The sequence below is a fragment of the Lolium rigidum genome, unplaced genomic scaffold (assembly GCF_022539505.1).
Source record: "Lolium rigidum isolate FL_2022 unplaced genomic scaffold, APGP_CSIRO_Lrig_0.1 contig_24292_1, whole genome shotgun sequence".
Classification (NCBI taxonomy): Eukaryota; Viridiplantae; Streptophyta; class Magnoliopsida; order Poales; family Poaceae; genus Lolium; species Lolium rigidum.
In genome coordinates this window covers 1-72,089 of record NW_025900024.1, presented here as the reverse complement: position 1 = coordinate 72,089, position 72,089 = coordinate 1, and the positions used below count along the sequence as shown (strand labels likewise).

At 42.9% G+C, this 72,089-nt stretch overlaps 2 protein-coding genes and 1 long non-coding RNA gene across 4 annotated transcripts; 1 reads left to right on the top strand and 2 right to left on the bottom strand.

Annotated features, from left to right (window-relative positions):
- The first annotated feature begins 37,134 nt into the window (after positions 1–37,134).
- LOC124680682 (phosphatidylinositol 4-phosphate 5-kinase 4-like) lies at positions 37,135–40,109 on the top strand. Its single transcript, XM_047215744.1, has 8 exons — positions 37,135–37,295; positions 38,020–38,184; positions 38,290–38,455; positions 38,555–38,671; positions 38,780–38,973; positions 39,054–39,157; positions 39,235–39,316; positions 39,818–40,109. Exons 1-8 carry the CDS (start codon positions 37,270–37,272, stop codon positions 40,107–40,109), a joined length of 1,146 nt encoding a protein of 381 aa, XP_047071700.1. The 5' UTR covers positions 37,135–37,269.
- Positions 40,110–44,239: 4,130 nt separating this feature from the next.
- Positions 44,240–45,154, bottom strand: LOC124680683. Its single transcript, XR_006995562.1, has 3 exons — positions 44,888–45,154; positions 44,534–44,636; positions 44,240–44,275 (listed from the first exon to the last, which is right to left on the bottom strand). It is a non-coding gene; the product is annotated as an uncharacterized LOC124680683 (long non-coding RNA).
- A 1,424-nt stretch (positions 45,155–46,578) lies between these two features.
- Positions 46,579–57,918, bottom strand: LOC124680681 (rho GTPase-activating protein 7-like). Of its 2 annotated transcripts, XM_047215742.1 has the most exons (22): positions 57,781–57,918; positions 56,469–56,505; positions 55,799–55,875; positions 55,320–55,390; positions 55,157–55,235; positions 54,813–54,957; positions 54,607–54,726; positions 54,412–54,489; positions 54,229–54,284; positions 54,052–54,121; positions 52,561–52,648; positions 51,898–52,141; positions 51,385–51,612; positions 50,885–51,202; positions 50,593–50,642; positions 49,854–49,914; positions 49,692–49,775; positions 48,834–48,947; positions 48,595–48,764; positions 48,184–48,250; positions 47,170–47,358; positions 46,579–47,092 (listed from the first exon to the last, which is right to left on the bottom strand). In XM_047215742.1, exons 1-22 carry the CDS (start codon positions 57,877–57,879, stop codon positions 46,904–46,906), a joined length of 2,634 nt encoding a protein of 877 aa, XP_047071698.1. In that variant the 5' UTR covers positions 57,880–57,918; the 3' UTR covers positions 46,579–46,903. The 2 variants fall into 2 exon arrangements, with proteins under 2 accessions (XP_047071698.1, XP_047071699.1); XM_047215743.1 differs by lacking the exons at positions 46,579–47,092; positions 47,170–47,358; positions 48,184–48,250 and having other exon boundaries at positions 48,646–48,759; positions 57,781–57,917.
- Between the last annotated feature and the right edge of the window lie 14,171 nt (positions 57,919–72,089).

The window sequence follows — 72,089 nt, the reverse complement described above, 5'->3', positions numbered from 1 at the left end:
CGATGAAGGCGCTCGGGGGCGGACGATCCGGTCGACCCTAGATATTGGGGAATTTCCGGGGGGGGGGGGGATGGAATTTCCATCCACCCTAGATTCAGCGGGTGTGCAAGGGCATGTCAAGGCATGCCAAATCTCAGTATAGGGGCCGGAAGTGGGTCATCATCCGTAGTGCTAAAATTGATACACACTTGAGCAGATACGGTAAAATTATTATTCAAGTGTTGTTTTCAACACACACAAATCATAGAGATAGAGCATGCTCTTTCAATCTCCACATTTTTGGTGTTTGATTACAACACAAGAATTTGCATAGCATAGTAGATATTGTGATAGAAGCACAAGTTTGCAAAAACGAAAGAAAGCTCCCCCTCAACGTGTGCACATTTAACAATTGCATTTGAATACAAGTACACGTCAATTTTAGAGAAGCTCTCCTCATCTTTACAAACCAACAAAGTAATAACACAAGATATTGGAGTTTTGGGATTGGATTTCATAGCTTGGACTTGATAAACCCAAAACTCATCCCAATGAATATAAATATGCATCCAATACAATATGGTAATAAATATGAATAGATGATAAGAGAATCAAAAAAGGAAACACACAAGCGAATATGCCAACCCATGAAAATTCCACGAACAACCTAATAGAACAACTTCTCCCCTTTGGCATCCAGACACCAGAAAGGGAGAAGAACATACTCATGCATGTAATTAAAATGCATACATGAACTTTGTAATTTATTGTACTAAAATACTTATTATATTAACCTATTTATAGTTGCAAAAGTGCGTAAGTTCGTTTTTATAATACTTTGGTGTGTATGAAATAGGCAAATATGAAAGGAAACCGATCATTAATGGCGAAATATGGATTTTCCTGACATTTGTCCCTACAGTACTTTTTTCGAAGATGGCCACGATAGGCCCCCGAAGACAGTGCCAAATGAAAAAAGTGCCAATTGACAAAGTTGTGGGGAATTTTATGCGCTTGCTTTTAGACATAAAATTTGCCCTAATCGGACTCTGTATGGCCCCGGGGCCACCATATTACTGAAGGGTATGGAGGCAGTTTCGGGAACCCGTAAATATGAGACGTGGTTGACTCAAACTCCTTCCATATTTGGAGATTTTGGCCAAGAAAAAACTTGATGGACTTATAAAGGACAGAGGGGAGTGCTAGGAAGGTTCTAGAGGTGCCCAAGAGCCTTTGGATCAAATGGGTGTCAATCCTATGGCCAAGATTGCATTTCCACCTCTATATATTGAGAGGAAACCCTACTTTTAGAGGCATCCACTCATAGCCACGAAATTGCCCCTCCTTGGCAGCCACCAAGGAGGGGGAGAAGCTCCTCCACACCAGCACCAAGTCCAAGGAAGAAGAAGGGGCAAGGGGCCACTGCCCCCAAGGGTAGCCGTCGCCCCTCCAGGCACCGTCGCCGCCTCCCGTGGCCGCTGCCACGGGGATCTTCATCGTCATGTCCTCCATGGGATGCACATCTTCCTCAACACCCTCTGCGCCATCTTCATATGCCCCTTGTAATCTCTTGGAAAACATCATGTATGAGTGATACGTCGCAAACATATCTATAATTTTTTATGCTCCATGCTTGTTTTACACCAATTCATATATGTTTTGCTTACACTTCGTTGCACTTTTATATGATTTCTGGAACTAACCTATTAACAAGATGCTACAGTGTCAGTTCCATGTTTTGTTCTGTTTTTGTATTTCAGAAAAGTTGTACAGGAAATATTCTCGGAATTGGATGAAACAAAAGCCGAAGTGCCTATTTTACAGTAACGAAGACGAAGTCTGAAGGGGGGTCGAAGAAGCGCAGCAGGGCGCCCAAACCACCCCTAGACGCGGCATGGACCTGGCCTGCGCCTAGGGTAGGTGTGGGGCCCCCAGGCCTCCACAGACCTCGCCCTTCCGCCTATATAAAGCTCCCGATGCAAAAACCTTAAATAACTAGCCTCCATCCACGAAAAGTTCTGTAGCTCCACCGTCGTTTCAAACAAGATCCGGGGGACAGAAGTCCCTGTTCCGGCACCCTGCCGGGATGGGGAATTGCCCCCAGAGCCATCTCCATCGACCCCACCGCCATCTTCATCGCCGTTGCTGACTCCCATGATGAGGAGGGAGTAGTTCTCCTCCGGTGCTGAGGGCTCTACCGGTAGGTATGTGGTATGTCTCTCTCTCCCATGGTGTGATCTTTATGTGACCATGAGCTTTGTAATCTAGATGTCGTTATGCTATTCAAGTGGATTTTACTTATGTGATCTCCGGAGACTCCTTGTCCCACGTGTGTAAAGGTGGAGTCTCTTAGGCTATATTTCACAGAATACTTGTTCACTGAATTATGATTTGAGTTGGATGTCTCTATGAAATTGTGGTGTGTTAGTACCTCCTATGAATGCTCAAAGTGCAGCGCGGGGTGTTCATTAGTACTTGAGAATACATCTTTAAGGTTTGCTTTTGCAGCCCTACACTGTGAATTTGTGTTCGTTATCCAACTGGAGAGTAGTTCAGAGTAGCATAGTGAAGTTCTTATATTTATATTCCTTTATGATATCATTGTTGAGAGTGACCACTAGTGAAAGTATGATCCCTAGGCCTTGTTTCCAAATATCGAATCACCGTTTATTTACTGTTTTACTGCATATTTACTTGCTGTCATATTTATTTGAGATTGTTATTACCACTCATATTCATCCTTATCACTTGCATTTTACTATCTCTTTGCCAAACTAGTGCACCTATACATCTGACTAGTGTATTGGGTGTGTTGGGAACACAAGAGACTTCTTGTATCGTAATTGCAGAGTTGCTTGAGAGGGATATCTTTGACCTCTACCTCCCTGAGTTCGATAAAACTTGGGTGATTCACTTAAGGGAAACGTGATGCTGTTCTACAAATCTCTGCACTTGGAGGCCCAACACTGTCTGCAACAATAGATGCGTGCGTAGACATCAAGCTCTTTTGTGGCGCCGTTGCCGGGAAGGTAAGGTAAAAGGTACCCACATCCTTTGGCTACTAAGTCTTTTAGTTGCTAGTGAGTGCTCGAAGTTATTTCCTTTAGATTCTGCAATTATATCTTTTCGTTTATTTTTTATTTATTTTCACTAGTTAGTCTTAATGGAAAACAACAACAAAATTATGGAGCTTTACAGTATTTATCTTGAGTTAGGACATGAGGTGTTTGAAGAGAAAATAAAAAAATCCTATGGAACTTTAGTTGCATGCTGGTAGCAATGTTATTAGTATGAATTCTTTGAACACCATTATTGCTAATGATATGGAAAATTCTAAGCTTGGGGAAGCTAGTTTTTATGAAAATGATCTTTTTAGTTCCCTAGCTTTTGAGGAGGAAATTTGCAATGATGATACTATGGCTCCAATATATGATGATTATGTTATTTTCAGTCCACCTACTATTGAGGAGAAAATTTATTATGACTACAATACGCCTCCTATATTTGAGGATTATGGTGATGAGAATAATAATGATAGCTATTTTGTTGAATTTGCTCCCACTACAATTAATAAGAATGACTATGCTTATGTGGGGAGTAATAATTATTTTATGCATGTGGCTCATGATAAGAATGTTTTATGTGATAGTCATATTTTTTATTTTATTCATGATCCTACTGAAAATTATTATGAGACAGAAAAATATGGTTGTAAAAGTTTTCATGGTACTAAAACACTTCTCTATATATGCTGAAAGCTTTGAAGTTACTCTTGTTTTATCTTCTTATGCTTGTCACTTTGTTCTTTGTGAATCTATTTGTGTATAAGATTCCTATGCATGGGAAGTGGGTTAGACTTAAATGTGTTTTGAATTTGTTTCTTGATGCTCTCTTTTACTTCAATTCACATTCTTATGTTAGCATCTTCTCAAATTAATGTGCCTAGCTAAAAGGCATTAAAGAAAAGCACTCTTGAGAGATAACCCATGTTTTATTTCTGTAATTTTTCTTTTATTTTATTTTTGAAACAATAATTTTTCTTTTATGTTGAGACTTGGAAGTTATTTCCTCTGTAATAACATCTCCTTATTATTTTTATTTCATTTTTGTGCCAAGAATAGCCTCTAATGGGAAGAAAATAAGATTTGGAGAAGTTGTTGTCCTGAAAACAGATTCTGTGTTGTCACCATAAAATTTCGTATAAATAGCCAGCGTGGAATTTTGAGCTGCCATTTTTTATGCTTATGCCCCAGGTTATTAGCTAACTTTCGTTAGTTGACCACTTTTCAAGATGAGCAACATAGGATTTTAAAAAAAATCGATCTTTACCTGTTGTTCTGTTTTGAAAGATTTCTACACTATTTGCATTTGCCTCTTAAATCTCTTTCTTTTTGAGTTATTTTGATAAAAGAGCTTTTTGAAGAGTTGCTACAGTATCTAATGCTTTAATAGATATTTGATATATGTTAGAACTGAACCCAAGTGGATTTGTTTATTTTTATTGTACTAATGCTGCTAATAAAGAATTGTGTGAAGTTTTATATGAAGGAAGTTTTCAAGTGTAGGGAGAGAAGAATGATGTGATGAGATGAAGAATTGACAAAAGCTCAAGCTTGGAGATGCCCTGCACCCCAAGAAATATCCAAGAGGTACAAGCGTCAAAGCTTGGGGATGCCCAAGGCATCCCCTCTTCATCAACAAAGCAACAGGTCATCTCTCTATGCATTATATTTTAATTGCTTCATACGCTATGTGTTGTTCTTGGAGCGTCTTTATTTTTGTTTTTATTTTTGTTTTGCCTTGTTTTCTGTAGCATATGGTTGGATCTTATCATTCTTGTGTGGGAGAGAGACACGCTCCATTTTAATTGCATATAATGCTCTAGTTCTGCGTGTGTTCTAGTTTTCGGGTACTATGTTTAGCTCTTGTTCTTTCACTTGAATTTTATTTAGAGCTCATTAGTATTCTTTATTTTTGTATGATTAGCTCTCTGGTCCATAATGTATTTCATCTCTGAGAGCTATTTCAAATAAATTGATTGGTGTTGGATACGAGTAAAATGTTTCATGACTATAGTGATGCAAAAGGAAGCTTGTCTAGACTGTGGTATAGACGTTGGCATGTCATGTTGGATTTTATTTTTCTCATATGCTTAGTATTTATTGTTGTAGCATGACTTGTCTTTAATGTCTGAGAGTGCATAATGTGTCATTGAAAGAATCATGTGTTGTTTCTATCATAAAAGCATAATATTGTGGTATTCTCCTTTGATGCTTTATTGGGTTGACTTTGGTGCATGCTTGCACCATATTATGACTATAACCAGTCAACTAAAGTCTCTATGATCATTTAGTTTTTGACTTGTAAATATCACTTTATGCTTTGATTGATAATGTGTTGTCGCTACGCATGATTATGGTCATTATTTCTCTTTTAGTTGGTCGCTCCCAGTCTTTTGCTAGCTTTCGCACGTGCTGAGTATGAACTCTACTCGTGCATCCAACCACCAATAAACAAAGTTTGCCAATTGTTTCCACCATATCTACCTAGTAGCATTATTGTTATTCCAAGTAATTCATCATTTTTTTATTTATCTTCCAAATTAAATTTTGGCATGAGAAAATTAGTCAGTAAAGCTCTCACGAACTTGATGGCACATTTTCTTTCTTGCACTTAATAAATTTGATCATTGTGCCTATCTTATGAAGTTTATATGTTTGCAAATTGCGAGTTGGGAGTTAGTATAATCATGCTTCCATGGGGAACACTTTTAACATTGCACTTATATTTAGTTGATGTCATGTTCTTTTGTTTATGGATGTCTAGCGGTGCGAAATAAAATAGAAACTTGTAAATCCATGGAGTTTGTATATGATTTAGATAAATGCCTCGGCCGCTAATCTAAGCCATGCATCATTCATGGTGGAAATTTACAGCTAAGTCATAGTGAACATTCTATGAAGCATTTGCAATAAAAAAAGCTATACTCATAGTAAATAAAAAATTGCTGAGATGCTCATTGTCTTTTTGTCTTCTCATTTTGGCATGGGATTGCTCTTACAAGAGTACCTCCATATCATCGGGCAAGAGGTACCCCGTTGGCGGTTCTCAACGATACATGTATACTTACAATGACAAGAACTTATTTGGGACCTAAGTTGAGTAGCATGAGATTCAGGTACTCGCATTCATGGGGCATGATATTTTCAACTTGTGATTTGCAAGCACATAGCTCATTTTTGACTCACTTTAACTTTAACCATTCAAGATTCTTATGATAGGGGCAATGAGAGTTCAAAGCTAATAAGTACCATACTTTTTGGAAGGTTTATAAAACTTGTTTATATTGCTTACTCTGCAAAGAGTCTCTCTTTTACTTTATGTTGAGTCTTCATCTTCTGCTTTATGCACCAATTAAGGGAGCATAGTTGTCATTCTTAGTGCAATGTGCATAGTCCCAAAATTATTATTGATTGATTCATGATTGTGCTATTGCTTACGCTTAAATTACTTGTATCTAGTCACCCTCTGAACTTTGAAGGTGTCCTTGTATTTATGTTTTCCTATTCCATAAGGACATGTTGAGTACCAATTTATTATGTTTACTCTATGATCATAAACACATAGTTGCTTTCAATGCATTATGATTCATGATCCTTTGTTTGAGTTACTCTTCATGTTATAACATAGTTGCTAAGTTCTATTGAATTATATCTATCATGTATATGTTTAGAGTACTTAGATCCTAGCTCACAATGCTTTACATGCTTGATCAAGATTGTGTTGGCTTCATGTCACCTCAAAAATTATTTTGTTATCGCTTACCTACTCGAGGACGAGCAGGAGTTAAGTTTGGGGATGCTTGATACGTCCCAAACGTATTTATAATTTTTGATGATCCATGCTTGTTTTACAACAATTCATATATGTTTTGCTTACACTTCTGTGGTGACCCTGCATACCACTGCATGTTGTAGTATGCCAGTCGTTGATATAACATTCGCGAAGTACCAATCTGCAAATATTACATCCCTCAGAGTAGTACAACAGAACATAGCAGGTCCATAACTCATTCATACATTATTACAAACCATAAGTACATAACATCCTGGAGCTCCTCTTGGGTCCTGAGAGGTTTACTCCTGGGTTCGAGGCGTACCCAACTTAACTTACAATATAGCGGTCTCATGAGACTAAACATTTATTCTCTCGAGCAGCTAAGTGTTAAGAGTTCGTGCTGCTCGGCTACTACTACTACTCGATACTTCTAGACTTGGTCTCCTCCTGAAGCCTCCCCAGTTCCGTAGACTATGAGGTAGTCTACGCCTTCAATACCTCCAGAGAGGTCTGGTTCTTCATAGCCGATGATCTCGGCTCCTTCAGGGCTGTCGTAGTCCTCCTCCAGACGATTCAGACAGTCTAAGCAGGGGATTTAAGAGTGGTATGAGTACGAGCGTACTCAACAAGTTCATATTAGGAAAGAGGTGTTTAATGCTCTAACTACGGTACCAGACCAGAAAGTCTGATACCATGCAGGTTTTGATAACCATTTCTTTAAAAGGTTGCTTTTATTCTGAAGAACTATGTCCGTCAGCCTTCACCGGTTGACTAGAACTTCATGGAGTTCCTTTCCGGCAGCGTTCGCAGTTCCAAATCCCGGAACAAGGAGTGACTGGTCACAACACTCTGCAGAGGTGTGTTTCTTTACCCATAAGAGATCTTAACCTTGGTGCCAACCGGGCAGCTTTCCCGTCCACACTTCCTTTGGTGTGAGGCCCGGTATAAGGTCCTAGTCAATCATGTTCCTCCGCTACCTCGAACACCCACCCTTTGTTGCATACCCCGACCCTGGGTCCTCGTCGGTCCCATTATTCCCACTCACGGGTGGACCCCGACCACGACAACAGTTCTGGGCTCTTACCATAAACTCCTTCGCCGGTAGCTGCAACCCATCATAGACCGCAATACCGTGGGGACTTAGGACTCCCCAGCCTCACCATCTTGCTCCGTCGGGTGACAAGTGTACTACGGACTATGCCGTGGGGACTTAGGACTCCCCAGCCTCACCAGCTTGCCCCCTTGGATCACAAGTGTACTACGGTAAAGCGCATCCGTTGATGAACGAGAGGTGGAAACACTTTTGACTACTCCGTCCCACCCGCATCTTATGGTGAACACGGTTTATACTGCACAAGAATCACTGGACGACATTTGTTATTTAATCCTAGATGGATATAAACCCTTGCAATGGAACCTCCACCATATCCACACAATCCATGGTTCCATTGCCCACCACATAGTCATATTCATAGTTATGAAAATAGTGGTTTTGCTTTTTATGCAATAGTGATAAATATAGTACTTTGCAAGTAATTTGGTAAAAATACTCAAATGACATGAGCAAGCGATGAACTTGCCTCGAACACTCGCAAAGTGTTGCAGTTGGATGGTGTGGACTGACCCTTGTCCTCTGCTGCTGAAAAATAGCATCATTGTCCGATAAGGGCAATGGTTAAAGAAGCAATTATGCATGATTCAGCTTTTAGGGTTGTTCCCCCCCTTTTCCGGGTGTTCTTTTATTTTATGTAGAAGGTTTATACTAAGAACCATTTAGGGATACTCTGTTTAGGGTAAAATACAACCTTGAAATGTTGTCAAGGTGTTTTTATAGTCCAAAAGCATTAATGGACTTATTTTTATTATTGAAAATAATATGTGTGATTTAAATGATTATTTAAATCATCCAATTAAGACTTATTCTTGATTGTCTTCAAAAATTCCTTTTGATATTTTATTCATGTAGAGAATTTTATGCTGATCAATTTTCATATTTTTAAAATTTTTTAGAGCTATTAAATAATTATTGTGTTTTTCTAAAGTTTATGCATTTTAATAGAATTTGTGAAATGGCAGAAATGCCCTTGGGCCCACCTGTCGGTGCAACCCAGTGGGTTTGGTCGAACCGACTGGCCTGGTCCGGCTCGACCAGCCTCACTTCTCTCTCTTCCTCTCACGCGCGATCGAACCCTAACCCTAGCCCTCTCTGGCGACCCGCGTCGCCTCCGCCGTCGCCGCTCGATTCCGGCGAGATACGCCGGACCTGGCCCCCGCCATGGTGCGCAATCGACGCGCCCCACGACGGCGGTCAATCCTATCTGCGTCGATCTGACGCGGGCGACCTGCTGCTCTCGGCCTCGACCCCCTCTGGTGCTAGGGTTACGGGATCCGCTTGATCCCGCCGTTCCTGGCGCTCCTGGTGCTTGGTCTCCGCCCTGGCTTCGGCGCCGTGGTGCGGGTGGTGCCGTGGTGCCGCCATGGCCTGGCTTGGTTTGGCGCCGCCGCGCTCTGGCGTGTGCCGCCGTGGCCGCCATGGCCGTGCCTATCTGCTCGACCACGGTAAGTGCGCCACCTCTTCCTCTTCTTCGTGTTCTATTTCTTCTCCTCCTAGCTTGATATGCGGCTACTCCTCCTCATGGAGAGGCCATCTCGTGCTGCTGCTACTGCTCTACTAGCTGCTGTTGCTATGCTTGCGGTTGCGATGCTTGCTGTTGCTGTGCGCATGCTGCTGGGCTCCTTGCTCGTTGTCCCGGATGCTAGCTACTGCTGCTCTACCTGCTATGCAGCTGCTGCTGTGCTATTACCATGGCCACTGCCATTGTATCCATGCTTGTGCTTGTGCTTGTCTGTGCTTCTGTTCCTGATGCTACTCTTGCCAATTACTCAGGTGTGTTCATATATGTTGCCCTGGCTTGATTGCAGTGTGCAATCCTTGCAAGTTTGCAAGAGCCAGTGCCTTTGGGTGCTATTTAGTGTGCTACAATTCATAGACATGCTCCCTTGAGCATGCATGTGGGCTAAACAACACCATCCCTTGATGGTGTGCTACTGCATACAATTATATGTCATATTTATGATTATCTGCTTTGCCATTGTTCCTGTTCTGTGGCTAATTCACTTGTCTGACATTTGTTGGTGCTATAATTGATGTTTAGCATACTGTAGCATGCTCTTGCAAGCTTCTGGTGGTCATATGATCACCAGTTGCTTGTAGAAACTGCTCTATGTTGTATGTGCCTCTCTGTGGTTCACTCTGTGCTCATCCAGTGCTGTTTGTGCTACATACAGGCTTAGCCTGTGTGTGCTGTTGCTTGCTCAAGCATCAGTGGATGCTTGCAATGATCCTTTGGATCATCTGCAAGACTCTGTGCATATATATCTTGACTATTTCATTTATCTGTGTAGTTTTGATTGCTTAAACAGATAAATGATGTGAACTGTGACACAGTGATGATCATATTAATTTAATTTGCTTGGGCTAGAGGGATGCCAACATCTGTTGGGTACCCTAGCTCTACTGAACCCTCCTTGGGTGATGATGTGCTGGCTGGAAGTGTTGGCTGTGGGTTGAGGTGGCCTTGACAGCCACTGGGTGCTGTCAGGGTAGCTCCCCTTTTCTCTGTGGCTAGCTGTGATTATTGCTTACTAGCCTGACCATCTTTGGTTGCCAGCTGCTTTTGGTGTTGATAAATCTAGATAGACACATGATAGTCTATCATGTCTGATGGCTTAGCTAGCTATAGGTTGTCAAGTGAACTTGGTAGCTAGCCAGGCTTTGAATCCATGTTGGATTTCTCTGGTTATGTCCCAGTGTGGACACAACCAGTGTTCCCTGGATGATTTCTACTGGCTGTTTTCTCTGTTTGCTTCAACCAAATGACTGGATAGCCAAATGATGACACAAACAGGGTTTCCTACCCTTCTGGTGTGCTTGAGACCATGCATGTGCAATTTATGAACAAAACCATTTGGTCTGTTCATGATCATATGTATACCTCACTCCAGCTCCTAGGATTTGGGTGTTGGTGTAGAGGTTTTGCTTCTGGTGGTTTGCTTGACTTGCCCTGCTCCTCCTTGTGGCTTGTGATTCTTGGTTTGGTTCAGTGGTGATTTAGAACAGGTTGAACAGCACTGGTTGTTCTACTTGTTCTAGCTGTTCTTGGTGTTCTTGGTGACTTACCCTGTTGCTTGTCGATGGATGAAGCAAATGGCTAGGGTTTTGGCTGTGAAAAGTTTATATATGGCTGGCTCTTTGCTTCACTGGTCGACAGCTCCACCTTTCCCTGTGGGTGACTCACTGTATGTGTGTGCTGCATGCACACAGCCTTGTGAGCAGGCTGTGTGTGTGTGTAGCCTGGTGTGGTGCACCTGGACTTGGAGAGGATCAGCTCGGCTGATCTTTGTGTATATCCTCCCCATTTCAATTCTTTACTAACCTGCCAATTGGCATTGCCACTTGGCACAACGTTCTATTTGTGTTGTTTGTGTGCAGGGATCAAGTAACGGATCAAATGGACTTGAAGATCATCAAGCTCAAGATTAACTTGTAGTTTAGGATAGATTTTATTTACTTGTAATTTTCCTTTTTCTTTTTCTGATTTTATCAATTCATGTAATTTGTTGTAATATTCATTTATTTTCATTATGAATATTGTAAAGACAATGTAAATTATGTGATGATCAATAAAGCTCAAGGTTTTCCCTAATGAGCTTGTCTTATTGTTTAAGTTATTCATAATCTTGATTCATGATCATTGTTTATTAAATCATGTCTAGTTTGAACTATGTGATATCATTTAATGTTTGAATTTGAAATTCAAATTCAAATTTTTGGTTTGAATTCAATCATACATCTTAATTTAGAATTCAATCATGCAACTTAAGTTTGTGATGCAAACTCTCCCCTCTCTTCTCAAAACCCTAATCTAGTTAGGTGAGATGCAAATTTGTCGCACTCTCGAAACCCTAACCCTGTAAGGTGTCGAGAGAGAAACTTGCCCCCCTCCGATGCAGTTTTTGTTTAAAAGCGCGAAATTTCCCCAGAATTTGCAATGCAATGCACATCCCTTTCTAAAATCTACCCCTCGATCGTCTCTAAACCTGGGACATTACAACTTCGTTGTACTTTTATATGATTTATGGCACTAACCTATTAACAAGATGCCACGGTGTCAGTTCCTTGTTTTCTGCTGTTTTTGTATTTCAGAAAAGTTGTACATGAAATATTCTCGAAATTGGATGAAACAAAAGCCGAAGTGCCTATTTTGCCGTAACGAAGACGAAGTCCGAAGGGGGGTCGAAGAGGCGCAGCAGGGCGCCCAAACCTCCCCTAGGCGCGGCCCGGACCTAGCCCGTGCCTAGGGTAGGTGTGGGGCCACCAGGCCTCCACCGACCTCGCCCTTCCGCCTATATAAAGCTCCCAACGCAAAAACCCTAAATATACTAGCCTCCATCCACAAAAAGTTCCGTAGCTCCGCCGCCGTTGCAGACAAGATCCGGGGAACAGAAGACTCTGTTCCGGCACCCTGCCGGGACGGGGAATTGCCCCCGGAGCCATCTCCATCGACTCCACCGCCATCTCCATCGCCATTGCTGACCCCCATGATGAGGAGGGAGTAGTTCTTCCCCGGGGCTCAGGGCTCTACCGGTAGCTATGTGGTCTGTCTCTCTCTCCATGGTGTGATCTTTATGTGACCATGAGCTTTGTAATCTACATGTCGTTATGCTATTCAAGTGGATTTTACTTATGTGATCTCCGGAGACTCCTTGTCCCACGTGTGTAAAGGTGGAGCGTGTGCACCGTGTGGGTCTCTTAGGCTATATTTCATACAATACTTGTTCACTGAATTATGATTTGAGTTGGATGTCTCTATGAAATTGTGGTGTGTTAGTACCTCCTATGAATGCTCAAAGTGCAGCGCGGGGTGTTCATTAGTACTTAGGAATACATCTTTAAGGTTTGCTTTTGCAGCCCTACACGGTGAATTAGTGTTCGTTATCCAACCGAAGAGTAGTTCAGAGTAGCATAGTGAAGTGCTTATATTTATATTCCTTTATGATATCATTGTTGAGAGTGACCACTAGTGAAAGTATGATCCCTAGGCCTTGTTTCCAAGCATCGAATTACCATTTATTTATTGTTTTACTGCATGTTTACTTTGTACCATATTTATTTGAGATTGTTATTACCACTCATATTCATCCATATCACTTGTATTTTACTATCTCTTCGCCGAACTAGTGCACCTATACATCTGACAAGTGTATTGGGTGTGTTGGGGACACAAGAGACTTCTTGTATCGTAATTGCAGGGTTGCTTGAGAGGGATATCTTTGACCTCTACCTCCCTGAGTTCAATAAACCTTAGGCGATCCACTTAAAGGAAACTGCTGCTATTCTACAAACCTCTGCACTTGGACGCCAACACTGTCTACAAGAATAGAAGCGTGCGTAGACATCAATGAGTCAATCTATCATTTTCCCATGATGTGTTGTATCTCTATGTCAATGTTTGAGTAGTGACTTGTTCTTGAAAATTGTGAGATAATTTTTTGATGGTTGCATATAAGTATTTGTTATCTTCTATGATGATCTCTTGTACTGATCTATGAGTGCATACATATGTTAGGGAATGCATGAGGTTGTCACCGTTGCATTATGATAGGAGGAGGGACAGCTGGAGCTTGATAGAAACCATGTTCCAATTCTTAGATTCATGTTGTATTAATTCATGGTTAATAAATGGGGGTTATAATTATGTGGACCTTTAAACTTACATCGGTGATTGGACTAGCTTTATGTCTTAATAATTTCCATGTTTGTTCTTAATTGGCCTTGGGATCAATCACTAGTGGTGCAATTGCACATATCAATGGATGCACCTATCTATGGCTCCTCTCTAGAAGAAAACAATAAAAATACTATACTAAGCTTCACTAATTGTGACAATTACACAAATGAAATAACAATTTGCCAAGAAACTTACTCCCTTGAGTTACTTTCTCTTACTCCACTTCATATCACTTTACTTATCTTGCATTAGTTTTACTTATTGCATTTTAATTTCAGCACTCATATTTTTATAGTAGAAACCTCTTCACATACACACACACACACACACACACACACACACACACACACACACACACACACACACACACACACAAACAAACAAACTATAGATCCTAGCTTTGCATAGAAGACCATATAAGTGGGTTATAGGGCTTTAGAGAATATATAGTTTACCTTCAGCTCCTCGTGGGTTCGACATTCAAATACTTATCGAATTGCACTATGGTGATCCCTACACTTGGGGGTTATCAGCGACCCACCTGGTCTCTTTCTGGCCTCGTGGCTCCCATCTCGTGCTTCTTTGGCCCATGGTCCTTATCTTGATGAAAAACTGATCAGGTATTTTTTTTCCTTTGATTTTTAGGCATGTAGAAGGTCCCTGAAACAGCAAAATACAAAAAAAAAGTTTTCTGCCTCCCAAAAATTGAATACCAATTAAAGGGACTTTGTATGAAAGTCTCAAAAATTAACTAAAAGGGCATAAATAATGATACGTCATGGCAAATATCATTCAAAACAAATCATATAAGTCAGTATATTGATGATTTAAAATGCATGTATCAATGCCCCATGGCACCCCACTGGACATATCAAACTCTCGGTTTGCACACCTTTCAACTTTGTTTTTCGGGCACCATTCTACTTTTGCATAAACTTGGAGCGTCTATGTTTAGTTTTTAAATTTTTGGCATTTTAGTTTTGACTAAAGAGAACACCACCTTTAGGTTTTCTTAATGAATATGAATGAGCTTTGGAATAAAAAAAAGTTAAGTTTCGAAGATAGTAAAAGAAAGGGGTAGAGGGATTAAAAGTGCTACAGAAAAAGCTATGCATGTTGTTAGATTTGGTTGTATTGTTTATACTTGAGATAAATTGTAGTATAAGTGACATGCATGGTTCTATATTTAATTTACATCATGAAGGTTTAGTTTGAGTCTTATTTTCCATATTTTCCATATTAGTAAATGAGTAAGTACTATGGACACTTTTGAATTACTTTTTCCCGTAGTGGCCAATTTTCTCCCCTTTCTAGCCTTTCACTATAACAAGTGGTGCTTGTTTTCCAAACTCCTTGAGCCAAATTTATTGCCAATCTTTTGTGTATGCTCAAAGTTCATGGGGAAGTAGGTAATGGGAAACCAACAGATTCTCCTTTTGGAAAGGACTAATGAAGGTAAAAGATGACTTCTTCATGACAGGGTCAATGGAGGTGGGGAATGGGCAAAATACTAGGTTTTGGGAAGACACATGGCTTGGGGATAGACCCCTTTATGAGAAATACCCCTCTCTTTATCGCATTGTTAACCATGATGGTGTTTTGGTCTCTAACGTTATGGGTATGACCCCCTTGAACATAGGTTTTAGGCGGGCACTCTCGAAGGATAGGTGGGATAGATGGGTTCACCTTGTTACTCGCATTATTTTGGGAGTTCAGGTGCCTGAGAATAATGACATTTTTCATTGGCACCTCACTGAGTCGGGTCAGTTCTTGGTTAAATCTATTTACCTCAATTTGCTAGATGGCCATGTCAGGGATTTTAAAAATATACTTGGAAGATCAAAGTTCCACTAAAGATCAGAATTTTTATGTGGTTCCTTCTCAATAAGGCCATTCTCACAAAAGACAATCTCAAAAAACGTAATTGGCAGGGTTGTTCTAAATGCTGCTTTTGTGATCATGATGAGACAATTCATAATTTATTTTTTGCTTGACCTTTTGCAAAAATATTGTGGTGCATTATCTACATGACTTTCAATATCCATGTGCCTGCAAATATAACTAATCTGTTTGGAAATTAGTTAAATAGGGTTTCAAAGAAAGATAAAGGCCACAGTCGAGTGGGTGTGTGTGTGCCTTGCTTTGGGAAATTTGGAATGTCCGTAACGAGTTTATCTTTAACAAAAAAAAATTCCCATCTTTCATGCAGGTTATTCCTTTGGTTACCCATTGGATCCATATGTGGTCCTATATCCAGCCGGAGGATGTGCGCCAGGACATGGATATTCGGTGCAACCGCTTGGCAATGGTAGCACAGGATTTCTACAGTCGGTGCGGTTGGCGGTCTGACAAGCGGATCACATGAAGATCTTGTGGCGGCTTGTTTTTCTTTTCATTTTTAGATGGCTGGTTCATGTCGAAACTTTGAGTGGTCCATGAATTGTAATGGTTGTGTAATGTAGGATCTTTAATAAAGTTAATAAAATGTTGTATGCATCAATTGATGCAGAGGTTGGGGTTCTCCCCTTATCAAAAAATATGTGAGTCATCCACGAACTTGAAGCATCACCACCCTTGTAGGTTAGAACAAAATGAGTTGCACACAAAAGATGAGGGGAAAACCCTCCAACCAAGGGTGGAAAGTTAGGAATTAAAAAAAGCAAAAATCAAAAGAAAAAAAAGAAAATGCAAAAGTAAACAAATGTGAATGAAAAGGAGAAATAAGGTAGCATTAGTATGAATAAGTGCAATCAAATAAGGGGCGTCCCAAAAAAAAGCAAAATGTGTCAATGAAAAGAAAGAAGCAAAAAAGTGCCAAATAAATATGTTTATATGATAGGGGCATGGTGACATGAGTTGCATATCCCAAAATACCATTGTTTTTTTATTTCTAGTATATTTATCTTATTTCAAAGATTTAGCACATGCTACCTATCAATTCCTTCTGAATAAAAATACTATTCTGACCCAATTTAGAAACAATTCCTTACATAAGCTTTCTTATGGACATACTTTACATATAGTCTTCTTAATTATCCATATTACATAAGCATTTAGCGATATGCGAGTTTTTCTTATTGTCTTACATTAATGAAGTACACGTCATCGAAACATTATGTTATGAGTACTTGCTTTTTTTATTATAAATCATACTAATTTCTGAAACAATGTTCATGAATTTCATATATATCAAGTAACAACAAACTCCAAAGTCCATGTTTAGTTTTTATCACCTTTATGCTCGAGGACGAGGATAGGTTAAGCTTGGGGATGTTGATGCATGTAAAATGCATAAAAGAACGTAGTAGTTTATTATCATATATTCCAACATATTTGCATGTTATAAAATGTTATATTCATGTTTGATTTATGCAGATTTTCCATTGATCCCCTTTCATTGGTTTATAACACTGCATAATAGGAAATCTCTGTTTTGTGTTTTTTTAAGTTTCAGGGACCTTACGGAACTCAAACGGAGCGAGGATTTTTTCGGAGACAATATTTTTCCTAGAGACACAATATGAGAGGAAGAAGAAGTACCGAATGGAGCCCACAAGGCCAGAACGAGCAGAGGTGGGGCGGTCACACCCTAGGCCCTACCACCATGTCTCATTCCCTCCTCGAGCGTCTGCAACCGTCCATTTTGATCTCAAACCACTACATATAGACCCCACAAGGCGTTCTCGGAGGAGATGGTGCGGAAACACAAAAACCACGAAACTAAGGTTGAAACTATGAAGATTGGAGGGGGGAAAACGCTGCCGGAGCCATCCCCGGTTGCATCTCCATCCTTTCCAACATCATCAACAATGTCACCATGACGAAGAGGGAGTAGTCCACCTCTGGACTATGGGTTTGTAGCAGTAGCTTGATATCTCTCTCTTGTGCTATGTTGTTTAGATGACATATGAGCTGCCTATCAAGATTATGGTCATATTTATAATTCCTATGTGGTGAATCTTTTGTTTTATTGGATGATCTATGAGTTCTGAATCTTTATTATGTTCTTGATGTATTAAGAGATTCATATTGTTACCCTGTTCTTTATTACTTGTTGTGATCAAACTTGTATGCAAGCGAATGTGTGGGGGATGGTGTGTATTAGATGGAGTAACATGGTGGTAGTAATGAGTTGTGATAGCAAGCCTCATATCTACTATGGTCTTTACCAATTCTTTTGTTACCTCATAGGGATAAAGTGAATGCATGTGCTATATAATTCTTAGTGACAGCTAATAAGTCTTGTTTAATCTATGGATCATATGCTCGATCTACTGTGTTATGTTTAATTCAAAGTAGCACATTTTTTTTGTTCAAACATCATGTCAAAGTACCTAAAGCTCGGATATTTAATTCTTAAATCTAGATTGCTTGGAGTGTATTCCTTTGTAGTGGAGTATAAGTAAGATGTGTAGTATCATATTTTTATATTAGGACGTGATGCTGATACGTCTCCAACGTATCTATAATTTCTGATGTTCCATGCTTGTTTTATGACAATACCTACATGTTTTGTTCACACTTTATATCGTTTTGATGCATTTTCCGGAACTAACCTATTGACGAGATGCCGAAGTGCCGCTTCTCGTTTTCTGCTGTTTTTGGTTTCAGAAATCCTAGTAAGGAAATATTCTCGGAATCGGACGAAATCAACGCCCAAGATCTTATTTTTCCCGGGAGCTTCCAGAACACCGGAGAGAGACCAGAGGGGAGCATGGGGGGCCCAGACCACAGGGTGGCGCGGCCAAGGGCCTGGGAGCGCCCCCCTATGGTGTGGCCCCACCAGGGCTCCACCGACATCGATTCTTCGCCTATAAGAAGCCCCCTGACCTAAATCTTCGATACGAATAAGCCACGGTACGAGAAAAGTTCCAGAGCCGCCGCCATCGCGAAGCCAAGATATGGGGGACGAGAGTCTCCGTTCCGACACGCCGCCGGGACGGGGAAGTGCCCCGGAAGGCTTCTCCATCGACACCACCGCCATCTCCATAAACGCTCGCTGCTCCCATGATGAGGAGGGAGTAGTTCTCCCTCGAGGCTAAGGGCTGTACCGGTAGCTATGTGGTTAATCTCTCTCTCTGTACTCCAATACAATGATCTTATGAGCTGCCTTACATGATTGAGATCTATATGATGAGCTTTGTATCGCTACTAGTCTATGTGCTACTCATGTGATGTTATTAAAGTAGTCTATTCCTCCTGCATGGTGTAACGGTGACAGTGTGTGCATCGTGTGGTTCTTGTCGTAGATTATGATCATAATCTCTTGTAGGTTATGGAGTTAATTATCGCTGTGATAGTATTGATGTGATCTATTCCCCCTTTCATAGTGTAATGGTGACAGTGTGTATGCTATGTTAGTACTCGGTTTATTTTGCAAAGATCTATTATGCTCTAAGGTTACTTAAATATGAATGCCGAATGTTGTGGCGCTTGTTAACTCCGGCTTGAGGGAGCTCTTGTAGCCCTACACAACGAATGGTGTTTATCATCCAACAAAAGAGTGTATGTAGCACAAATGAGAGAAGTTATTATTTATTATGCGATCAATGTTGAGAGTGTCCACTAGTGAAAGTATGATCCCTAGGCCTTGTTTCCAATACTGCAAACACCGTTTATTTACTGTTCTGTTGCATGTTTACTCGCTGCCATATTTTATTCAGATTGCTATTATCACTCACATACATCCATATTACTTGTATTTCACTATCTCTTCGCCGAACTAGTGCACCTATACATCTGAAAAGTGTATTAGGTGTGTTGGGGACACAAGAGACTTCTTGTATCGTGATTGCAGGGTTGCTTGAGAGGGATATCTTTGACCTCTTCCTCCCTGAGTTCGATAAACCTTGGGTGATCCACTTAAGGTAAAACTTGCTGCTGTTCTACAAACCTCTTCTCTTGAAGGCCCAACACTGTCTACAAGAATAGAAGCACACGTAGACATCAAGCTATTTTCTGGCGCCGTTGCCGGGGAACGAATCAAAATACTCCATCAAGCCCGTCAATCGCCATCAAACCTCCCATGTCAACCACGCGCCAGTTGTGGACAGCAAGCTAGTTTCTGGCGCCGTTACCGGGGAGGAAAGGTAAAAGGCACTCATACTCCGGTCCCAGGTAACTAAGTTATTTTCTGTTGCCGTTGTAAGTGCTCGAAGCTATTTCCTTTAGATCCTGCAATTGCATCTTTTGGTTTCTTGTTTACACTAGTTAGGCATAATGGAAAGTAACAATGAGCTTCTTATTCTATTTCCTGAGTTAAGACATGGATTGTTTGCTGCGAAAATTAAAAAACCTATGGAATCTTAGTATGAACGCTTTGAACACCATTGTTGTTAATGATATGGAAAATTCTAAGCTTGGGGAAGCTGGTTTTGATGAGCATGATATTTTTAGTCCCCCAAGCATTGAGGAAAAAAATTTCTTTGATGATACTTTGCCTCCTATTTATGATGATTATAATGATAGTGGTCTTTTGGTGCCGCCTACTATGGAGAGTAAATTTTATTATGATTATACTATGCCTCCTACACTTGATGAGAATAATAATGATAGCTACTTTGTTGAATTTGCTCCCACTACAACTAATAAAATTGATTATGCTTATGTGGAGAGTAATAATTTTATGCATATGGTTCATGACAAGAATGCTGTATGTGATAGTTATATTGTTGAGTTTGTTCATGATGCTACTGAAAGTTATTATGAGAGAGGGAAACATGGTTATATGCATCTTAATAATATTAAATTTCCCCTCTTTATGTTGAGAATCTTGAAATTGCGCTTGTGTTGCTTTTCTATGCTTACCACTTTGTTCTTCATGAATTTATTTGTGTACAAGATTCCTTTTCATAGGAAGTGGGTTAGGCTTAAATTTGTTTTGAATTTGCTTCTTAATGCTCTCTTTTGCTTCAACTCTTATTTCTTGCGAGTGCATCATTAAAATTGTTGAGCCCATCTTAATGGCTATAAAGAAAGAACTTCTTAGGAGATAACCCATGTGTTTATTTTGCTACTGTATTGTTGAGTCTTGGAAGTTGTTTACTACTGTAGCAACCTCTCATTATCATGTTTTTGTGCCAAGTAAAGTCTCTATGGTAAAGTTGATGCTAGATTTGGATTACTGCGCAGAAATAGTATTGTTGTCTGTCACGAATTTGCGCAGAAGTCTCTGTAGATAACTCAGAAAAATCTGCAAATTTACATGTGTGATCCTCCGATATGTACGCAACTTTCATTAGTTTTGAGTTTTTCCGTTTGAGCAAGTTAAGTGCCCCTGCAAAATTCGTATTTACGGACTGTTCTGTTTTTGACAGATTCTGCCTTTTATTTCGCATTGCCGCTTTTGCTATGTTGAATGAGTTTCTTTGTTCCATTAACTTTCAGAAGCTTTGTGCAATGTCCAGAAGTGTTAAGAATGATTGTTTCACCTCTGAACATGTGAATTTTTATTATGCACTAACCCTCTAATGAGTTTGCTTGAAGTTTGGTGTGGAGGAAGTTTTCAAGGGTCAATAGAAGAGGATGATATACTATGATCAAGAAGAGTGAAAGGTCTAAGCTTGGGGATGCCCCCGTGGTTCATCCCTGCATATTTTAAGAAGACTCAATCATCTAAGCTTGGGGATGCCCAAGGCATCCCCTTCTTCATCGACAACTTATCAGGTCACTTCTAGTGAAACTATATTTTTATTCCGTCACATTTTATGTACTTTACTTGGAGCGTCTGTGTGCTTTTATTTTCGTTTTGTTATTTTCATTCTCTGAATAAATTCATGCTCATGTGGGAGAGAGACACGCTCCGCTTTTTCATATGGAACACTTGTGTTCTTAGTTGTGCTTTTAATGTTCAAGGGCGAAAGTTGATTGCTTCACTTGTTGTTATTTTGTTGGAATCAGAAAATGCTTCATATGGTCTTGAATAATTTGATACTTGGCAATTGTTTTGAGCTCTCATAAATCATGTTTAAGCTCTTGCATCATGTAGTTTAAATCTAGTAGTAGAGAACTACTGTAGAGCTTGTTGAAATTTGGTTTGCATGATTGGTCTCTCTAAGTCTAGATATTTTCTGGTAAAAGTGTTTGAGCAACAAGGAAGACGGTGTAGAGTCTTATAATGCTTGCAATATGTTCTTATGTAAGTTTTGCTGTACCGGTTCATACTTGTGTTTGCTTCAAACAACCTTGCTAGCCAAAGCCTTGTACTGAGAGGAAATGCTTCTCGTGCATCCAAAAACCTTGAGCCAAAACCTATGTCATTTGTGTCCACCATATCTACCTACTATGTGGTATTTCCTGCCATTCCAAGTAAATACTTCATGTGCTACCTTTCAACAATTCAAAAGCTATTATCTCTTATTTGTGTCAATGTTTTATAGCTCATGAGGAAGTATGTGGTGTTTTATCTTTCGATCTTGTCATTTACTTCTGACAAACTTTCACAATGGACTAGTGGTTCATCCGCTTATCCAATAATTTTGCAAAAGGAGCTGGCAATGGGGTTCCCAGCCCCAATTAATTAACTTGCATTAATAATTCTCTTCACATGTTTTGCTCTGATCTATCGATAAGCAACTTAAATTTGCAAATAGACACTCCTCCATGGTATGTGAATGTTGGAAGGCACCCGAGGATTCGGTTAGCCATGGCTTGTGTAAGCAAAAGGTTGGGGGGAGTGTCATCTAATAAATAAAACTAAAGTACATGTGTAAACAAAAGAGAAGAGGGATGATCTACCTTGCTGGTAGAGATAACGTCCTTCATGGGAGCCTCTCTTGAAAGTCTGGTTGATAAGGTAGTTAGAGTACCCATTACCATTCGTTGACAACAACAAACACCTCTCAAAATTTTACTTTTATGCTCTCTATATGATTTCAAAACTTGAAAAGCTCTAGCACATGATTTAATCCCTGCTTCCCCTCTGCGAAGGGCCTATCTTTTACTTTATTGTTGAGTCAGTTTACCCATTTCCTTCCATCTTAGAAGCAAACACTTGTGTCAACTGTGCATTGATTCTTACATACTTGCTTATTTGCATTCATCATATTACTTTGTGTTGACAATATCCATGAGATATGCATGTTGAAAGTTGAAAGCAACTGCTGAAACTTATATCTTCCTTTGTGTTACTTCGATGCCTTTACTTTGAATTTATTGCTTTATGAGTTAACTCTTATGCAAGACTTTTTGATGCCTGTCTTGAAAGTACTATTCATGAAAAGTTTTGCTATATGTTATCTATTTGTTAGCAAACTATAGATCATTGCTTTGAATCACTCCATTCATGTCATATGCTTTACAATAATGTTGATCAAGATTATGATGGTAGCATGTCACTTCAGAAATTATCTGTGTTATCGTTTACCTACTCGAGGGCGAGTAGGAACTAAGCTTGGGGATGCTTGATACGTCTCCAACGTATCTATAATTTCTGATGTTCCATGCTTGTTTTATGACAATACCTACATGTTTTGTTCACACTTTATATCGTTTTGATGCATTTTCCGGAACTAACCTATTGACGAGATGCCGAAGTGCCAGTTCTGTTTTCTGCTGTTTTTGGTTTCAGAAATCCTAGTAAGGAAATATTCTCGAAATCGGACGAAATCAACGCCCAAGATCTTATTTTTCCCGGGAGCTTCCAGAACACCGGAGAGAGACCAGAGGGGAGCCTGGGGGGCCAGACCACAGGGTGGCGCGGCCAAGGGCCTGGGCGCGCCCTCCTATGGTGTGGCCCCACCAGGGCTCCACAGACATCGATTCTTCGCCTATAAGAAGCCCCCTGACCTAAATCTTCGATACGAATAAGCCACGGTACGAGAAAAGTTCCAGAGCCACCGCCATCGCGAAGCCAAGATCTGGGGGACAGGAGTCTCTGTTCCGGCACGCCACCGGAACGGGGAAGTGCCCCCGGAAGGCTTCTCCATCGACACCACCGCCATCTCCATCAACGCTGCTGCTCCCATGATGAGGAGGGAGTAGTTCTCCCTCGAGGCTAAGGATTGTACCGGTAGCTATATGGTTAATCTCTCTCTCTGTACTCCAATACAATGATCTTATGAGCTGCCTTACATGATTGAGATCTATATGATGAGCTTTGTATCGCTACTAGTCTATGTGCTACTCATGTGATGTTATTAAAGTAGTCTATTCCTCCTGCATGGTGTAACGGTGACGAGTGTGTGCATCGTGTGGTTCTTGTCGTAGATTATGATCATAATCTCTTGTAGGTTATGGAGTTAATTATCGCTATGATAGTATTGATGTGATCTATTCCCCCTTTCATAGTGTAATGGTGACAGTGTGTATGCTATGTTAGTACTCGGTTTATTTTGCAAAGATCTATTATGCTCTAAGGTTACTTAAATATGAATGCCGAATGTTGTGGCGCTTGTTAACTCCGGCTTGAGGGAGCTCTTGTAGCCCTACACAACGAATGGTGTTTATCATCCAACAAAAGAGTGTATGTAGCACAAATGAGAGAAGTTATTATTTATTATGCGATCAATGTTGAGAGTGTCCACTAGTGAAAGTATGATCCCTAGGCCTTGTTTCCAATACTGCAAACACCGTTTATTTACTGTTTTGTTGCATGTTTACTCGCTGCCATATTTTATTCAGATTGCTATTACCACTCACATACACCCATATTACTTGTATTTCACTATCTTTTCGCCGAACTAGTGCACCTATACATCTGACAAGTGTATTAGGTGTGTTGGGGACACAAGAGACTTCTTGTATCGTGATTGCAGGGTTGCTTGAGAGGGATATCTTTGACCTCTTCCTCCCTGAGTTCGATAAACCTTGGGTGATCCACTTAAGGGAAAACTTGCTGCTGTTCTACAAACCTCTGCTCTTGGAGGCCCAACACTGTCTACAAGAATAGAAGCACACGTAGACATCAGATGCCCATATGAATGCTAATCAAGACACATAATAAAATCTCATCAATATTTAGTAATATATCGTGTTCCTAATGCCATCACACCATTACGAGAGAGTAGACAAGTGAACCCATGAACCCCAGTCCACTTTTTATCATAAGAAACAACTTTTACTTGCCTTTAAATTTTTAGAATTAACTAATTTCGAAAATACAAAAATATCTTTACTTCTTGCAAATACAACCAAAAACCCAAAAACATCTTTATTTACTTGTTTTAGTTTTTTCTAGTAGTTTATTTATTGTTATTTTACTTTACTAATATCGAAGCCTTGTGCTTGACAACCACACGGTGGAGTTGGGGGCACTATACAAAGACTTTGCTTTGCAGGTTGCTAGACAAGGTTGGAAGAAGTTTCGCATTTGTTCCCCGAGAGTTTGATATAAACCCCGAGTTATCGTTGTGGGAAAATTTTCTCTTGTTGCATCACTCTACACTTGAAGTTCCAACGAATTGACACACTTGATGTAGTGTCATCAGTGGGGAGCGATTGCGTGGGCGAATGAGAGTGGGCGAGGGTTCTTTGCTCTTTTTTTTATGAACATGTGTTTTTCCTTGGAAGATTGTGACTAGGGAGGTGGAGAGAGAGGGGTCTCTAATTATATACGTTCATATAATATTGTCGACGTCTTGTCTTACTGGCCCCACGGATACGCGTACATGTTGCTTCACAGTGCACCTTCTCGAGGGTAAAACTGAGTATAGATAACTAACTAGGGGTAGTACTGGGCAAAACAAAGGATCGGGGTGCACTTGTGCCAAACTTGTGTGAACGATGTAGTATCGCACGCGTCAACATGGTTAGTGTGTAGTCAAATTAGGCACAACTAATTAAAAAAACAAAAAATGGTGGCACGTTCGCATGGAGTTTTGTTATGTGAGCTACCACCTTTGAAAAATAAAAAACATAGAGTAATAAAGTTTTTCCCAAAACCATTACTCAAAATGAGCTACTAGCTATGAAGATGCATGGTGTCCGACCCAATCTCCCTTCCCAAAGTTGGCATCCCAAAACAGTTTGTCTAAATGAGGTCATATTTGGCACACTCGTGCATCTTTGAATTGCAAATAATTTCATGTAGGCCAAGATGAATTGCATTATACAAAACACACATTTTCCATTTTTTAAGTCCCAAAAGTTTGAATTCCTTAGTGTTTTCTATGTTCCTGCCCTTGGTACCTTAGTTGCACTCAGTTTTCTCCGGGATGTAAACTTGTGCTCAGTTTTCCCCTCTCTCGTGTCTCAAGCTCTCACGAAAACTCAAGCTTGGGGCTTGTGCGCTCACCTTGGCTGATGCGCTCTGATTCGTCAAGATCGTTGTCATGCGGATCGTGGCCACTGACCGTTGATTTTCTATGATCTAACGGGCGGGGTCGTGGATGCACACACCCCCTCTCTCTGTCGAGGTACTTCAAATCAATTACAACGAACAAAGGTCCATGTGAGCGCTCGACAAAGAAAGCGGGATCCACCTGTGCCACCACCCCCCCCCCCCTCTCGTATGTTCGTGGACTCCCTAAATAATTTGAATTTTAATATACAATTACTCATAAAAATATAGGATGTTGGAAAAAATCTTACAACAAAATTTGGGAACAAAAATAATCCGAAAAAGGTGGTGCGGAAATAATCCCTAGTCACATAATACATGTTCAATCATCGTCATAATAAACAGGGATAACGGTAAACACATTGAAACGAAGATCATCGTCTATGTGTTCCTTGAACAAGAAGATGGCCATTCCTCGTTCTAGGAGTTGGGCGTCCATAATAACTTGTCCCTAGTTCAAAGCGCTCATTCATCGTAATCTTGACTTGAATAGGACATGCATCGCTGTGCAGCTAATTCTTCAAGTAATTATGAATGTAACCCAGTGAGAAGTACTGAAACAAGAGTAAATCAGTTATCAAAAGTTTAACGACTGTTTATTGGTGAAATGAGATATGAAAATTAAGTATAAATTCCTACCATCCTGCTTTTACCCTCGTGGACATCATAAGAGGTGAGGACGCAGACATGAAACAGTATTGCATGCTTCTACTGGACAAAGCCACATTGTTGTCATAGATAATGTAGCTATCTAAACATGATTCCCCGACGATAGAAGGACCTCCTGATACCTTCAATCCAGATTATGGATGTATTATAGTGGCTTTTTCCTAGAAGATCTAGGTTTAATCGGACATTGGGAATAAATTTCTTTGTGTAAGGTTACGTCATTTGTCGAGACCTTGAGGGTTTGGTTGTCTCTTTGTTACCGGACCTTCAAGCTGAAATTTTTGGTGTTTTTGTTGTATATCAATGGATGGAGATAGGCCAGGTCCTAGGATTCACGTGCAACTATGCATACATATGGGATAAAGAAAATAATAAGCGCAACATGATTCATGTTCAAATAAAGATAAACATTGTGGGTGGTACGTCCTAATCATCTACATCTTTCGCTAGCCACTACGACTGTAGGTTGATCCACTACCACACCTCTGCAGCCCAGGGTGTTAAGCAGTCATTACGTATTTAAACAGACCAAAGCATTACATGTGATGATGTTACCATGATCCCAAGTAGATCCTAGGTCCTCTATTCTACTAATCCCGTCTGTCACTAGCTTTCGATCTAGAGGTTGAAGCACCACTCATCATACACTCTCATTACCTTGATCGATCATCGGATCTTGGGTACATAAAAAAAACTTTAGATCGAGGCAAGAGATGATAAACAAGGACAAATCTTATTCGAACTCAACACAATATTCCCATGTTACAAGATGCACATTAATTCTGCGAGGCTTCACCCGAGCCCGCATCCTGTGAGGACTACTCACTCATAACGAGATCAAAGATCATAAAAATGTAAAACCTGGATTCAATATAAATATCAAATAGTCTTACAATATCGGCAATCGAGGCGATAGAGATTACAAGTAGATGGATATGGCTATGGAGGTGTAGGGATGAACGTGGAGATGGTGATGGCGGCGGCTCAGAGATGGATATCCTCCTCGGATGTGATGGCGTCTGGGACTCTCTCCCTGTTTGCGGCATCTAGGGTCGATTTATATAGGGTCTCTACACGAAAGTTGATAGGGTTGACTTGTTGAGGCGGTGGCACCCAATACGGTGGGAGATACGGGTGCTCTCTGTCTGTATGGTCGCTCAGTAAGCTCTTTGTTGGCTTCCTCCGCGAGGCCTTTGACTTGGGAGTATTGCCAACTTGTTATTCTTCATTGATTAGCCTAGATTTCATCTTTAAATTGCATATTCCTAAAAGAAAATAACTAAAGAGAAGATTTCCACATCGTGGTGGTAATTATGCATTAATAGCAAAGATAGAAAGATATTTTATCAGTTTCTTGACAAATACGAGGTTTAAACATGGAGTATAGATGTTGCACTATGGAGCTATCACCTTAAATGAAAGAGAGAAAAATTAGAGATTATTACATTGTTGCATAGTGGAATTAAATATTACCGTCCAAATGTAACTTTACCCCTTTCAGCCATAATATTATCTTTTTCACTATCAGAGTCAGATCTGTAGTAGATACTACTATAATCAAAGCTGGAATCGACAATGATTTTTTACTTTGCCTGGATTTGGATCCTATAAATGGCATCGAAATATACTTACATACGTACCATCCAACCACATAGATAAATTCAGAAAATAAATGAAATACATTTAGGAATATTCCAAGATTACTTACATATGTATCACACAACCACATAGATAAATTCAGAAAACAAATAAAATACATCTAGGAATATTCGGAGATTATCTCTCCAATACAGTGTAGGTAAGGTAACTAGAAGAAGAAACTTAGCGGGACTTAAGAAAACCTTAGCGCATAATAAACTAGAACTAGACTAATCAATTTAGATCTCCTGCGGCTGCGGTGTGGAAGGGTATCGGCGCGCACCGTGGTCTTGCAAGGTTAGCTGTGGGGGCGGCGTACTCTGGCAAGGAGTGCGATAGCGCCATGTGCTAGGGGGGCTTTCGGTAGCGGGGTTAGTGAGCGACAGAAAGTGCTTTGATTTGTTTTCAGAAAGAGAGATATGAGATTAGTGAGAGTGAAAGAGAAAGAGAAAATGTGCTACGGTTTGTTTCCCAAATCGACTAGGGGCAGGAGGTGAGCGACGGACCCACGCGCCGCGGTCCCTACGTAGACCCACAGGTTTTGGACCCTACGCAGACCTCACGACGTGGCCCCACACGTTAACATAACGGTCAATGTCATTGTCTCGACGGAATTTTTTTCGATAAAGGATGTTTTATTACTTTGATAAGCAATTACATCCAGCCTCTGCATAACCAGGATGCACACAGCTGTTTCAACAGTCCAGAACGAGCATTAAAAGAAAAAAGGCGAAATACATATCGAGACGATAAACTATATAACGCCTAAGGCAAGTGTGGAGCTTCAATCCGTAGACTATGCTGCCACCCATGTCGGGAAAAAGTATCCCTCGCCGTAGCCTCCAACCGTGTACAGACCTCCGTAAATAGGTCTTGGTTCTCCGCCCGCTGAAGAGGTAACCATGAACGGAGAATACATGTACATCTGTAGATGACCTGCAACAAGGAACAGTTTTTATCGTTAAAAATCTTGTCATTTCTACATAGCCATAGCGCCCAGATAACTGCAAGCGCCCTCACCCTAAGAAGCAACTTAAACCTTGCATCAACACCATGAAGCCAATTGCCAAAGACATTTGCCACACTAGTCGGGGGATACAGGGTAGACGCTACTTGGATGACTGACCATATAGATTTCGCAAAACTACACTGGAAGAAAAGGTGTTTGATGGTTTCGTCGTGATGACAGAAAACACACCGTGTATTTCCGTGCCAATTCCGCTTAACAAGATTATCTTTAGTAAGGATAACTCCTCGACGAAGGTACCATCCAAAAATCTTGATTTTTAATGGTATCTTCATCTTCCAAATTTTCTTATTGTTATCAACCGGTAAATCAGAATGGAGGATTGCATTGTATAAAGATTTAACTGAGAAAGAACCATCTACATGAAGATTCCATCTAAATTCATCCGGTTCAGGGGATAATTGAATATCACCCAACCGTTGAACTAGAGTATTCCATGTTGTTAGCCTTTGTCCAAGTAAAACCCGTCTGAACGTCACATTCGGAGGTGAGGTAGCCATGACGGTAGCAATGGTATCACCTTTGCGACGAACAATACTATACAAAGCAGGATATTGTTCACTCAGGGAAGCATTGTCCAACCAAACATCTTCCCAGAAACGTATCTGTGCTCCATTCTTAATAGAAAAAGTACCATGACGAAAGAAAATGTTTTTCGTTGCCATGAGACCAGCCTAGAAGTGAGAGTCCCCGGGTTTCCAAACCACTTGGGAGAGCGTCTTCGAGCCAATATACTTTCTCCGGAGAATAGTTTGCCAAGTCCCGTTCTCGATAAGAAGCTTAAAAAGCCATTTACCTAGCAGAGCAGAATTCTTAACCTCCAGGTCATGAATTCCAAGTCCGCCCGATCTTTGGGACTACACACTATACTCCATTTAACCAATCGATACTTCTTTTCTCGCTGTCCCCTTGCCAAAAGAATGCGGATCGATAATAATCGAGTTTATGCAGAATTCCTTTGGGCAGAAGGAAGAATGATAACATATACAGTATCATATTTGTTAGTACCGCGTTAATGAGTACCAGTCTTCCTCCTATGGACAGCAATTTGCCTTTCCAACTACTAAGGCGTTTCTGTAATCTTTCTTCCACAATCTTCCATTCAGCAATGGTAAGTCTCCGATAGTGAATCGGGATACCCAAATACCGAATAGGGAAATGGCCTTGCCCGCAACCAAACAACTCTGTATACTGAGTCATATCGTTTTGGGCATCGCCGAAACAGAACAATTCACTCTTATGGAAGTTAATTTTCAATCCCGACAATTGCTCGAATGCTGCTAAAATTAATTTTAGATTACGAGCTTTTTCAAGATTATGATCCATAAAAAGAATTGTTTCGTCGGCATATTGAAGGATAGATAAACCCCCATCAACCAAATGTGGGATCACACCTTCAATTTGACCATCAGACTTGGCACGCTCTATGAGTATTGCCAGGCATATCCGCTACAATGTTGAATAACATTGGTGATAGCGGATCGCCTTGGCGTAACCCCTTTCGTGTCTGGAAATAGTGGCCGGTGTCGTCATTGACCCTAATTGCCACGCTACCTCCATATACAAAATCGTAAATTAGAGCACGCCACTCGGGAGAAAAACCTTTCATCCTCAGTGTCTGTTGTAGGAAAGACCATTTGACCTTATCATAAGCCTTTTCGAAATCCAATTTTAAAATGACCCCACTAAGTTTCTTGGAATGCATCTCATGTACCGTCTCATGCAGAACTGCCACTCCATCAAGGATATTCCTTCCTTGCATGAAAGCAGTCTGAGAAGGTTGTACAACATGATCTGCGACCGTATTCGATCTAATGGTGGTCACTTTCGTGAAAATTTTGAAACCGACGTTTAAGAGGCAAATAGGTCTATATTGTTGAATCCTTTACTGCCTCATTAACCTTCGGTAACAAAATTACTTCACCAAAATTTAGACGAAATAGTTCTAGTTGTCCTGTGTGAAGGTCACTGAACAAATCTAGAAGATCCAATTTGATAGTATCCCAGAACGTTTGATAAAACTCCGCTGGGAAACCATCTGGACCTGGTGCTTTATTGCACTCCAATTGGAAAATTGCTTTCTTAACCTCATCCTCAGAATAAGGCGCAGTTAAGAGGCCATTTTCCTCTGGAGAAACTTGGGTTATATCGTCCGTGCGGTCCTCATTAAGGGAGAAAGAACTTTCCTCCGGAGGCCCAAACAGATCCTTATAGTAATTAGTAATGTAAGATTTGAGCTGATCGTGCCCTTCAATAACCCCTTCATCTTGGATGAGAGAATGAATACGTTTTTTCCGATTCCTTCCATTGGCTAAGCCATGAAAATATCGTGTATTCGAATCCCCTTCCAAAATGAATTTGGCCTTTGATCGTTGATACCATTTGAGTTCCTCTTCGCGAAGAAGGCTCGCTATCTGCGCATTGGATTGATTCTTAAGGTCAATCTCTTGCGTGGATAACGGTCTCACTTCCGCTAGGGCATCTAGGTCATCGATCACTTGTGAAAGGCGAATCTTTTCTTTCTTAAGAATACCAGCCGTATGGGCAGCCCAACCCGTGAGATGTTTACGCATAGCGCGCATTTTATTATTCCATCTCGTCATCGGATTGTTTCCCCTAACTGGTCTTTCCCACACCCTCTTAACCATCTCGTGAAATCCATCACGTTGTAGCCAACCTAGTTCAAATTTGAACGGCCGTTTACAAACCTGACGTGGATTCCCAGTGGTTAAGAGAATGGGAGCGTGGTCAGACAGTTTTTCAATACGCTCTAGGGCGCGGACGGACACCATGGGATATTGATTCTCCCATTCGGTGTCCATCAACACACGATCTAGTTTCTCGTATGTTGGCTCGGGCAAGTCTGTTGGCCCAAGTAAGCTGTCGACCGGACATAAAAACCTCTCTTAAGTCCAAGCTATCGATGACGACATTAAACAAGAAAGGCCAATGTCCATCAAAAGGGCCTTTACTCTTCTCATGAGTAAATCTCATCAAATTAAAATCCCCGCCGATTAAAATCGGATGCGGATTATCCTTTGTGAGATTTACCAACTCACGAAGAAAGTCGGCCTTAAAAGCGTCTTGGGCAGCACCATACACAGCAACCAGACTCCAAATGAAACCGTGCGCTTTGTTACTGGATATCGAGTTTGATGTGGTACTCTCCATCTGAACTAGCAAGAACAGTCATTGTGTCTATGCGGATGCCAAGTAAAATGCCCCCAGACCTACCACGAGGCGGACGAGAAAACCACTGAAAGTTAATCCCGCCTGACAATCGGTCGAGAAAACTTTGTGAGAAATTTCGTCTGCCCGTCTCCGATATTGCAATAAAATCTAAATCATAATCTCTACAACCATCGGCAATGTGAGAATGTTTAGCCAAGTCTCCAAGACCTCTGCTATTCCGAAACATGCCAATCATCGAGAAACTTTTGTAGATTTAGTATTTTTGCCATATCTACGAGACTTCTTACCGGCGGAAGATCGGGAACCACGTGCGGAAGCTTTTAGATCATAAATTGAACTAAGCTCCGAGTGTTCCAAATCGACCTCGATAAGAGTACCAATAATAGACGAGAGGAGCTGACCATCTAAGATGTCCTCCGCTCCATCATCGTCATCAACAGGGGTTTCCAGCCCAGTGGAGTCATTCGGAGCAACCGTTAAACGGTCAAGCTCCGTCTGTCTCAACACATCGGCAGAACCCGAAACCTCGTCAGGTCTAGTACCCAACGAAACTCCCAAACTGATCAAATTAGAAGAAATGCGAGAATCTGAAAAAGACGTGAAAGACTTGGATGAATGTGTCGTACCTGCCGTATCCAAGTTCTTCTCCGCCTTACGTCGCATGGCTCTCTGCATGGCGTCCTCATCGGTAGGTCCCGCCCCATCCTCCGAAAGCGCGTACCTCCCACTCCTCCTCAAAGTCGGCTGAACGACCGGAGGAGGGACGGTAGGGGGAGGATGTTGCGGAGCGGGGATCGGTGAAGTAGAGCTCGGGCGTGGCGAAGAAGTGGTCGAAGCAGGGACGGTCGACGAAGCGGGTGAAGAGGTAGGTGATGCAGGGGTAAGAGGCGATGAAGCCCCCCGCACCGACCCCGACCTCGACAACCCACCGGCTGCTGGAGTAGGAGGCGTAGACGATGGGGCATCAGCCGACCCCAAAGGGTCCAGGCCATGCCCCAGCCCCTGCGTCCCCACCACCTGTGGGGATGGAGCGGTCTCCCGAGGTGCGTCCGAGTCCCGCTGTCCGTCGACGTAGGCCACGCCACGGCGTGGCTGTGCGTCCACCGAAGGAGAGGCAGCCGCAGCGACCCCCCTCCCTGTGTCAAAGCCACGCGACGGCCGAGGCGACGAGACGACGGTGGGCGTGCATGGCGCGGCCTCCACTGAGGCCGCTCCCCCCCCGCGCCTCGTCCTGGTGGCGCAGCAGCGCGGCGTCGCTCGCCGCCTCCTCCTCCAGGACCGGTCCATGCGGCAGCAGGCCGCCAGGTGGTGGTGAGGGCGGCGGAGCCCTCGAGGTCAGCTCCACCGCCTCCACCCTCGAGGCTGGAGATGGCTGCGATGCCCCTGGAGGCACGAAGCTCGACGACGGAGAAGAAGCCGGCCTAGTCCGACCCTGCATGAAAGTCCGAACACGAGAAGGTGAAGGAGTCCGAGATGTCCGTGATGGAGAAGCAACTAGATGCGGTGTCTGGGACCGTGCCCTCGCCACTATCTCTCGTCCTCTATCGGTCACCGGTGAGTGATTAAAAGGAGTCAGAGCCCGCTGTGCACCCGTCGCCGAAGATGTACCAGTCATGTGCGTAGGAGGGCAGGTATCCACCTCCATGTTCGCCGTCCCTGGTGTAGCCTCCGCTGAACCATCCTCTAGTCGCTTCTCCTCCGCACCATAGGAATCATCAGTATCCTCTCCATCTTTCCAGAAGAAAGGCCAAAATCGTGAGTCGGGCTCGAAACCATCCGCCTCCTTCCGAAACCGAAATCTGTAGCCACTGAGGTGAAGTAAAGCAACCACCTCCAAATAGCCACGTTTATCTCTCGAGAGCACCGAAACATCCCGCATAGCCACCAAAATGCGAACAATCCCCTGACTGCGAAGAGTATATAAGTCCACATCAAGAGTAGAACCAATGAGAGTCCCAACAGCCCATAGCCCAAGAAAGTGCTTCACAGAATTCGGCACACCCTCAACATGCACCCAAACTGGCTTCATAACAAAGGCCGGAGCAATATCCTGGTGTTCCCAGGTAGAGACAAGAACCTGTGCCTGAACCTTGGGCACACTCATCTGCATGCCGTCTATCCTCGCCAAATCATCATGTGTAGGAACTACAACAAGAAAGGCCTTCTCCCCATGTGGAGACGCCTCCCATCTCCAGGCGGGATTCCCAGGACACATACGTGCAAGGAGGCTCTGAATATCCGCCGCCGTGACTGTCCCCTCACCAGACACCTGAACCAAAGCAGTGGGTGTACTAGAGGCAATCAACTGAGGCTTATACACCGAGTCAGGGAGCTGCAGGTCAAGAGTAGCATCATTACCGCAACCAACAAAAAAGCTCATGGGCTTCGGAACCTTCAGAACGGGGCATCTAACGGTCGGATGGTCCCCAGAATCACAAACCAAACAATAATGCAGGACCTTGCAGTTCTTAGTAGTATGAGTATTCACATCGCATTTCCAACATCGACCCACCTTCTTCTGTTTCACTGGTGCAACAGGAGCTGGAGCAACTGTAAGAATCTGCTGAGGTGCAGCAGCCATACCTTGCGGTGCGATTACAGCTGGCTGTCCCATAGCCTCCGGGGTGGGCTGCCCAAGAGGAGCGGCAGTCTCCGGACCCACAACGGCCACCGCCTTCTTCTTCCGCCTTTTCTTCCCTTGACCAGGCTGAGCAGGCGGTTGCTGTTGAGGTGGTGGCAGCCGAGTCCGCGGCTGCGTAGGGGCGACCTGTGGCAAAGGTATCCGCGGCATGTACTGCTGCCCCACTTGCGGATACCGATAGTACCGTCCCGAGAAAACTGCTGGTAAGATTGCTGCGGAGTTACGTATCGCAACGGAGGAGCGGGTGCGCGGGTAGGCGGACGAAACCCCATATTTGGCCGCGGTGCAGGGGCAGGCTGCGGCGGCATTGGGGCGTCGGCCGGCCATCCTTGGAAACCTGGCGGGCCAAGGTACGTCGCAGCGCCGGCGACAGGGGGCGCACCTGGCCGCACTGCAGCAGGCGTGGGCGCCGCAGCCCCTTGAGCCAACGTCGATGCCCCGGGCGGCACCGTCGGCCGCGACGGGCCGGACATGGCGGCGCAGCCTCGGCCTCCCGCGACCACCTGCGTGAAGGAGCGGGTTGGGAGTGACGGAGGCGGGGAGGAACGGTCGCGCGCTGCCGAAGGTTGGAGATGTTCGTTGGCGGCGGCGGCGACGTGGCGAAGAGAAGCAGCGGCGACGACGGCAGAAGTACGAGACGAGGAGATCACGCGATCGTGACTTCCTCCACGATATCGTGCCGCGCGTTGGAGGCCCTTCACTGCATGTGCAAACCCGGCCCACCTCTGCTGTGGCCCACCTGCACGATCCGAAGATCCCGCGTCCGGAGGCAGGAACCGAGGCGCGATCACCGCTTCGTCCGCGGACTGCGCCAGCGAGGTCGCCACCTCCGCCGGCGTCCTCTTCTCCGCCCGCCCATCCTCGACCCACTCGTCGACCAACGAAAAAGCTCCTCTCTCGCCCGGCAGCGACTCGACGAAGAAGTCTCCTAGAACCGCCGGCGGCGTGACCCGTCTCGGCGGCAAAGGACCCTTCCACGCCTTCAGCCGCACCGGGGCCTTGGACAGCCGCAGACACGACGGAGAAGAAGACGCCGGTCGACGAACCTCCTCCCGAACAGATGATCTTGGCGGCGAGGAAGATCTTGCCCTCGCTGCGGTCGGCCTTGACTCGGTCTTCTCCCAAACACGGGATTCCGCCGTAGGATAGCCAATACGAGACCAGAAATCTCCGAGCAACTCGTCGCCGATGAGGACAGCTGCGGTATCCGGCGGTGGAACACGTGGTTCATCAGCCAGACCGCGCCATGCCACCTCCTCCGCCACAGAAAGCTCCTCTTCGCCTCCCGAGATCTCACCGAGAAGATCAAAACGCGAACCAGGGCTCGAAGGAATGAGTATAACTAATGAACGAGGGGCAAAAAATAGAAATCCCATAAAACAACAATATTGCTTGGGAACATCAAACAACCTGCATGGTGAGTACCTTTCCTCACAAAGTAGATGATCTATGTTAGTGCTCTCCTAGAGAAATCCATGGAGGAGGGTGCTTCTTCTAGGTGTCGACACGGGCTACTACTGAGGTCCCGAGGCCTCTACAGCGCGCCGTGGAGCAGCATCACATGTCGATGTTGATCGAGATCCAAATGGTCGAGGTGCAGCGGAGGGAATGACGGGGTGGTGAGCGGCGCGGTTGCTCGACGTGCAGTGCAGAGGCAGCTGCCGGCCGTGTGATGCAAGGAGTCGACGACGTTGGTTGGATATGGAGTGTTTAGTTTACCTTCACAACTTGAGTGAAAGAATTGTGAAAAGGTGACGTGCGTCGGTGCTGATAGCACGTGGCGAGACGAACCCGGGAGAGCACAACGTACTGGGCTCGAAGTGGAATGGCAGGGCAGCGAACGTACGGGCGCGCGAGCTCGGCGTCCAGACCGAGCAAAACTTCCGGGTGGGAGGAGAGAGAGAGAAGGAAACTTTGAAAGGATCCGTGATTGCAGGGGGTAGGGGGCTCCTCTGGATGGGGGCACCACGTGCGGCATTGTGGAGGAGGACGCGGAGGGGACGAGGCGGAGCCGGAGGTCACGGTGCTAGGTCGGCGGCGGGGAAACGGAAAGACGAGGACGGGGAGGCGCGCCACGACGGTGAGGGTGGAGGACGCCGGCGAGGGCAGGGGCCTGCCGCCGCCGTCGCCGGCGACGGGGCCGCACGCCGGCGGCAGGTCGCGCGCGCCGCGGCGGCAGGGCGAGACCATCGCCAAGGGCCACAAGAACTATGAGCTTATGCTCAACCTCCAGCTCGGCATCAGGTATGCAATACTTAGAAATTTGCGTTTGGCTTTGGGCATCTGACGTTTATGAACGCCGATCGGATCATCCTGGTCCCACGGTTGTCTGAAAGTTCTCAAGAATTTCAACGTTCATTGGCATATGGCTCTCTATTTCCCCCTCCTCCTCTAGAAACTGTTTGCATGCATAGAAAGCATGAGACTTCCGTTTATATCCACCTAATGCATATTCATCTTTGGTTGTTTTGAAAAGGAGGCAGGATTCTTCCCCTTCCATAGCAATTAAAAAAAAGGAACAATGTGCAAAAATGCAGCTGGGTGAGCCTAATGCATGTTCTTGTAACTGGTGAATATGAACCAGTGCTGTCTAATTTGATGGCCGCTAGACAGAGGATTTTTTATGATCTGCCATTACATTCAAATTGCACAAGGGATTGCACCATTTAGGCATTCGACCAAAAAACAAAGCTTTGGATGTGCCTGGATCAAAGTTTGAGGTGGTCGTCGTGTCGAAGCTTCCGGACTAATTTAATCTCATCCATATGATTTTCAGCAGGACAGTTCACCCATGGAAAATCATGTTATACTGCATTTCATTCTCAACTAACGGTAGTGGATCATAATAGTACAAGTGATTCAGCCATCTGTTGTGGATAACTCGCGATAATGTAGCTGAACATCATGTCTTTCTAACATTTGAAAATATAAATTTGTTCATGTGCTTATCATCCTGTCTGGGGAACAGACACGCTGTAGGAAAACAAGGCCCTATTACGCTTGATCTCAGGTCATCAGCTTTTGACCCAAAGGAGAAAGTATGGACAAGGTTCCCTCCAGAAGGCTCAAAGTACACCCCTCCTCACAGTTCTTGCGATTTCAAATGGAAAGATTACTGCCCGCAAGTATTCCGGTTGGTCATCATTGCAATGTCTAACTTCTGTGTTATGCCTTCATCATAGTTTATCTATTCTCATTGGCAAGTTCTCATGTAATTTTTTGTAAACTGAACCAACAGGACATTGCGCAAGTTATTCAAGGTTGATGCAGCAGATTATATGTTATCTCTTTGTGGCGACCAAGCTCTCCGGGAGCTCTCATCCCCTGGCAAGAGTGGAAGCTTCTTTTATCTCACAAGCAATGATCAGTACATGATAAAGACTATGAAGAAAGCTGAAGTAAAGGTTTGTGCCTACTGATTATATCTCTCTAAATGCTTTCTGAACTTCAAATACAACCAATGGTTTTATACAGAACGTATGGAGCACTCTTTTATCATGTAGATATTTCTGAAGATGCTTCGAGCTTACTACAATCATGTCCGGTCATTCGAGAACACTCTGGTCACCAAATTTTTTGGTCTTCATTGTGTCAAGTTAGCTGGAGCTAACCAAAAGAAGGTCAGGGCTTAAAAGATATTTGGTTTTCATGCTACAGTTAATTTATTTATATATATTGTTGCTAATCTTGTAATTTATGCCTGATCATCTCTTTGATGTACTACCCAGGTTCGTTTTGTCATAATGGGAAATCTGTTCTGTTCTGATCACTTTATCCATAGGAGATTTGATCTGAAAGGCTCATCCCTTGGACGTACGACTGACAAGCCACAGACAGAAATCGACGAGTATACTATTTTAAAAGACCTTGATCTTAATTTTATATTTAGATTGCAAAAACACTGGTACCAAGAGTTCCAAAGGTGGGTGAGGCTAGTCTCTGTCAGAAATCATCACAATTTTATCTTCCAAGTTAATTTAGAAGTTCAATTTGTTGAAGCAGACAAGTCGACAAGGACTGCGATTTTCTCGAGCAGGAAAACATTATGGATTACAGTCTTTTGGTTGGTGTACATTTTAGAGACAAAAGAGTTATAATGACTGAAGGTTAGTTTAAAATATATAAAATATTTTAACAACTTTAGCATTGTTGATGTATACCTTACAAACGTCATTGTTTGAAGGTTCCTTTGATAGTGATAGCAGCAGAGGATCATCACCCCACCTATCGCCTCACCTGTCTAGAGGAGATATTGATCCAAACAGGTGAAATAAGAGCTCTTATTCGCAATACTTGTAGGCCACATCCTTTGGTCCATTTATGCATTATTCTAATTTATTATTACACTTGTGCCTCACTAAAAATTATTGATACTCCCCAGTGTGTTTGTCTGGTATGTCCATGCAGACCCCATGAGGATTAAACGTTACATGTAGCCATACTTGTTTGCACCCTATCATTTGTCCATTCCTTTCATATGTGCTGACTGAGTTGGATTTCACTGTATACGTGCTCAATAGCATAGGAGCAGGTACTAATATATAGCCACTCATATAGTAAATAGTGATGGAGATATATGATGTTTATCAAGGACAAATAGCTTTCCTTTCTAAATGCAAAGAAATAATAGCCAGAAATTGGTTTATACCAATATAACCCCCTTTAATACTATAAAACTGATTTATATGTATGTCTGTATTCCTATCCATGCCTTGTATGTTCTAACATAAGTACATAACAATAAAGAATATTATTTTGATGGACAGGATGTGCACGATAAGGCTCGGGTCGAATATGCCAACAAAAGCCGAACTAACAGTACGGAGGACTGACTGTGAACCGCAGCTTATTGGTGAGCCTACCGGGGAGTTCTACGACGTCATATTGTACTTCGGGATTATAGACATACTTCAAGATTATGATATCAGCAAAAAGCTTGAGCATGCATACAAGTCTTTCCAGTACGACCCGACATCAATCTCGGCAGTAGATCCAAAACAGTATTCCAGGCGCTTTAAAGATTTTGTGTACAAAGCGTTCCAAGAAGACAACATCTGAGAACACATTTGAAACTGGAGAGCTACAAGGACATGGATTTATGCGTTGAACTGTCAAAAACATGATGCTGCTCATGACGCAGCAGGGTTTGATGCCTCTACATGTACTGTTGTATATCATGAGTCAGCAGACTCCACTGGATGAGAAGCTTCAGAAATCAGGATAATCATAAACCCTGCTTGCGAAAAGATTCCAAGGAAAATTCAGCTGGCTGGCTCTCATGTAGAAATAAGGGAAAGCGGTGCGTTTTTAATAACCAGGTCGAACTGTACATTTTTTGCTTGTTTACAAAATAGACACAGCTGCCTTTCTACAGGTGCTTTTTCCAGCCAGTGTAGCATAGCGCAGCAATGCCAAGCTATGCCTAAATAGCTATATACATGCATATAGAATTCACTAATGTTAGTTTAGATTGCTGACTTGAAGATCCTTTACTCCACGTGCGCATTTTTGGCACGCCTGAAGACTGAACTTACAGCGGTGTCTTGTAATGGCAAGTTCAGAGATGTAAATGGTTTACCTGAGTTAACATGCGACGCTTATATGCTACTGCACAAGTTCACCTTATGTGTTCCTCGGGGTGTTTTCTTTGTATACCAACTATTTACAAGAGCTGGATACTGCCTTGGTGAAATCTGGCACAACTTAGTGATACAAATGCTGACAAATCCGATTGTGTGCAAGTCAAGAGCAAAATACTACATCTGAGTTGCTTACAAACACTGGGAGGGTTCGCAGTTGGGGCACTGAAGCCATACTGGCACAGCACCATAATGAATGAGATGTCAACCAAGTCGTGAACTTTGAAAGTATATATACACGTTTCATGAATTGGGAGGGTTCGCAGTTGGGGCACTGAAGCCATACGGAACCTAGGTAGACCTGAACTTAGAGGCAGAGCCCCCTCCATTCGGAGCTTAAAGTCATTCCATTACTCAAATGACACAGCAAGATTGCTGGTAACATGAACAAGTGCAAAGTCAAGAGCATGGCCCGGTCATAAGGCTTGGGGCTCATCCCTAAGCTTTGCACCAAAGGCGGCGAGAACGTCCGCAACACTATTACAGGCCCTGGGGAAAAATTGTACTACTTTTAAACGGATGAAATTAAGAAAAAAGGTTTTAATCTCCTTGGTCAGTACACCGCATGGGTCATCGATGTTGTTTAGCGCCTAAACCAGAAGTTGGGAATCAGTTTCACTCTCAATGCGAGACATCCCCCCAGTTCTGAGCCACCTGAAGTGCATCCCTGCTAGATATACAAGTGGGTCAATAGGTACCCTCTATTCTCTTATAGAAAATGATGATGTTATCAGAAAAGTTAGTTCATTTTGTTTAACTAAAGAGGATACAGGTACCTAATATTGACCTACTTGCATCTATAATCACTGCACGCTTCTGCCTCGGCATGAAAAGCATCAAAGACATGGTTCAGCACTTCAGTCTTCAGCTTACCGGCATCAGCTCCCATCATTTCACCTTCCAAATATCTGACTACAAAACCCCAGCCGCCACCACTCGATCTTGGATCAAAATATCCGTCGGCAGTATTAATTTTCAGAACATCTCCTTCACGGGCCTTCCACTTGGGTTTTGTTTTCGTGAAAACATCCTCATACTCTGCTGCCAACCTAGCCTTCCACCAAGTCCACAGAAGCACAATGCATCTTTTTTTTCAAAGATACATCCTTGAAGACGTGTCAATTTTATAGAAGAATAGGCCAAAACGGTCGACCAATAAAGACACACACATACACCACGCCCAGCTTACAGGGCACCTCTACAACGACCCGACAACAAAAACTCATCTTGCTCAATCACCTACCAAAGGTGAGGAGACGGGGTATTAAGCAACCGGACCGCATAAAATCAAAGAGAAATTCCACCGTAGCACGACCACGACTCCAAGGCAGCCTTGATCAAAATACCTCCCCTCATATATGCCTAGAAGAAATCGGCGAGTAGTTGGCAGGTACATTGCGCTCCTGAAGATCGCGTCCTACGCAATGCCCATCACCGACAGCACATCGACACCCCACCATGACGTTTTGGAGAAGCACGATGCATCTGAGGTTGGTCTTAGCATCCTGAATTCCTGATGAAGCAATTTAGCGAGTGCCTGCTTTGGACCCAGACAATCCAGCAATTTTAATCTAGGCTCATTCAGACCCAAAGCACGCCACAAGATCCTTCTTTTAGTTTATGTCGTTGATCTGTAGCAGCTGCCTGTGAAGTTTATACACCGACTTAACAGTAAAAACGCGTTTTGATTCATCGAACCAAGCACAGGAATACTCCATTCCATCCCGCAGCGTAGAAATTATAACAGTGCCTCCACACACAAAATAGTCTCTTTTGGAACTCTGGCGTTGCCACTCTGTTCGGAATAGAGATTTGGTGCACATGGCACCAGCGCTCTCCGTTTAAAAGAAAATCAAAATATATTCTTTGAGTTTCAAAAAATTCTGGAAAAAATGCGTATGTAAATGATGTATCCTCTAAACTTGCAAAAAATCAATTTCAAATACTTTATTTTTTGAACTACACAAAAATGACAAAAGTGCAGATCTAGGTAGTACATTTTCAAATCTCTAAACCATATTAAAAAAATTCCTTTTTTGTCCAGTTCAAAATTAAAAGAATTTTAGTTTAAGATTTTGCATGATTGTGAGGTGTATCACTAACAATCTCCATCAATCTCCAGAATTATTTTCAGATTTTTTTTATAAATTGCAAAATTATTTTTTAAAAGCAAGAGCACTGGAACTCGAGAGCCAAAAACACTCTCCTTTATGTTCGTGCATACTTGTACAGTTTTTAGATCAACAAAACTCAACTTGTTCCATTTCATTGAAATGAAACAAACACAACAGCTACGTACTTAATAGTTATATGCAGCCAGCTGGAGCCTGTTCTGAGTTACTCCCTCCGTCACGAAAAAGATGTCGCAACCCATCCCCCCGCTAGTTCATTTTCGAATTTACAAAAAACCCCCGACTTCATTCTAATCGATTCAGATTTGGACAAATCAAACTGACGACTTTGCGATTCCCCGCAGTCCGTCGCCCGCCCAGCAAATCCCGGCGTCCCCGGCGTCCGCCGCTCCGGTCGCTGTCTCCCCGCGGTCGCCTCGCCTGCCCCTGCACGCCGTTGGATGGATCCCGCGGGGTTCGCCGTCGAAGGAATCGAGCAAGGTCACGCTCTGCTCCCCGATGAAGGAATCGAGCAAGGTTGCGCCGTCGTAGGGCTAGCACCGGCGCGGGGGAGGAAGACCGCGCCACTCCCGCTCCGGTCTCCTCGGTGTGTTCCCGTCCGCGAAGCCGAGCTCGCCTCGCCGCCGCGGCCGCCGCTCAGGAGGACAAGGACGAGGAGGCCGGCGGTGAGGAGGACGGAAGCAGCAAGGCCGCCGCCACCAAGACGACCATGAAGACGCAGACGGTGGAGCTCCACATGGTGGGATTCGCCAAGGACGCCGTGCCCAAGCAGCGGCGCTGGAACCGGATTGCGCAGGAGGAAGCCCTCCTTACTCGGCGAGGAGGAGCGGGCCGCCATCCTGCTCATGGCGCTCTCCTCGGGCGTCATCTACGCCTTGTTGGATGGATCTTTGGTTGTCTGCATGGTTGGATCGATCTTTGGTTGTCTGCAGTAGTAGTAGCCCTCTGACTCTGCAATGTAACAGCAATGGGGATGAATGAACTAGTGTGCAGTATAGAGCAGAGTAGCTCCAGAACAATGTGTATGTGTATATTAGCAAGAACAATGTGTATATGTACAGGAGATCATCCTTAGCACAAGAAATCTAGCAGGCTTCACAATTTTCGAGCCTAGTCTTTCAGTATAATGAGAACTAGAGATTCTCCCACAATCTGATGATCCTATTATATATGAATGCTTATGGAAGGAAACTACTCATAGCTAAAACTGTGCATTATTCATTTCTGCAATATCTCAGGATTAATCCACAACACAAGAACTTAGAGAGAAGAACAGGTAAATTGCTTGATTAGGATTCAATTGAATTAAACAGCAATATTCAGTACTTCCCTGTTAAGCAATCCATGCATTTTGGATAGACTTTCACTTGAAATCTCACATTTACACAAGTGATACAAGCAGACTGCGAGGTGGTACCTTCTTCGCTGCAGTCTGCTCGAAGATGTTGTCCATCTGCCGGTAGTACAACATGATGCGATCAGGTAAAAATAAACAGAAAAGGAGCTGCCAAGTCTAAGATAAAACTACATTGCCTCAGTTAAATTGAACCCACCAAAATCTAAGATAAAACTACTGTACTGTCAATTCAGGTTTCAAACATAAACTACTCCCATATGCTTTCCCTGGTTATTTTCTTGCAAAGATATCCTTTCGCTAACTGTATCAAGCTAATAAATTAACTCATGAATGCAATTTAAAGCGGGAATTTACCTGCTCTTAAGTGCTTGCAGTGTTTCTTCATCAGCTGATATTGGATGATTAGCGTTGTTGTCATGATTACAGCTTAACCCATGTACACTTTTCCCTTATGCGCCTGAAAATGCATGCTAGACTTAATATAAAGACACTACAAATTACTGTATTTAGTTCTGTTCACACATGTGCGTAGGGCAATGGGTGTACATTGCACTTGTTTTGACATGTTTGGCATGCTAAAGTAATGCATTTCATCTTGATAATAATTGTTCGTAACTCACTGTTGAGCATGTAACAGAGGTTCAGGACCAGGACTAGTGGCCTGGACACTGAGGAAGAATGGCACAGCTGGTCGTTTATAATACTCACCGGGTGCTCTCTGGCTTTAGGATCATCTAGCGCGTGGTTTTGTGGTTGTGTAGCTAGGTCTCCAGCTGAGAGAGGTACCTCCGAAACTTTTGTCCTCTTCTTGGCATTCCTGAGACCTAGATGTGTAAGCTTTCGAGAAATTTGAGCCGAAGATATTTCCACTGGGATCTAAAGCTTCAGCAGTTAGATGGCTGCATTTACGTTCATCCTTATAAAAGCAAAGCTATGCTATAAAAGCAGGGACTTCTTTTTAGTTCTACCGCAATGCCTCTTAGTGCCTGAATGGTAGCGAAACCAATTTCTTAGTGCATAATACAAAGGCCTGTGATTTTAAATGAGGAGTCATGCATATAGGGATAAACTTTTCCAAGCATATAACGAGGAGCTCACAGGTTAGTGGCCAAAGGGCATGCATAATACAAAGCCAGATTATTGCGGAGGAATAAGAATCTTCAGTCATTCAAGATTTGATTCAGAATTTTTGCCCCTGAACAGCACACGCACATAGGACAGTAATCTCTGCCTTGAGCAAGCAGGCTCTTTTACAAGGCATACAGAGCTGGCACCTCCCCCTTCCAGTGGGCACAAAATACACGCACATAGCACAAGAACAATTTTTTACTGAACTTTGTGAATAAGAGGATTCATATTGGAGGATACCTTGAGAAAGCTTCTCTGGAGATGCCCAACAGCGGCGATGTGGAGAAGTGAACTGTATCTGCACGCTCTGATGGCCGGCTTGCAGCAGCATCGGAGAAGAAGAACCATACCCAAATCCCACCGCCTAATTAGCCAGGCCAAGAACCATACAACACTCAGAATCTTGCCGGGAAGAAAACAAAATCCACAATCTCGACTGATCTGCGACTGTCACTGCGAGCGAGGAACAGGGTTCTTACCGGTGGGAATGTAAGAGGGTGAGTAGGCAGCCTTGCCCTGGCGCACACACCTCTCGCAGGCGGACGCGCAGGAGGCGAGGAGCAGCAAGATGAGGCAGGAGTAGGGGGCGGGGAGAAAAACGAGGATGGCGACCTGGATCTTCTCGAAGATCTAGCAAGACGGCGTAGGTGGAGCAAGGCGACGGCGGTGTATCGGACAAAAAGTTCCAACCTTGGCCGGCGGTGTCTTCCCAGCCGGCAGCGACGACGGGGAGCTAGAAGACGGAGAGGGGCAGCGCGGGGGAGCTGGACAACGAAGCGGCAGGAGCGCTGGCGAGCTCAACGGCGGCGCTAGACGGCGGAGGGGGAGCTGCGTGGCGGACCTGCGGCGTGCGAGCGAAGCGAGCGAGGGAGAAGAGCGGCGTGCGAGCGGAGCGCACCAGGAAGAGGGAGGCTGAGGGAGAAGAGCATGAGGACTTTGGGTTGTGTCGGGATTTCCACAAGGGGTGTTTTGCAAAATAACCCGTGCGACATCTTTTCCGTGACGGAGGGAGTACAACTTATTCCATTTCATTGAAATGAAACAAACACAACAGCTACGCACTTTAAAAGTTAGGCAGCCAGCTGGAGCATGTTCTGAGTTATGATCAAGCATAATTTGGGTCCGACTTTCAAATGGAACAAACAGGGGCGTGGCTAGTCAACAGCCTGCCCACTAGGCAAGGTACCATACCAAATTCCAGTAGACATGTATACGAAGATACAAGTAACATAAATTACAAAAAAACATATACGCCATAATTCTCATTTTATCCTGTACCCTTTCCTTCCGCAATAGGTACGAGTAACACGGCCATATAAATTACAAGAAGCAAACCAGTTCATCCCCTATGAGCAACACATAAAAAAACATATATACCACCGCATCTTTGGAGAACTTGTTTAGGTGCGCCCGTTGACACATACATACAGGCAGCTACAACATCACACTGGCAAAATAGCTACCTCATGCAACAACAAAACAATAAACCCATATAACAAAAGATGAAAAAGGAAAATTAATTTACATTACCACCACCAGCTTCTACAAATGATGAAGACGGAAGAATATCTACCAAGGATATACAATGGACATATCCTACCTTGGACTGGTCCAAGGGGAAGGTGGCTTGTATGGAAAACTCTGCGAAGCAGAACCATGTCCTAAATCAAGACTATGGAGTTGTTCCATCAGTTGCGACCTCCGCTCTTTGAAGAAATCTAGCCTAGTTGTTAGTTCTACCAAAGCGGAGGATGCCACCATTGGCTGCCTCCCATATTCAACACCCTGTCATACAACAAATATGCATCATCTTAATTTTGATGGTATATTTAACGATAACAAAGTGTTTTGATTTCCCTAACCTCAGCTAACTTTGGGATGTTGATTTCCACAGAAGTGCTCTCTGATGACATGCTTGTTGATGCCTCTATGCCTCTTGAATCACTTGAAGACGCATCCAAAGAAAGCTTGCGGGTCAGTGGCCTAGAAGAACCATAAGGTAGCACGTGCTGCTTGATGTTCCTCCATTGTGATGCATCCACAGAGCTTTCCTGCCAAAAATAATACAGTATCAGTAGAAATTCACTGAGGAGTCAACTAATGCAAACTAGCCCCCTCTAAATTAGCACACTTAAATTTCCTCTGAATGTCTTCAAATTTTTCTAGAGTCTATAACACTAGACAATCCATGGGCCAAAGTACCCACTTCTACCAACATACACATTTGTGCGAGTTGGGATTAAAATAACACTCCTTCTACAGCTAAACAACATTTTGGACTTGGACACGGTCTCCAATATGCATGTTTGGTCGTTATTTTTCACCCGAGTATGCCATTAAAAATAATGTTCTGAAATTTGATACATTCAGTACTATGAAGGTAATTTCGTTACAGATCTAACAGTACAAGTTTCACATGACAAAAGTAAATAAGTTTTGATGCAATAATAGTCACAGTTAAGGAAGTTCGACTACACGCATTCTATGGCATCATCCATTTACAAACGCATGTCATCCATTTACAAACGCATGTAGTGCAAGAAACTTTGATTGGTCATCAGGAAAATTTTGGCTAGTACTGAATTTACTATTGTTTCTAGTGAAGTAATCAAGAACCATTGTACAGGCCTTAGGCGAAGGCCGTCTAAACTGATGAATAACTCTATACTGCAAAAGCAAACTATGTTTCCAGATTTTTTTATTACAAGCTGGTCCCCTCAGTAACTAGACATGACTAATAGCAGTATTGTTCATTTCCAAAACTAACAGTTAGTAATTTATCTAGAGAACACATGTAGAGAAGGAAACTGGAATTTAAACAGGTTTCAGTATTGCCATTGAGAATGTAATTGTATAGGCAGAAAATCTAAACAAACCTCATTTCTCTGCTTCTCTTGATTACAGAAGGCAAGCTTCATGTCAAATCCTGGTTGAACAAAGTTTCTGGTACCAATAAAATAGTGTCATAACATGACAAGTAAATTCTGAGAGCACAACATATCCAGAGTATTATGTCTAGTGTCTAGAACTACTAATATAACATGTGCAATCAAAGCCTTGATAGAGCTGGTTTGAAAAGGAAACCATGTTAAGACCAGCTGTAGCATAATTCGGCACTGACTAAAGAAGATTTTACTTCAATGAAATAGAGCTTATCAAACTCCCACCAAACTTCAAGTCACCAAAAAGAAAAATCAGAAGGTGCTAGAACCCCAGATCTAGCAGCATCCTCAATGACGACAAAAAAGAAAGAGAGAAAGAAAAGATAATAGAATTCATATTCTTACTGCTGTGAAAAATTGCCAGGAATACGGTGATAACGATCATTTCCATCTAGAGATGGGCCATATTGGTGTTGGCGTTGTTGATTTAGCTGGAGGTGAAGTTCAGCAACCTTCTGCTTTAACCTTGCAACATCAGCTTCAGCAAGAGCAATCTCCTCAAGCTCAGCCCTTGTCTTGAGAAAAACGAGGAAAATGAGACTCCATAAACTAAGTCCAGCTAGTAGAGCAATTATTGAAGGTACCTTTGAGTCCATAGCACGTGGACTTGAAAACTGTCCAGAAGACATGCTCAACCCAACCTCCAATGCAGATCTAAGATCTCTCTCAGCTTGTAGCTGCTCTTGCAACCTGGACACCTGCAAAAATAAACAGCTGTGAAAACTATCTCTAGAATAACTCAACCACCATCTAGTATATCAGAACCTGTTCAACAGTAACTGCACGAAAACATATTAAGCAGAAAGTAAAATTTCGGTCCCTAAACTTTTGGATTATGCTTACTCTTCACTGTACAGTTAACCTGAATTTTGTGCAGGGCTACATGCACTATCTTATTTTGGTTCCAAGATTTTAGGTGTTCTCCCGATTCGGTCCTTCCAACAATAAATTAACCAAGCCTGTCTAACCTCCCAATTAACTGACAAGCAAGCCTCGCCTATAAGACAATTTGACTGTAGAGAGAGGTTCCAAATCCCAGAGGGAACCTGGTCAGCCGGTTACCGCAAATCCAGGCTAACACTAGGGTATCTAAAATGAGAGGCCAATGGCATGTTCTCAAGTTCTCATGCTATTTCAAGGATTATAAAAATTGATGATGATTCGGTATGTCAGAAAGACACGAACTTCAACAACAAGCAAAAGTCAATAGAACGAAAAAATGTCTTCCAACAAAAAAAATGGGATATTGCAACTTGGACATTCTTTTATTTGGACTCTTTGTGGAGGCAACCCCCTCATTGTCCTGAGGACCAAGTAGCAAACTAGAAACCTAGGAAGATGAAGATAAACTGAACCCTGGGGGGACAAACATATCTCTTTCACTAAATTAGAACATAATTACACAGTTGCCAAGCAAAATTAATAAGGCAAGGGAAGCATACATCCTGTTCCAGGGCCAAACGACGTTCATGTAGTGCTTGCTTTCTTCTTTCCAAACTCGCCTGTAAAATTGCATTACCTCGAGCCTGCAAGACACTTCCAATCAAATGACTGGAAAAGAATAAATAAAAAGGAGCTGGTAGGTGTCAAGTTTCTTCCCATACCTCTTTCGCAATTCTGTTCTGCAAATCACTCTTAGCAATTTCAAGCCTTTGAATCGCAAGCCTGAAAGGTTTGTTTCCATAGAAAACTTAAATCAAGAAATTGACCTTTGGATTTTTGCATCCAAGAAAAAACTGGCAAGCTATGAAACTGGTGTGCTTGTTCATAAAGTGCACAGGCTTCAGCAGTAAAATAGTAAGAAAGCTAACTGAAGTTTTAAAAAATATACACTACCATCTAATTTGCAACATGCATTGTTAAGTAATGAGTATTCAATGTAACAATGTTATTAGCTAAGCAGAAAGTACATATATACAGGTGGCTACAGTTTTAAGGGTGGGGGGTCACATTTGATACTTAAATTCGAAAATGCAACAGCTTTCATCTACATTTCCCACTCAGAGATTTTCATATAACTAATATCCACTGTTTTCGTGACTATCACACAAAGTGAAATTCGAAAATGTTGGCCAAGAAATTTTTTCCTGCTCATTTCTTTCCTCCTAAACTACAATGAGCACATCACCAACAATTTTGTGGCCATCAGATTACCGAGATGAACAGATGGACTGCTAGACTGTCCAAGGAGGCTTAAAACAGAAACCTAACAGGCAAATCAACACCAAGCAAAGCAGTAATGTAAATACTCCCTCTGAACCAAATTACTTATCACAGATTTAGGATAAGTAATTTGGATCGGAGGGAGTACATAAGATCAGAGTTTAGTGGATAAGAGCGTACTCTTCTTCACCAGATGAGTCAACTGATTCTGGATGATGGCTCTTTCTTGCCTGCACAGGTGATGCATATAAATCAAAATTCTGACTGATTCATGCATCTCTGATTATGATGACGTTCGATGTGATTTCATATTTATATGTTCTCTTTGCTACAATTCTATCACCTTGACTGGACAAACGTTGTTATAGAAGTAACAGCAATTCAACATGAACAAAAAGTTGGCACAATAATGCATTAGTCCTACTCAGCTGCTCCACTGAAGGAAGTAAATATAACAAGATTTATTTCTCACATTATTCCGCCCCCAGAAGTTACTGCGCTTCACATGTGAGTGAGACCCATTTGTTTTGTTTGAGTGTCTGTCTGCAGAATATTCAGAACCGTGACTAGGTAGAGAAATTCCAGGATCCAAAGAAGAAAGGATCTCTCCCATAGACAATGGAGTTTCATGACCGGATGCTGGGTTAGAAGGATTCTTCTCACTCGGTGATATTTCCATATTTGCTGAACCATTTTCAGATGAATGAATTTTTGGACCTTCGCTGAAATCTGTCTTTTCGTCCAATGCCTTATCATCAACAGAGTGCTCAGCATCAGAATCGGCATGAACCTGTCATTCAATCAGGAGTCGTTCAATCAGGAGAAGAACAGTAAGAATCAAAGCAGACATATCATTGCAATTACGACACTTATCCTAATATCAAATCATGCATATATGTGTAGCCATAATCACACTATAACAACAGAAATAACTAGAGATTGTAATTGTAAATTGCAGGGAGCATAATAAACCTTGTAATCATAGAGGTCACTCCCAGCATATCCACTGCTCTCACTCAACTTTCCACTAAGTATACGCTCTGCACCATTGTCATCGTCCATTTCTTGATCTACATCATTCTCTGCATCATGAAATCCATTACCTTTGGCATCCATATTTACATCATCAGTTGATGCTTCACTGCCACTATCTTCAATCTGAGACTCAGGTGATGGGGAAGATCCAACAAGCCGTTCATCCTGCAAAAACATTGAACATGAATATTCAATGGTACATGTACACATGATACGGAACATCCAGAAGGCAGATCGAATAACACAGAGTAAAAGCGCTCCACTAGCTGCCTCACATATCACCATTGGCACAGTGCACACAGAAAAAACTCATGTGCAGCATGGACAGTAATGCAACATAGACAGATCAAATCAACAGATTAAACTAATGCCTATAATAACTATCAGAAAGAAAATGAAGCCACTTAAAGATTTGCAAGTAAAAAAACTAGTAGCACCAGAGAACCTTACATCAAATATACTCTCATATTCCTCCAAAAGAGTTGCAACAATGCCTTGAGCGCTATTTGCAGCATTTGCAGCAGCAAGCAGCTGAGCAGAATCATCACCATCCATATCAAATACCTCATCCATCTCGCATTCTCCAGCTAAAAGTGGACGCAACAAGAGAGGGGCCATACAGGCAGCAACTGCTGATGCTGTCATCCGATTCTCAGCGGTATGAGAAGCAACAGTGTACATCATTTTCAAAATTCTGTAAACAAGAATCTCCATGAGGAAAGTACTTTTTTCCATGGTAAGTGTTGCTAGAATGCTAGTCTAATTGATCAAATGCCAAACAAGACATACTGATAACCAATGAGATATTATTAGTTCAAACTGAAAAGTTCAATCAACATTAGAGTAAAGAGGAAAAACTGTGCAGTTAAATGGTAAGTTAAAATAGTCCACATTAGTAGTAGTTATTTCATGTGTAATTAGCATATACAAGTTAATGACAGCATGCTTAGGTTGATCAGCAGCTACAGTATTTCAGACAAAATAAATGGTGCATCATATTTACATAAACTGGTGGACCAATAAAAGTCAGAGGAGAACGATAGAACTCCCCCAAAAGAATGTATTTTTTTTGTAATCCAATATTGAAATCTATGAGAATAATGTGAGGCTAACCTCTGTAACAGGCGCCTATTAGGCTCAGGAAATGTCTCAGATATAGCTGAACGCATAGCATTTACCCGGGCCTCCTTAGTCTCCAGCCCTATGAACGTAAAGCAGGATATATGAACCATTAACCCAAAAAAGAGGCAGCAAATTGTTTGAGCTATGTCCTATGTAAACCTTTCTAAAATAACAATTTCCAATGATAAATCTATGTACCAAGTAATCAACTATTTGTTCAAACTTGGCGTAAATACATATAATCAGTGCACATACATAGGAACATGATGACAGAATAAAGAGACTGAGGCCATACTAGGGAAGATGCTAGGCACCAGATCTACAATATCTTGGGAGTAAATTAAATATGTAGTATTATGGCCACGTGTACTATTCACGTGAGTAGAACCTATGGTAATGTAGCACACTAACACCACCCTCGGCAACCGTCATTAGATTACAATGCATTGTCATACTTAGGTACTCCCTCTGATCCATAGTAAGTGCCGTGGTTTCAGTTCAAACTTGACTAAAAATGAACAAAAACCACGACACTTATTATGGATCAGAAAGGAAGTATATCTGTCCATAACAAAAAAAAAAGATCGCATCTTATCTATTTGGTGTTATCCTTATTAGCTGGAAATATTAAATTAAGCTGCTAGGGTCTGGCTCAATATAAGGCATGGCATATCATCACCTTCAGTTAAGCAATAAATAGACAAGGTTTCTAGTCTATCTCCCTTCTCCAGTAGGCCTCAGGGCCTCTCCATAACGGCAATAGAAAGCTTTCCAGCAGATAGATGAAGGCAAGAGCCGAGAACCTACCATCAATCCTCACAGCTGCATCTAATCCTCACTGTGACAGCTGCATGACTCACAAGCGAACACTCCCACTTCCTGAGTGGGCATGCACTTTTATTGAATGAGCGCATACAAGGGATTTAATTTTGTTCCCATGCATTCTTTCCTACTTGCAAATGTTGACAATGTTTATATATCAAGTGGAACAATGAATATATATGGGAGTCATTGTTGTAAAGTATGTTACTATTTTACCTACTTTGTATACACTGTTTCAAGATGGCGGATATATTGAGCAGAAGAAATTCAATTCACAGGCACAAATGTTTAAATCTTCACATAATAAGGAGGTTTACTCAACATCACTTGTGTACTCTTGGGTCAAACGACTCAAATCCAATAGTTGAAGACAGCATTAGAATGTTGCTGGCAGCAGAAAGGATGCTGCCAAGCATACATGTCAATGAATTACAAATTATAATATTAAATCTTACTTCAGTTGTGGTTTGCTACTATACTACAGGTGAAGGTGTGGGTGGCTCGCCAAAGTGACACCTACTGTGAGAGGATACTAATACTATACTTGTCAAACTGGATAGAAGTAATTGCTATTGACCACCAACGTTTTGTACATGACAGTATCACAGTACACGAAATGGCACAAGAAACATTCTAGAATGAAATGAACAGAAAACTTACGAAAAGCTTCCAATAATGCTGTACAGCACGAAGCAGGTACTGGCGAGGATGGTAGCTCTCGAAGAACATGCTGCAGAGATGTTTCGACAAATGCATTTAGTGAAAGAAGGAATAATCCATGCTTTGTGCAGCTACAAACTTATTCTAATTACTAAAATGACTGAATGAGTGAAATACCTTCACACAGTCACCGACAATATGTGCATCCTCACCTGGTGCAAACTCTGTTCTTCCTGGTATGAGATAGAAACAGTTATAGAGTAGATACGTTGATCAACACAAGGAAACCAAGACACAAGAGCTGCTAATACGATCATGTAACTGTACTAGCTAAGAAATAAATTATGAAATTACATAAACCTTGTTCATATTCTTGTAACCTCTTATCAACCTCCTCCACATCTGCAGCCTGACGCAAAACTCCTTCCACTTTTATACCTGATAGAAAATATTTCTGTGATGAATTAAATGTTTAAAGATAACTTAATTTACCAACAGATAGAGTTTCCAGTTTCTAAATCGGTTCTACTAGTTAACATTAGTTTTTGCGCCTACCATGTTTCTCAAGATAGCGCAGAGCTTTCTCTAGAAAAGAAGGGCTGCCATCAATATCTTCCAGTGCAAGCAGTATTGGCCTGCCAACAACTAATGACTTGATTGGCCTCTTCTCTCTCCCTGCCAGCAATTGGGGACGGTATAATTGAACTGCAAACAGAGTTTTAAAGCTGTGGAGAAAAATGCAAGAGCACAATGGGACCAACAATTTGGAGTAGCTCCTTCGTATGTATCAGCAGTGTCATTGCGAAATATCCCATTATGCCCCATCACAAGAGCTGCATTTGGAGCCTGTGCAAGAGCTTCTTCTAATGCTGTTTTCCACTCAAATAAATCTTCAGAAGTTTCTGCCTGTATTAAGCAAAAGCATAATTTTAGAAGATAGTATTATATTGCTCCCTCCGATCCAAATTACTTGTCACAGATTCAATGAACCTAGACAGATTATGGGCAACATTTTGTCTAAATCTGCAACAAGTAATTTGGATCAGAGGGAGTAGTAACTTCTCTATTCTCTTATGGGGCTAACTATTAAGGTAGAAAACCATACCTTAAGGGTGAAAGCACGACCGTCACGGCCATCTGGGAAAAGGACAGTCAGCAATTTTTTGTCTTCTCTGACTACCACACTGCACAAGAACAATACTTTCATACAATATTACTGCCGCACACCATCCCTATAAGGAACAATATCAAAATAAGGAGACAAATACCTGCCAGAATTGTTTAAATCAATCCCACCCAGAGTAACATTCACTTCACCACTTCTCTGGGGCAAGGTATTCTGCAATGCCCGCATAAGGAACTTGTCAAGAAGTGAGGAGAAATGCGTGCTTGCACACAAGGCCTAAATTTTTCAACTACTGAGATACAGAGCAGAAATAGCCATCAAAAAGTTCAATGGAACTCCCCATTTAGTATACCACTATGGAAAGAAATTGTTTGACACGGCAACCAAACATGCAACACCATTCACTAGTGGTTGGATTTATCAAGCAACTTATGTACAGCACAATTGGGACCAAGATGGCATAAGAGAAATCTTATTCAAGGTAATTATGTTGCCATATTAAGTAGACCAGTCTGACACCAGCACCTAGACGTTGAATACACATGTATGACAACAGTTTCATTCTGGCTAAGTACTGCATCTCCCAAAATAAAGGAAACTCATAAGGGCAGAGATACTAACAGGATCACTCTTGAAAAAAACTAATGATGTTCGTGTGAGGATGAACCAGCGTTTTTTCCATGATTTCCATCCAAGTCCTGAAAAGTACATATGCAAGAGTTATATCTCACAATGACAAAATGAGATGCTACCAAAAGTTAAAAAAAAAATGCAAATGAGAACCATAACCAGCCATGTGAGAGTGAGACTGAACTCAAACACCATAGCATATGGTATGAAATTTGTTTGACCGGACCATGATTCAAATTTTCAGATATGGAACGGAGTAATATAGCTGATTTCGTCGTGAAGTTGCAGTTGTGAACAAAAGAGAGTCTGACAAACTTGTGCGTGACAATGGAACTCGATACCTGATAACATATTTATGTTTCCCATATATGTTGGTGACATGGCAAACAATAGCATTCATGTTGCTAAATGATATCAGAAGAATGGCACTATATGCATGACACATGCATTTCTTACTTATCATCAAGAACAGCTTTTCATCAGACATTTCTTCAATTTTTAAAGTCCATGTAGTTAAATTTGAATTTCCTTCTTAGAGAACTAAGAAATGTTTGTTTCTCGCACATAGATACAGAATATGAGCAACCGATTAACAATAATCAAAGAGTCAGTATTAAAACCCTGATTAAATGTTGTGAAATAGCATAGTTAGAGAGAGTACCTTTGGATGATATGAAGAGATGTCCACTCTTGAAAACCTGAATGGCATGTTATTATAACATCAGAAATTGCAGATGGACACAGCTTATTGTAAAAGTGAACCAAGAAACTGCAATGTGGAGTTCACAATCAAGTATGTGTATATACCAATGTCCAGAATTTTAGCAAGATGAGAAGAAATGAAATGGAATAAATGCATCATAACATATTTTACGATTATTATTATTATTTCAACTCTAGTACTTCATGCTAAATATGGTGGCCACAAACATATGAGAAGTACTCAGAATAAACGACATTTATGTACACAGCATGTTTTGGACTTTTGGTTACCAAGAGTGAGATTGTGCTATACTGAATTCTGGACTTCCAAGCATGGATAGAGTATCTAGACTGGCACTAGGATATTTTCTTCCACCTTGCTTTATTTAGAAGAGTTAGTAGTAATTGAACCGTTTCAGTTTAACTGATACAAGGTTATATGCATATTTAGTATGTCGTAATGTTGTAGGAGTGGGTAGCAAACGGCATCACGCAAGAATCATTTGGCACTTGCATCATGTCTAGATGTTTTACAGCGCCAGTCATGATACCATTCAGAAGTCCCATATTTTGGAGTCTTGAATGTTGAAACAGTAAATGTATTTGTATGTATGGGCCTCTTATACTCCTACTCCGCATGTAGTCTGTAATTATAACCATGGCATTCCTCCTTCCTTCCTTGACAGCCCACCTTAGCCATTTCTGATCCATTTTACGGTACGGAAAATCTCCCGCCCACAAGTCGTTTCTTAACTTTGTCCCAATTAAGCCAACATCACCTGTCCCGCCATAATATCCGTATCCAGCAACCAGCAAAAACCTCCACAGATGTAAATACATGTCCTATCATGATCCTACATCGGAACCGTAAGATCGCCGGCCCATCCAGGCTGCATTGCAAATACTCAACAGTGCTGTAATTTTGGCCCAGGAAGTTGAAACTCCTTGGTGTTGGAAGAGAACCATAACTCTCCCTGGAGCCTCCAACACAATCCGACCAAGGTGCAAGCCGGCCTATTAATAGCAGGGACGCAGCAGACACTCGTCGAAGCAGAGGCTATTCCAGAGCAGCACACGGTCGCAGCGCAGCCCAGACCCTCTGAATTCTAGAGCCACCGGGGGTACACGGAACCGAGATGCCGCCCGCTCGTCAGCATCGGATGCCAAATCCCAAACCCAGCCGAACCGCTACGCTACCCCCAGCCCCAGCGCGCACGCAACGAAGCAGCCCAGAAGATCCCACGCGAACGGTAAAGCAGGCGAGGACGCACCGTGTTGCCGCTTGCCGCGGCGGCGGCCGCCGGCGGCGCGCCGCCGCCGCGCTGGACGTAGCGGTCGAACGCTCCCCCGGGCGCCGGCGCGGAGGCCATCCCGTGGTTCTCCTCCTCCTCGCCGGCTCAGATCGGCCGCATCCGAGCGCCGCCGCCCTGAGCTACAGCAGCCGCGGCATTGGATCCGGCGGCCGATCTGGCCCGTGGTGCGCGGGGACGGGAGGGTGGTGGTGGTGGGCCGGGAATGGGGAGGAGGACGGTGGTGGTGGCCGAGGCGGTTAGGGTTTGGGTTTTGGCGGTGGTTGCTCGCCTCGGCTTCGCTTGCTGGCTGTTTTGGGGGCGAGCTGGAGACGGAGCAGAGGAGGAGGACGAATACGAGGAGTACGGGTACGGGGAGGAAAGCGATGGCTGTGCCGGGCTGGCTGGCTGAGCTGCTTTGGATTGGAGCGTTGCGGGTTTTGGTTGGGGGAGCTTGCTCTCAAAGCTTTCTACGGGGCCGCCTGTACACTCGCTCCGGTAGTCAATAAAGCCAGTAGCCAGTAGGTAATGTGTGCTGTTCTTCTTCTGCTTTTTCACAGGACCGTGCACTTTTTTTAAAATCAAACCTGCCTAACAATACATGGACTGAAAACATGATAAGGCGATGGCTGAACTCACGCCAAATGGTCCTAAACAAAGAAAAAGTTACCATCAAAGACCTGATCCTCAAAATTCTAGGTGAAGTGGAAGCCGAGTTTCGGTCATCATGGCTTTCGCTAGTGATGGACAACATCGATAAATCCAGCCACTGAAGTAACCCTAAAGACTCATAGAGGACCAAACCTCGTTGCATCACTGTGATAGTACACCTCATTTATAACGGAGATAGCGATCGCGCCAAGCATATCGGTGGGAGCCGCGCCCCTGTATGGCCAGTCAGGTGCACCAGCTCATTGGACCATGACGTCGATCTTATTCTCTAAAAGCTCAAAAGAAGGGGTTGTCGTTGACGGTGCCTAAAGAGCCACGCCAACACATAAATCAATAAGAATCATCTCGTCATACACGAAGACTAGCAGGACGAAAACTCACAAGGTACTCAAGCAACGACAGACTAAGTGTCACCAATATAATATCGGAGTTTGCTCATAGTTGTAGGCGACATATTATTCATATGGGTTCTAGGGCTATAATGTATTATCTCATCTCCAACTTTTAGCCCTTTCAAAGTACCTTCAATAAAAATACATATAGACCCCCTTTTGATCTTCAAATTTGATACCGGGCTTTTATCAAACAATTTCTTCTGGATCATTAAAATTATTATGAACATGATGAGAAAAGACATCCAATCTAAATAATGACGTTCAACAAACGGGTATTGAGTATCTTCATTGGCACGCAACGTAAATATATTTTTAAGTTAACTGAGGAACAACGGTTCTACTATTTTTCTGAAATTTTAGGAACTCGCTCTCATAAGATACAGATTATTGGTTGCTTGAACTTGGGAATGTGTGAGATTAGAAAATATACTGTTGTAATATTTAGTCTATAGGTTAATAATAATATATCAAAAGGGTGTGAGCTGGAGCGTTCGTAAGTAGGTGACCACCATATTTTTGTTTCAACTTTAAACTTTAAACTATATTGTGGACTCGATGCACTCTAATTTAATTTCTAGATGATCAACGTATATGAACTAATAACATAGCAATACTAAGCAAGATAACAAGCTAAGTGTAAGAGAACATATCTAGTGATACCTTGCCTTATTTGATACCATGATACCACTCTTCAAAATTTAAATTTTAAGTGTCAAAAAATTCAAAAACAAAATTTTAGGTGTTCACAAGATGTGTGCTTACATGCCATGTAATTTTCATAACCAAATTCAAAATGCCCTTAGAGAAACAAAAAAGAGAAATCAAACATGAATACTGTCACATGAAGACAAAAATACAAAATGCCACTATTTACATATAATTTGTTCTTTTTCTCTTGGTGTATTTTAAATTTGGCTGTAAAAATTCTAGAGAATGTAAACAGACATCTTGTCAACAGCCACAAATTTATTTCGAAGTTTTTTTATACTTACTAATTTAACTTTTATGAGGTGGTATCATGGTATTATACGAGGTGTGGTATCAGTAGATATTTTCCCCTAGGTGTAACACCCAAAATCGTTGGACACGAAAGAGTACATGTCAAATTTGCGAATTTGCAAAAAATGCATCTAAAAACCTAGAGAAAATTTGAGCTTTTCATTAGAAGGATTAAATGAATTGAGTTGATACTTATGACTGATGATTTAGTGTTAGTTTATCATGCTAGAGTCATTAAGCTCCATGGTGATATTTGTGTTTTCCAAAAACTTGGGATTTGGTTGTGTTAAAGTGAGTTCTTGGACTCAACTACATATAAGAATTTAAACCAAACACATAAACATCAAATTGATTCTTTGAGTTCAAAATTGAAATTTTGAATTTTATATTCCAATTTGAATTCAAATAATTCATAAAATATAAAAATAAGTAAAAATAGTCAAAGGGAAGACAAGATGATTTGTATTCCAATACTATTTTTACAATCAAGTTACAAGCTTCAATTGAAGCTAACGAAAAATACAAAAAGAATAAAATCATGTCTAAAATCTATTATCTAAACCTTCTTATCTTCTATATTATTGACTGCAAAACAAACAAATACGAAACAAAAAAGAATGTTAAGCTAAAATATTTGCCTCACCAAAGGTGAGGCAGATTAGTGTTGAACTTGATTATGAAGGACAGGAAGAAATCATGTAATCTATTTCAGACTAGAGACTTTGCAAATCAAAGAAACAAGAAATAGAAAGCCACAATGGTGATCTTGTTGCAAGGGGATGTAAGCAACATGGATAAATAACTGTCAGCAAGGTTCTCAGAACCTATCATCGGGTGAATCACAAGAACAAGTTGAGGCAAACCACTTAAGTAACCACACTGCAGATTTAGCTATATCAGTGAAAAAAGTTGATAGTAAACAAGGCTTAAACAGAAATAAAAGACACAAGATTCAGATTTTCTATTGTGTGAAGAAAAGGTCTAGACGGAATCTAAGATAAGAACCTAACAGAAGTTTTGCCAAGACTGTCATAGATTCCAGAAGATTTGCCATCTCCAATCTTTTCATCAAGAAATCAAATAGAAATACAAATATGAACTAGTCGACTAAACTGAACCAATCAAAAGTAGACAACAAGTTAACCACAAAAAGCATGTCGGTCACAACTCACAAGTTGACAAGACAAAGGAAAACATATAGATCCCCTAGGTGTAACACCCAAAAAATCGTTGGACACGAAGGAGTACATGTCAAATTTGCGCATTTGCAAAAAATGCATCTAAAAACCTAGAGAAAATTTGAGCTTTTCATTAGAAGGATTAATTTAATTGAGTTGATACTTATGACTGATGATTTAGTGTTAGTTTATCATGCTGGAGTCATTAAGATCCATGGTGATATTTGTGTATTTCCAAAAACTTGGGATTTATTGTGTTAAAGTGAGTTCTTGGACTCAACGATCTAGGGTGGACTGGTTGAAGGCAGGGGACCGTAACACGGCTTTCTTTCATGCAAGATCTTCAATCGGGAGAAGCCAGAATCGTATAAAGGTGCTTTCAGATGAGAATGGGGTCATACTTGAGGAGAAGGAACATATAAGCGCAAATATCATGAGTTTTTATACTAGTTTGTATAAGGCACAAGATAATATTGATGTTCAGGTTGTTCTTGAATCGGTGCCAGTTAAATTTACTACTGAGATGAATAGCAGATTATGCAGACCTTTTGAAGCAATAGAGATTGAAAAGGCTCTGTTTGATATGAAGCCATCCAAGGCTCCTGGAGCGGATGGTTTTACAGCCGGTTTCTTTCAGAAACACTGGCAGTTGGTGAAGGAGGATGTGATAAGGGATATCAATGCCTACAAGTTGTAGACTAGGGTTTACTTGGAAGTAGAGGGCAAGTAGATCTCGAAGGTTTCAGCCGGAAAGCACTCGACTGCTATGAACACTAGAGTTGTCTGGAAAACAATGAATCGATCCTCTATTTGTCCCTCGACTCCCCCTTATATAGGAGGCGGAGCCGAGGGTTTCGTGATACACAAGTTACAGAGTCCGGGAGGGTTTCTAACCCGTCCCGCAATAGTTACAAGTTACTATTCCTAATACAATTCTATCTTTCCAAACTATCTCCCGACTAGGCCTTTGGGCTTTGTAAAACTTCGGGTCGTGGGCCTTCAGTAAACCCCGGGTACCTTCTTCGGCAGGCCCATTGGGGATGCCTATGTCAGTATCTCCCGAGATTTTGTTTGAATCGAAGAATCAGGGAAAATCTCCATCTTTACAATCTGCACATGAGTTCTTCAACTCGACAAAAAATCTTTTCAAAGGATTTATATATTATACAGGGATAACGGTAATTGGGGCTGGTTCGTCTGATAGATCAGGTACCAGTTAACTGCTCTCGTAGCAATCCACAAAAACCTACTTCAAAATCACGTCCCTGGACATGATCTCGGGATACTGGTGTAATTCGACATGTGCCGCTTAAGGTCTTACCAGATGCCGAATTCCAGTCATGTTTTATCGGGTACCTAACGCGTCCGTTAGGATTTTTCTTCGTATATGTTGATACGGAAAAAATAGCAAAGCGCCGTCAGAGGCGGTGCCACGCCGCACAGGACGGATCCCGGGGACTTACCTTCGCAGAGTTTTGCGGCATTTAGAGATTATTTCGCGACTTAGGCTCTGTGAGAATATATTGTCGAGTGCTTTTTCCGGCTGCTGGAATAGCACATTTATTCGAGTCAACAGATGAATAATATTGCTTTTAACTTATCCTCCCGATGGGAGTATATGAGGAGTTATATTTTGATAACTCGAAATATGCTCACCAGGACTTATTAAATTTCATCGGGCACGCGAACAGCGTTCCCGATGGGAGTAGCCCCCGAGGCTACAGCCAAGTGCTTGTACTTGGTTGTAGACTCACCTTTATAGCATCGTAACCACTATATTGTTATATCTCATGCTTCTGTTCATATTTATCGGGTGCGCGAACAACGCTCCCGATGGGAGTAGCCCCCGAGGCTACAACCAAGTGCTTGTACTTGGTTGTAGGCTCACCTTTGTCTCTGTCGCAATATTTTGAATCGAATCCCTCTGAATCATCTCCATCAATCTTATCGAAACTTCTTTATAAAGTAGCCCCCGAGCATTTGAACAAAAACTTGTATTTGGTCAAAAGCTCTCGAAATTATCAGTCATCATTCATTGTCGCCAATTTTCAAATCATCAAAGCCGAGATTATCCATTGATAAAGTGACATCATTGCTGACGATAGCCACGACCAATGTATTGGGAAGACGCGAGAGTTGTCCCTTCGCTGACCTGTGGGCCCAAAATCTGTGGCACGTTGACACGTTACGCAAGTGGGGGACACACGTCCTCCACTTTTTCTGGCACGCGCGCTGTAGCGTCTGTCTAGTTCCATCACAGTAAAAATACTAGTTTACCCCTTGAGACACGTGTAAATCATCGAGTCCATTCATCCATCATCCAACGGTGCGACACTTTGACTGAACCCACCATAAATAGCCATCGTCTTCCTCGTTCATCCCCTTCGCCGCGCCATTGTTCACATATCCTCTGCTTCAATCCCTCTTGCAATCACCAGAGCTCCAACGCCCACGCATTCTCCTTCTTCCGCAGCGCCACCACTGATGCCACCGCGGCCGAAACTCACCAGGCACAACACTCCTGAGTCCATGGCGGCGCAAGATCTGGGAAACACCGAGTGGGAGAGATCCAAGATCTCCCCGCAGGACATCAACCTGCTGAAAAAGCTCGGCCTCAGCAAGAAGAAGGACGCGCTTCTCTTCCCCAGCGAAGAAAGCTACCCGGCGCCTCCCATTGGTTATTGGGTTAGTTTCGTTGACCATCTGATCTGCGGCCTTTCTGCACCCATCCACGAATTTTTGCGTGGTTTGCTTTTTGTGTATGGGCTTCAACTTCACCATCTTACTCCCAACTCCATCCTTATCATCTCCATCTTCATCACGCTTTGCGAGTGCTTCCTTGGGGTCCAGCCTAGCTGGGCTCTGTGGAAGCGCATTTTCTTTATCCGCCGTAATGGCTCCCACAACATCACCTATAACATAGGTGGTGTTGTCATCTGCATCCGCCCTGATGTCGAATACTTCGACGTGAAATTCCCCGACTCCGTCCAAGGGTGGCGTAGAAGATGGTTGTATGTCCGCGAGGATTGCTCCGACTTGTTGGAATACAATATTTCGCCTTTTGACGACATCGCCAAAATTCTCCGTCGCCGATCCTGGGATGCAGAGGCGACTGGAGAAGAAAAAACAGCGACGGAGGCGCTGATGTCCCGCATCCATGAGCTTGAGAATACCCGCGGCCAAGAGCTGTCGGGTATCCAAATAACAACACACTTCCTTAGGATTAGGGTGCAGCCTCTGCAGGCTCGCAAAAACCCCCTCTGGATGTATGCTGGCGACAAGGACGCGGATCGCATGTCGACAGATCTTTCGGTCAAGTACTTAGAGAAACTTGTCTGAAAGATCTCATCGCTGAACAAGAAAGATCCTGTCCCTTCATCTTGCCGCGTGGTACCATACAGCGGTACCAACGCTCTCCCCCAGGTAATATATGTTTTGTCATCTAATTCTTGTTGTTCACCTTTTTTGACTGTTTTTGTGCTTTTCACTTTTGTCGACTACTTTTCTATTGTGCCTTATCACGATTTTTTGTCGACACACTATTATCTTGTGCAGAACCACCAAACTACATCATCACTTCCTCCCCTTCCCGAAGGTGGAGAGGTCGATGAACGAGCCATCGTCGCCGACGACACCCAGGTTCCTTCTCAACCTGAGAGTGGAGTCGTGGTTTCTCAGAAATCCGCGGCTCGCTCTGGAAAAGAAGTTGAATCCGAGGCGTCGGAGTCAACCGAGTCCATCCCTTCCGTTGTTTCCCCAAAAAACAAGAGGAAGAGGGGTGACGTGGAGGACTCTGGCACCTCCAAGCGGAACAGTTCTCCTGTCGAGGAAACTGTTCCCGAAGAAACGCAACCTTTCGACGCCTACGCGTCCGCCCTTGTTAGCTCGTAAGTTTCCCTGTCGATCTTTCTTGTCATTATGTGTCGAAAAATCTGATTCCATATCAAATAATCCTCGGTCTACTTTTGTATCTAGCGGTGAGGAAGAAGAAGAAGAACCCGCCGCCAACGTGACTGCTCCTGTGAGCACGTCTCATACGTTGGCTTTATCAGAAACACACCGCACGGCGGAGGAAACCTCGGCTCCTCATCCAGAGCTTCAAAGGTCGACTCCTGCCACTAGCCCCCGAGCCTCTTCGCCAAAGAGAGCAAGGATCGAGCTAGGCGAACAATTCTTCCTTGCCGGAGTTTCACCTACTCCAGCTTTGGACGATGTAAGTCTATTATCTTTGCTTTTTTGTTTGTTGATTTTTTTTTACTTCTCTGAACCTTTCTTTTCGTTTGCTTCTTTGTAGCCTTTGATGCAGCCCTTCATTAACCTTGGCGCCCAATTTATTGGGTACCACAATACTGTTGAAGGGTTAAAAGGTAAACTGTCTGATAATCTATTTGTCCTAATCCTCGATAAACATCCTTGGCCCGTGTGCAAATTTTTAACTGCCGTCTTCTGTCTTTCTCAACAGAATCTCTCCTTGCGGCAGACAAACGGGCTGACGACCTTGCCGCCAAACTCAAGGCAAGTGAAGAAGCTCGCGAGAAAGCCGAAAAGGACGCCTCTTGCATTGAAGGTCTTCGGAAGAGGCTTCATGAGGCAGAAACTGCTCTAAGCGACAAAATCGCTCAGAATGTTGCCCATGAAGGAAAAATCGCCGCTCGCCTCGAGTCGTTAAATCGGCGTTTTGTCAGTAAGTTCACTAGCCCAGCTTCATCCTTGACCTTGATTTTCCGCCCCTTCTCTTTTGTTGAAGATCAAAACTTTTGTTTCAGCAGGGAAAATGAGTCAAGATTTTGTGTTGGAAAAACCTGAAGACAACCGTCTTCTCGACGCGTTGTCTCTTCTTGAGATTCATGCGGACCTGGTGCGCCGTAGCATTTTTAATGCCCAGACGGCGTTTTCGCGCCTGTTCCCTTACTTCTTCCTGAAGAAAAAGGAACCCGACACCTTTGCTGCCCTTGCCGAAAGCTTCGTCCCCAAAGAAGATCTCGGCCTTGCTCTTCGCCAAGAAAATTTGAAGATTGGCGTTGAATGTACTATCGCACTGGTTGCGGAGATCCAGCAGAACGTCGACTGGACAAACATTGGCGAGGCCACAAAGATGAAGTAGGATAAATGGCCAAACCTAATCAGGGCTGCAAAGCCCCACTCGAAGAAAATCCTGGCCTTCCTCGGGTACAAGCCAACGCCTTCCTCCAGTTCCGCCAAAACGGAGGTCAAGTAGATTACCCTACCTGTCTTTTTTTTTCTTTTCTTTCTTTTGACGCTTGTCACAATAGATGTAGCTTGCGACACCGTATGATTGGATCGCTAGGATCCATCCTTTTGTACGGGCCATGTAAATATTTTGAAAATCAATGGAAATCTATTTTGCTTGATGATTGATGTCGAACTTTTATTTCCAGTTGGTATTTGATAACTACACTTCAACTCCCCGTCCTTCCGATGCTTTACCTGCTTCATCCTATTCGAAGAAAATGCCTGTCGATGATGAATTCATTGAGTATTCCTCGAGTATGGGTTCAGCACAAGAGTTGGAAGAACTTCGTCAACAGCTTCAGTCTATGAAGAAGCAAGCACTTGTGATAATGGAACAATCTCGAAGATCAACTGAAAGGGAGCAAATTGCACGACAACAGGCTCAAGAAGCTATAGCTGCAAAAGAGGCTGCAATTACTGAGGCTAAACAGGCTACTTCTCGAGAAGATTTCATGCTTGAACTGTTGACTGACGCGAGCTTGGAAATGGCAGGTAAACTTTGCAAGCTGAAACTTTTTCCAGTTGTTTTCTTCTTCTCTCTAACTGTTGTGATATCGTTGAATAGGTTCTTTTGTGGACGCTGCTGCCGAAGATCAAAGGGTGGACACAAGGTCGAATTTCCTTGTCAACCTGGCGCTAGACCATGGCTCCCTCTTTTGGGCTACCCCTGAGCGCACCCGACAAATCGTCAGATTCCAAGATCGCGCCTGTCAAGTCCGTGAGTTCCTTGAATTTTGTACAAAAACGATGTCCATGGTATACAACTCCATGTTCCCTCGAAATGTTCAGCCTAAGACTTTGCCTGAACTGATGATCAAGTTTAAAGACTCGCGTCAAATCCATGGTTTTGTAAGAGCTTAACTAGTAGCAGGTGCTAGATTTGCTCTTATTATGCTTCAGATCTGCCACTCAAAATTGGATATGACCAAAGTGGTTGAAAAAGTCCATAACAAGCTGAGGCAACGACGGAGGGGTGTCGACAAGATTGACGCGATAGTTACGCCAGTGGCTGAAGAAATAATCGGTGACCTTCTTCGGATGGATGCCGACTTTTTTGCAGATGGTCATTATGCTGATTTCCTCGGTGCCTCAAATGAAGAAGATAGGATCAATATAGACGACCTGTTAGGCCGTGACTGAATTTATTTTTCCAGTGTTTAACTATCTTGTCGAGAAACCTGTAAATTTTCTGTATATATTGTAGAACGAAAATATCTCTAGCCCCCGAGTATTTTGGTGGCCGATGTCTTTATTTTTACTTTTCTTGCGAGGTGTTCTAAACCAAGGAAAAAAGCATTGTAAATTTATATATTGTATGGATGTCTGGGGTAAGACAGACTTTGTCGGGTCAAAGACCCCGAGTTTATCGAAGAAAAAGATGTATATCACCAATATCTTTATTATATTTCAGCACCGCGAGCCCGCCTCATTAAAAACCTTCCAGCCCCACTCGGTGCCCTGAAAGAAAAAGAGTGCGTCTGAAAACTCGCGGGCGTTGCAGTACATTGTATGTTTACATATATATCTTGACTTAAGCGTAAAAACGCCAAAGTTGCGCCACGTTCCAGGGATTTGGCTCCGCAACCCCTGTCTTCTTGTCGTTTATCCTGTACGCTCCTCCTTCGATTACTTCAGTGACAATATAGGGGCCTAGCCATGGCGACTCGAATTTCTCATGGCTATCTTGCATGAGTCGAAGAACTAGGTCGCCAACTTGAAAAGATGTTGGTCGTAATCGTCGACTCTGATAGTTTTTCATATCGTGCTGGTACTTGGCGACTCGTGACAATACTTCGTCACGAGCCTCGTCAAGTGCATCCATATCATCTTCCCGCGCCTTTCTCGAGGTTTCTTCATCAAACTCCGCTACTCTCGGAGAATTGTGTTCTATTTTTATTGGCAACACTGCTTCTGCTCCATGGACCAGGAAAAACGGGGTTTCCTGAGTTGCTGTGTTGGGTGTTGTTCGTATGCTCCATAGCACACTTTGTAATTCCTCTGGCCAAGTATGACGAGCTTTTTCCAATGGTCCTAGCAAGCGCTGCTTGATGCCGTTGCAGATGACGCCGTTTGCTTTCTCGACTTGACCATTAGTTTGCGGGTGCGCAACTGACGCAAAATGTAGCTTGATGCCTACTTCCGCACAATAAGCCTTGAATTCCTTTGACTTGAATTTACTACCATTGTCTGGGACGATACTATGAGGAACTCCGAACCGAAAAACGATGCTCTTGATGAACTTGACCGCCGATGCTGCATCCGGCGAATTTATCGGCTTCGCTTCAACCCACTTGGTGAACTTGTCGACAGTTACAAGCATATACTCGTATCCTCCTGGCCACGCCTTGTGCAGTTTGCCCACCATATCAAGACCCCATTGAGCAAAGGGCCACGACAAAGGTATTGGCATCAGTTCCGCTGCCGGAGAGTGAGGTTTTGGGGCAAACCTTTGACACGCATCACAAGTGCGCACTATGTCCTTTGCATCCTCGATGGCCGTCAGCCAATAAAATCCTGCTCTGAAAACCTTGGCTGCAATAACGCGACTGCTGGCATGGTGTCCGCATACTCCCTCGTGCACGTCCTTTAAAAGCACTCGACCTTCTTCAGCTGTGATGCAGCGCTGTAAGACTCCCGATATACTTTTCTTGTAAAGTTCGCCTTTAACCACAGTAAAAGCTTTGGAACTCCGAATAATTCGCCTTGCTTCCACTGGATCGTCGGGTATCTGCTGCCTTGAAATATATGCAATATAAGCCTGCATCCATGGAACTTGTATTACCATTACCTCGTGTGATTCTTCTTAATCTCCGGATGCGCCTGCTTCGAGGGCTGTCGAAGCCCCCGAGCCTTTCTCGACCTTTTCTTTCTTCTTCGGTTTTTTCCTTGTCTTAGTCGACCTTTCACTAATCTCCTCCCAAAATACTCCAGGTGGTATTGCTAGGCATTATGACCCGATATTTGCAAAAACATCGGCTTCGTCATTGCTGAGCCTGCTAACATGATTCACTTCACACCCGTCGAAAAGCTTCTCAAGTTCATTGTATAGCTCCTTGTATGCTATCATGCTATCATTGACTGCGTCATATTGATTCATCACTTGCTAAGCCACCAACTGGGAGTCGCCATATATTTTTAATCGGGTCGCACCACAAGCCTTCGCCATCTTCATCCCATGTATCAATGCTTCATACTCTGCCTCATTGTTAGATGCGTTGGGAAACGTCATCCGTAGTACATATTTCAGCTTGTCTCCTTGGGGTGAAACCAGTATCACACCTGCCCCTGCTCCTTCTAACCTCTTGGACCCGTCGAAGTTCATGGTCCAAGTTCTCGATAAATCAGGTGGTCCCGTGTTTTGCAGCTCCATCCACTCGGCGACGAAGTCTGGTAAGATCTGCGACTTGATCGCTTTTCTTTTTTCGTATGTGATGTCCCGAGGGGAAAGTTCTATTCCCCAAAGGGAGACACGACCCGTAGCTTCTAGGTTATTCAGTATATTTGATAATGGTTCCTCATTGACTACTATTATCGGGTGTGCCGAAAAATAGTGTCGTAACTTTCTTGTTGTTGTAAATACTCCGTATGCTAGCTTCTGATAATGCGGGTACCTTTGTTTTGAAGGCGATGAAACTTCACTGATGAAATATACCGGCCTTTGTACTCCATGTAGTTTCCCTTCTTCCTCTCTCTCAACAACGAGTGCCGTGCTGACCACCTAAGGTGTGGCCGCGATGTATAGCAGGAGAGGTTCCTTTTCCTTGGGCGCCACCAATATTGGAGGTGTCGAGATTGTACGCTTAAGATCCTCAAAAGCTCTGTTTGCTTCTTCGTTCCACTCGAACTTTTCTCCTTGCTTGATCAAGGCGTAAAACGGCAACACCCTTTCTCCTAGCCTGGCAACGAATCTGCTTAAAGTTGTGTCTCGTCCCGTTAGCTGTTGTATAATAAACAATTTGGTTGGTTTCCGCATCGTTACAATGGCCTGAATTTTTTCTGGGTTAGCCTCGATTCCTCTTGCTGACACCAGGAACCCGAGAAGTTCTCCCGCAGGGACGCCAAAGGAACATTTTGTCGGGTTAAGCTTGAGGCAGAATTTGTCGAGATTGTCGAAAGTTTCTCTGAGATCATCGATCAATGTTGATCCTTCCTTTGTTGTTATGACGACATCGTCAATGTACACTTGTACGTTCTTGCCAATCTGCGTGGCTAAGCACTTTTGCATCATCCGCTGGTAAGTTGCACCCGCGTTTTTCAACCCGAAAGGCATTGTTCTGTAACAAAACACGCCATAAGGGGTGATGAAAGCTATTTTGACTTCCTCTTCTTCCTTCAGTCGGATCTGGTTATAACCAGAATATGCGTCCAAGAAAGAAAGACGTTCACAGCCTGCCGTGGAGTCGATCGATCCTCGGGAGGGGAAAGTGATCTTTTGGACAATGTTTATTGAGACACGTGAAGTCGACGCATGATACGTCCAAAACGTATCTACTTTCCCGAACACTTTTGCTATTGTTTTGCCTCTAATTTGTGTATTTTGGATACAACTAACACCGACTAACGCTGTTTTCAGCAGAATTGCTCTGGTGTCTCGTTTTTGTGCAGAAATTCAACTTTCAGGAAAATTCTCGGAATTTATGTCGAAGGGCTTATTTTTCCGAAAGAATCACGGAGCCAGAAGGGCAGGCCTGGGGGAGGCCCAGGCCCCCCAGACACTAGGCCGGCGCGGCCTGTAGGGGGGCGCGCCGCCCTAGCGTGTGGCCGCCTCGGCCAGCCTCTGACGCCCCCCTCTGGACTACTTAAGGGTTTCGATCTAAAAACGCGAGACGGGAAGTCGAAGTCGCCATAAACCATCCAGTACGCCGCCACCGTCGCGAAACTCCGTCTCGGGACCAGAAACTCTGTTCTGGCACTCCGCCAGACGGGGAATTGGAGGAGATCATCGCCATCATCACCACCGACGCTTCTCCATTGACCAGCAATGTTTCCCCCATCCATGTGTGAGTAATTCCCCCGCTGTAGGCTGAAGGGGATGGTAGGGATTGGATGAGATTGATCATGTAATAGTCATAAGATTGCCTAGTATCCGTAGATGGTACTTTTATGATATTGTTACAACTTGTCATGCTTAATGCTTGTCACTAGGGCCCGAGTGCCATGATCTCAGATTTGAACATGTTATTGATTCATGAAGATATTCATTGTTTTATGATCTTACCTGCAAGTTGTATACACATGTTGCTGTCCGGAACCCGAGGCCCCAAAGTGACAGAAATTGGGACAACGGAGGGGAAGGCGGTGATGTGAGGATCACATGTGTTCACGGAGTGTTAATGCTTTGCTCCGGTACTCTATTAAAAGGAGTACCTTAATTTCCGAGTAGTTTCCCTAGAGGCCCGGCTGCCACCGGCTGGTAGGACAAAAGATGTTGTGCAAGTTTCTCATTGCGAGCACGTACGACTATATACGGAACACATGCCTATGGATTGTTTAGTACTCGGATACCGTTTTATTATTATCTGCAAATGCCCTACCTTGATTGTTATATGAATTCTCTCATCCATGCAACGCCCGTTCATCCATCCCTGTGCCTACAGTATTTTAATCCTGCTGTTTACTATAATCACTATCGTCTGTCTTTATTTCACTCGTCGTCGTTATTTCACCACTCCTACTGCTATAAAACGGTTTCTACTTGATAAACTCTTGCGAGCAAGTCTCGTTTCCAGTGCAGCTGAATTGACAACTCCGTTGTTAAGGCTTACAAGTATTCTTTGTGTCCCCTTGTGTCGAA

Bases quoted from the DNA above. Each gene is read 5' to 3' on its own strand.
- LOC124680682 (XM_047215744.1), top strand. From the start codon at position 37,270: ATGCTCAACCTCCAGCTCGGCATCAG. The intron at 38,185-38,289 runs GTTGGTCATCAT...CTGAACCAACAG, and splicing joins TACTGCCCGCAAGTATTCCG to GACATTGCGCAAGTTATTCA. The intron at 38,974-39,053 runs GTGGGTGAGGCT...TTGTTGAAGCAG, and splicing joins TGGTACCAAGAGTTCCAAAG to ACAAGTCGACAAGGACTGCG.
- LOC124680681 (XM_047215742.1), bottom strand. From the start codon at position 57,879: ATGGCCTCCGCGCCGGCGCCCGGGGGAGCGTTCGACCGCTACGTCCAG. The intron at 54,958-55,156 runs GTATGGTTTTCT...TGCTTAATACAG, and splicing joins GTCGTGCTTTCACCCTTAAG to GCAGAAACTTCTGAAGATTT. The intron at 54,122-54,228 runs GTATTTCACTCA...ACATCTCTGCAG, and splicing joins TTGTCGGTGACTGTGTGAAG to CATGTTCTTCGAGAGCTACC.